Source organism: Lissotriton vulgaris, chromosome 9, assembly GCF_964263255.1.
Source record: "Lissotriton vulgaris chromosome 9, aLisVul1.2, whole genome shotgun sequence".
NCBI classification, from domain to species: Eukaryota; Metazoa; Chordata; class Amphibia; order Caudata; family Salamandridae; genus Lissotriton; species Lissotriton vulgaris.
Genome location: NC_141697.1, coordinates 220,014,010 through 220,086,098, shown reverse-complemented (window position 1 = coordinate 220,086,098; position 72,089 = coordinate 220,014,010).

Genomic DNA, 72,089 nt, shown 5'->3' with positions numbered 1-72,089 from the left:
AGTTAAAAAGCTATACAGTGGGTCCCAGTACCCGAGGGTAAATGGATAAACTTTAATAACTGGGCCCCTGTTAGCAATTAAAAAGGCAATTTGACGTGTTGGAGTGCGAATTAAGACCTCCAGCGTCCTGTGTGGTCTACATGTTTCAGCCAGGCCTTTTTTAATTTAAAACTGGCTTTCCACAGGACCAAGTGAGTATGTGAAAAAGGTGCAATTTAAATAAAAATACTAAATTATAGTGATTGTGTTATTTTTGTTGGCTATGTGTCGGAACTCCCTAAGGTGCGTTTATATGTTAGAGGGGGATTCCCTCTGGCTTTAACAGGCTATTTGCTGTAAAAAGCTTCCTTGGGTCACCTGGCAGAGAAAGAGACCGGAATTGCCGGTCTAGATCCTCCTTGGACCTGTCGTCCTTCTGTGGTGCCCGGAACAAGTTTTTACAGCAAATAGCCAACCTGGCTGAAACATGTAGACCACACAGGACGCTGGAGGTCTTAATTCGCACTCCAACACGTCCAATTGCCTTTTTAATAGCTAACAGGGGCACAGTTATTAAAGTTTATCCATTTACCCACGGGTACTGGGACCCAGTGTATAGCTTTTTAACTTTCACTTTCTCACTCACCACACTGCACACTCAGCGAACATACCAGCTCCGCAGTAACCTGGCGTCGAAGCACACCCGGTGTCACTGTGGTGGGCCCGATGATGAAGCATACCACCAACTAGGTTGGTGGGTGAGGGCTTGATGAACATACCAATTGGTTTGCCGGCACGCGTACTTCTTTGAGTCCCCCTTCCCCCTAACATAGCTAGTCCTTTTTGATTTTGACACCTTCCACACTAGACCATCACAAAGCCTTTACCTGAGCACACTAAGCCTTGTCTGTGAACTCTGCTCTGCTTGCGGATTTTGCAGGGTTTTCCGCACTCCATGTTACGTGGAGCTCGTGGAGTTCTGAAAAAGTCCTCTCCGCATAGCGGAGTGGAGATTTTTCCTCGCTCATGAACGTCAAATTGTGGAGCACAAGCAATAACAATCTACCTCCCGGTGAGGTTTTTCCTCGTTCGCGTTCGGCAACGCCAAGTTGGCGAGTGCGAGCACGGAAAATCAACCTCCAGGTGAGATTTCTCAATGTGGGCGGTCGGATTTCTCATTGCGAGTATTTGCATATGTGAGTGTTTGCGTTTGCGAGCGACTGCTCATGCCGATAAACTGTCCCTGCTGCTAGACTGAAAAATCTACTTGAGTGGCAGAAATTAATCAGTGGCCGCTTGAGCAGTGCATGGTGCCATTCGCGATGATAGCACAGTGCGGACAAACACCCGGCACTGAAAATCACAGTGAATGGCATTTATCTAAGGCACCCCATTGCTTGCGGAGCTCTGCTTAGTGCAAGCTGATTGGGGATAGTCCTTTGTACTCCCAGACAATCTGGGGTTGGAGCAGTGAGGCAGGAAATTCCAAGCATCTCTGAGGGTTGAAACCTCCAGAACCTTCTTCTACTTTAAAACTGGTACCAGGTATAAATATTTGACCCTTAGACCCAATTCATTCAGTACACCTCTGGACCAGTGGAAGACTCAGAAGGACTGCTGTGCTGCTCTGCACGAAGGGCTGCTACTCTGTTGCCCTGCTGACCTATTACCTGATTGAAATGCACTGAATCTGCATCTTGAACCCAGGACCACCAGAGTGACTCCAAGGGCTAGCTGGCTGGCCTCCTGATGAGAGCCCCAGGGACAGAAAAGACTCCAACCACCTTGAACCCAGCATTTGGACTTTTGTCTTCTGAGAGTTCTCTCACCCAATTGGTGCCACCGCAGTCCTGGACCCTTGGAAGTGGACCTGAAGGTGCTCTGCCAGACCAGCTGTAGGCCTGTGAGCAGAAGTGATGCATTGATATGCATCTCCTCACATCAGCATTGCAGTTGTGTGACGTATTACAGATGAAGGACCAAGGAACACAGCACGCAGCCTCATCAGAACCACTACTGCAGGATGTATCCTCGATGCAGGCCTATGCATTGCAGGCCCCGCAGTGACGGCATCCTCAACAATGATGTAGGAGTTCACATTGCATCCTCCCAGCTTCCTCAGAACCACTGCTGAGTGATGGATCCTCGAACCAGGAATTTACATCTCCAGCTCCTCATCGACGCCATCCTTGGCAATGACTCAGTACTCTGCATCGCAGCCCTGAAGTGAGAAACATCCTTTAATACACAGTCTTTACCACGACATGGCATTAGCATACATTCTATAGATATATAGGGACGCGGATCCGACGCAGATCCGACAGTCCCCATGCTGTAATCTGTTTGTCTGTCAGCACTTCAACCAGGAAGTTCTGGAAGCCATCTTGGGATTCAGCTTGAGTGGAGTCCCACAAAAAACATTTAAAATAAAAAACAAGGGGTCAGGATAGGAATACCCTTAACAAGTGGATGTGGTAGTGGGGTCCCTGCGCTTGTTTTGAATACAGCCCCCGGGTTAGCCATGTCCTGGGGCAATTTTTTTTTTTAAAAGGAGGGAGGTGCAAGGGGACCTCCTCCTGAGACTCATTGAGCCCCGGGGACCACCACCTCCTTGGGGCTGCACAGGACCCTGTGCCCCGTGGAACACCACTGCCCTGGGCTAAATTACACCCACAAATAAGTCCCCCACAGTGGGATTGCTCGGACCTTGTTGGAGGCCCACCCCCTTTATCAACATCTCTGTAAAGGTGCCTCCTTACACACTACTGGCTGGGAGATGTAATCCCCTTTGCTGATGAGAGTCTTTGAGGGCCAAAAACCACTATTGTTGCCACAAGTCACCCATAGCAGGATTACTCAGACCTCGTTGGAGGCCCTGCATGCTATCTCAAAGATTCTGCAAAGGGCCTCCTAGCACAGGGTTGATTGGGTGATGAAGTCCCCTTGGCTGATGAGGGTCCTTGGGGGCCAAGAACCCCTATTGTTGCCAAAAGCAAGTCACCCACAGCTGGATTGTTCAGGCCTCATCAGAGGTGCTGTCCCCTTTCTCAACCATTATTGAAAGGGGCCTCCTGAAGCACTACTGGTTGGGGATGAAGTCTAGGGGTGAGCGCAACGGTAAACTCCACTCCACCGGCGGAATTGTTTTTGTCTAACTCTGTCTTCCAAACAGAGCACAGAGAGGTAAAACTCAGCAAACTTCACCAGGGTATGAATTTTACTGCCCACCTCAATCAGAGACTCACACACCCACTCTTTGAACCACTCAGACACTCATTAACCCACTTACAGCCTTACTCCTACTCTCTCAAACCAACTTACAAACCTACTCAGACACTCATACACCCACTAAGAGACTCATGCACTCACTCACACACTTAGAGCCTTAATCAGAGTATGGCAGTCCTAGGAACACCGTACTCATAATGGTGTTCTGATCAACACCACCACTGCAGGTCTGACCATGGTATTTCAGGTGTGGGGGTCGGACCACCACAGGACCGCCACCTCCACCAGGATCCCGTTGCTGGTGACAAAACGGAAAATAGCAGGCATATGATGACTGTACCACTGGTGCACAATATCGAGTTTTTTATATTGACCTACAGAAATATCGAGTTTTAATATCGAAGGTAAAGAATATCGAGGTCAAGAATATCATCGGACAGAATATCGACCCAAAGGTAAGTAATATCGATTTTTTTATATCGAAGTCAGTAATATCGATATCAAATATATCGATGTTACTAATCTCGATGTTACTAATATCGATTTTTGTACTTTTATGTATTTTATTATGTATTTAATATGTATGTGTTATATGTTTTTTGTTATGTATTTTACTTGTTTTAAATTATATGTGTACTATTGTTATATATTAATAATGGTATTTTTAAGTACATTTTATGCTTTAGTACCGGAGCGGATTGTGGGTTTATAGGGGAATAGGGTGGGAAGTAATTTAATAATAGTAAATTAATTATTAATTTTAAGGAGTTATTAATTAATTTTAAATAATTTTTGGATGTAAGTTCTGTAGTGGGTAGTGGGTTCATAGGGGAATTGGGTGGGAAGTATTTTAATTGTAATTAAGTAATGATTTATTTTTATTTTTTGGTATTCATAATTAAATTATTTTAAATTAACTAATAATTGGCAATTACATTTTTTAATTGTTAATTAACTGTTTTAATTGGTAATTAATGGTTGTACTTGGCAATTAATTATGTTAATTGGTAATTAATGTTTGCAATTGGTAATTCATTTTGTTAATTGGTAATTCATGTTTGTAATTGGTAATTAATGTTTGTAATTGGTAATTAATTTTTTTAATTGTTAATTAATTTTTTAATTTGTAATTATTATTTTTTATTTGGAAATTATTTTTTATTAATTGATAATTAATGTTTTATAAAAAAGTATATTTTGGTATAACAAATAATTTTATTGTTTAATTTTTTAAAATTGCTAATCAATTTTTATTCATTAAAATGTTTTTTTTAAATCTTTTATTTTTTAATATTCATTATTTGGTAACTAATATTTAATAATTAATATTTATTTGTATTTATTGTTAATTTCTTGTTAATTAATTATTCTATTGTAATTATGTTTTTATAATTATTAATGGGTATTTGTAAATGATGTTGAGTTGTTTAAAATGTAAATTAATATTTATTTTAAATACAAAAATTATTTATAGGTATGTTATATTTAATTTCTATGCTATCCAATGCTTTCCCTACTTTTGCACTCACTGGTGTGGGAATAGAAATTTTTACCCCTACGCTATCCAACGTTTTCCCTAATGTTGCACTCTCTGGAATGGGAATAGTAATTTTTACCCACCGGCTATCCAATGCTTTCCCTACTGTTGCTCTCACTGGAGTGGGAATAGTAATTTTACCCCTACACTGTCCAACGCTTTCCCTACTGTTGCACTGACTGGAGTGGGAATAGTAATTTTTACCCACCCGCTATCCAACGCTTTCCCTACTGTTGCACTCACTGGAGTGGTGATAGTAGTTATTACCCCTACGCTATCCAACGCTTTCCCTACTGTTTCAGTCTCTGGAGTTGGAATAGTAATTTTTACCCACCCGCTATCCAACACTTTCCCTACTGTTGCACTCACTGGAGTGGGAATAGTAATTTTTACCCCTACACTGTCCAACGCTTTCCCTACTGTTGCACTCCCTGGAGTTGGAATAGTAATTTTTACCCACCCGCTATCCAACACTTTCCCTACTGTTGCACTCACTGGAGTGGGAATAGTAATTTTTACCCCTACACTATCCAACGCTTTCCCTACTGTTGCACTCCCTGGAGTGGGAATATACATTTTTACCCACCCGCTATCCAACGCTTTCACTACTGTTGCACTCTCTGGAGTGGAAATAGTAATTTTTACCCCTACGCTATCCAACGCTTTCTCTACTGTTGCACTGTCTGGTGGGAATAGTAATTTATACCCCTACGCTATCCAACGTTTTCCCTACTGTTTCACTCTCTGGAGTTGGAAGAGTAATTCTTACCCACCCGCTATCCAACGCTTTTCCTACTGTTGCACTTACTGGAGTGGGAATAGTAATTTTTTCCCCCTACCCTATCCAATGCTTTCTCTACTGTTGCACTCACTGGAGTGGGAATAGTAATTTTTACCCACCCGCTCTCCAATGGTTTACATACTGTTGCACTCCCTGGAGTGGAAATAGTAATTTTTACCCCTACGCTATCCAACCCTTTCCTATTGTTGCACTCTCTGGAGTGGGAATAGTGTTTTTTACCCTTACGCTATCCAACGCTTTCCCTACTGTTGCACTCTCTGGAGTCAGAATAGTAATTTTTACTCCTATGCTATCCAATGTTTTTCCTACTGTTGCACTCTCTGGAGTGGGAATTGTATTTTTTACCCCTACGCTATTTAACGCTTTCGCTACTGTTGAATTTTCTGGAGTGGGAATAGTAATTTTATGTTCTATGCTATCCAATGTTTTTATTACTGTAGTTTTTTTGAGACTTTAAATAGTAGTTTTATTCATTTATGTATTTAATATTTTTTGTATTTTTTTAGATAATGTTGTATTTAATTAACTTTAAAAATATTGAAAATATATTTAATGTTTTTAATTTATTAAATATAATTATTTATTCTTATTTATGTTTTATTTTATGTGTGTAAATGTATTTGTAATTTATAGTATTTTTAAATAATTTATAAGTAATTAAAATAATTATTAAACATTATTATTAATTAAGTATAAATTATGTATTGTATGTATATTTTTAATGAAAGTTTTATAATTAAATATGTATTATTTATTAATTGTAAACATTATTAAATATGTTTAAATATGTATATTTTATTTATAAGTATTATTTAACTTAATTTTTTTACAGAAAAAAAACCAATATTTTTAGTTACAATATTTTTAGTTACAATATTTTTTTCTCAATATTTTTGTACTTACAATGTTGTAGATAGGGTGTCGATATACTTGCCTTCGATATTCCAGCGTCGATATTTCTGCAGGTCGATATTCTGTCCGTCGAAATTCTTTCAGTGATCCTGTACCACTATGGCACCTCCAAGCATATTCCCGGTTGCAATCCCACCAACCATTTCATAGCAGTGAGCTTGCCACAAAAAGGGTAGTGGAGATGCCCTGTTAGGGCCCCCTAACACTTCTGGCCAAGGGAGTGCATGCTGGGAGGCACATGCTGTCTGCTGTTAAGGCTCTCCTCTGATCCTAACACAGTAGACGCTGTGAGACAGCCACAGCACCGCCCACCCTGTATTGAACTCAGATTCTAGCAGGCAGGTGCACCGTAGGCTTGGTGGTCCCCCTGCTAGTGCAGCAGTGGCGGTGCTTGCTGCAGGAGGATCACCAAACTTGTTATAAGGCCATAAGTGTCAAAGGTTAGTGTTTACACTTAATAAATAAAATAAAAAAACTTTTGCAAATTCACTTAAAAAAAGAAAGGTTACAGGGAACTTTTAGTTAGACAATAGAATTATAAAAACTGTAGAAATTCACTGAAAAAAAGAAAGATTACAGGGACGTTCTAGTTAGGAAATATAATTTTTAAAAAACATACCAGTTAAATTCAGCAGTTGTAGTTACTTAATAACTTATGCCTGCAATGCACTGCTTATGACATCACATAGTACATCACTCATAAAACGGTCAGGGACAACACTGATGACATCTCAAATGACATCACTGATAACATCACTGATGACATCATCCACAGAACCACTCATACCCCCATACAACCTCTCATATACCCACTCACAAACCCACAAAACCACTCACCTACTCTTTCATATACCCAAACAAGTACTTACTCTACATAGCCACTCACTTGCTCACTCGCTCACTCACTCACTTGCTTATAGAGCCCGATCATTCAATTAGTCACTCACCCATGCAACCACTAAAACAGCCACAAACTCACCCATACAGCTACTGACGCACCCAGCTATAAACCTATACAGCCACTCACACACCCAGTAGCTCACCTATACAGCCTCACATCAGAGCCACTCACTCACTCACCCATACAACTGCTCTCCCACACACCAACACACCCACCTACATACCCATCCACACAGCCACATAACTGCTCACACAGCCACTCACTCACCCATACAGCCAATCCCACAGACAGTCATGCTTCCAGACAGCTGCTCACACTCCAACTCACTTAACAAACACTCACTAAAACAGACACTCACTCGCCCATACAGCCACTTACACACCCAGTCATTCACTCATGCAGCCATACAGATATCCACTTCCTCACTCATACAGTCACTGACACACCCACTCGTCCACCCATACAGCCACTCACTAACCCACCCATACAGCCTCTGACACACCCACGTAATCACCAATACAGCTACTCACACAGCCACTAAGTCACTTACACTACTGCTCATGCACCCACTTATAGACCCATTCAGCCACCCACAGACCCACTCACTTACCTGCACAGTCACTCAGGGGAAACAACCTTTATAATGCAATTGTTACATTGCGCTTCATTACAACGCAATCGTTACAATGACCGAGTTGTTAGAACATGATACCTTTATAACTCAAGTTATTGGATCTACTTATACTAGATGGCGCTCCAACCTAAGGAATAGTATGATTTACCATTCCAAAACCTCCCCTACTGTTGAATAGGGTGGGGTTGGAATAGTAAATTATACTATTCTTAATGTTAAAGCGCCATCTAGTGCAAGTCTGTCTAATGACTTGCTTTGTAAAGGTATCACGTTCTAACGTTGTTATGGAATGCGATGTAAAAGCATGCATTGTAGCATGCTATATTCACACTCAGACACCCACTCAGACATGGATACACATTCACACAGCGACTCACATAAACTATGTTAAAAAAGTAATCACACATTAGTAGTGCACAAAGTATACTATTGTGGTACCTTAGAATAGACATTGAATGCACAAAAAATCGTTTAGAGAACATTCACAATCACTGCATGATGTAATCAATGATGTCATCAGTGATGGCATCAGTGATGTCACTAATGAGGGTTGTAATAAGTGAGGTCATAAGCAGTGCATTGCGGGGTAGTAAGTTATAGTTAGCTCAGGCAACTATAACTGCTGAATTTCACTGGTTTTGTACAAGTGAAATCTGAGCCTAACTGTAAAGTCCCTGTAACCTTTGTTTGTTTGTGACGCAGTTGAACCGAGTCACAGAAAAAAGATTTTTTTTAAGTGGAAAGGAGGCAGGGCAGAAACTCCCTGAATCCTTAGTCCTCTCAGAAGGAGCCCCACAGGGAGTGATTTGCATATGGTTGGGTCTGAACTGGGGTGGCGAAGTGAGCTAAAGAACAATGGTGAATTCAACCCAGATCTGTGACTGGGGGTGAGTGTCTGAAAAGTTTCAGCGCGCCTTTCATCATCCCCAGGATTTATGCTGTCACCGCACATTGAATACTGCGTATTATGTAAGAATTCACGCATTTTAGACACCACTATAAATTATTATTTTTTTTTTTAAACTTTCTGTAAATGAATGTACACTAATTGATTGTTCCATATACTTTTTAGATTGAAGAATTTACTGTAGTCCTGAGGAAGGTGTACCATCTATCTTAAACACCGAAACGCGTTGACAATTTGGCTACTTTTAATCATTGTCTATATGTAAATGTGTTGAACTTTAATGCAATGTGATTGTGTTTTTATATGTTGTTTATATGTAAAATTGTTACCTATACCATGCTGCTATTTCAAGCTTTTAATAAATATGATTTTTAAGAATAATATGTTTTTGAAATAATTTTGGGACATGTTAGGATATATATCATTGAGGTCAGAAAAGTTTTTGGTGTCTAATCTTATTAAGTATCTCGTGCTTTGATTGAGGAACCACAGAAAGGAACCAATTCCCCCCTTTTTTGTTGCTATATTTCCCAGTCCTTTCTGGGTTTGTTTGGGAAAACTCTCTCTCTTGTCTAAGAAACTCCCTGAATCCTTAGTCCTCTCAGAAGGAGCCCCACAGGGAGTGATTTGCATATGGTTGGGTCTGAACTGGGGTGGCGAAGTGAGCTAAAGAACAATGGTGAATTCAACCCAGATCTGTGACTGGGGGTGAGTGTCTGAAAAGTTTCAGCGCGCCTTTCATCATCTCCTGGTGTTTGCACAATTCAGACTATTCCAGGCCCCCAAAGCTGTAAGACTAGCTTGGGCGGCAAGTAACAGTTACATTTTATGTATCTCGAATTCGAATTTACTGTTTTTGTGGTCGTCTCTAAATTAGCCAGAAAGCCCTACCTTGTGACTGTCACTAGTGCTGGTGTTGACAATTAAGTGCCAGTGCTGAGCCTCAGAAACCACCGGCTCAAAGTAAGCACTGGGATCCTATCTTTACACGTTCAGAACTGTCCAATTTGTAGATGTGGGCCAGCCTTTTAGATATCTGATTCTCTTATAGGGTCCACTTTTATTTTTGTTCCCAGGGCTCATTTTCTGTCCCTCTCCGACCCTGTCATAGGCCAATCATTATAGTTTGCGGTCTAACCTCTTTTGTGATTCGTGAAATCCTTCTATCTGTCAGCTGACCCACTGTTAATTGCAGAAATTCAATAACATTTTAAGCCAGAACTTTGTTCTGCTTGGTAAACGACATCTACATTTGTTTGATTTTCAACCCTGACATTGTTACAAAAAAATGCAAGATTAAAACTCCCACTCCTTTGGCAAAAACATGTTGCAAATGCGCTTCGTTGTGGGGGGCCAATTACAGATAATGGCAATTGTGGGCTGGTCTAATGGAATACTTGGCGGAGCAGGACTTCTACCCTGCTGTAATGCAAACACCTCCTCGTGGGGTGGCAATTGCGCAGCCACAGTGTAAAGGTGTATGCAACTTCTCTTCGATATTGTGTCAATGATTACCAGTAAGATAAAACAGAAAGTGCCCAACTTCAAGCGCTAGTGCGGAATGAAATCCCTGGGGACTGCATTGGAAGAGGAGGCATCGTAATATGGGGCTTTGTAAGCACGAACTTTCCTTAATCACTACTTTTGCTACCAGGAGTACTTGCATGCATAGTTATCATTGTATTTGTGCACGAATAATTTGCTGTGTTCATTTGCTGATTCTTTTTAACCCCGAGAATAATTCATAACCCCACATAACAAAAAAACGACATAATGCAGGCTACATGATTCCAAAAAATTAGGGCTTTGGGAATATATATTCAATTTTTATTTTCGCTGCCTTCATGAGTAGGAAACGGTGCAAATATGCCTCATTTGCTTTTGTTAGTATTCAGAGGCAGCTCTTTTTTTCTGGGAATACCCTGGGAGCATATAGTTGGCTACACTGTTTTGCTCTGGGTACAATATCATTGAAATAAAATGTGCATTGCAGCCAGCAAAAACGCAGCAGTAACAAGGAGTGCTGGCTTCCTATATAATTGGTTACATATCAAGGCATTACTGTATACTACAATAAATGTATTTGAGCTCAATTCAGTGCTGCAAATTGGTGCATTATAACACAAATATTCATCCATTCTGGACTGACATTCCCACTGATAAACTATGACACTTACATCAACAGGTCGCCAGAAACATACCAGAAGTTATTTACTTAAGGTTGCATGGGCGCTAGCATGGCGCTGCACAGTTTTCCTTCGCACCCAAAGCCTTTTCACCAAAAAAAGCGATATAAATGCTGTTTTTCCACTGTCAGTCAGTGCACGTGCCAGGGCAAAGAACAGGCAGGCCTAATTTACAGAAATGTGAAACGTATTTAGGCAGTACCAAAATAGTAATGAAGTCAACATACCAAACAATAAATGCAAAACTGAATTAGAAAAATAGAGTACATTTAAAAGCCCAAAGTTTACACCGCAGTAACAACAATCAAATAAGGGAAAGAAGAGATACGAGTTTTTAAAGTTTAAAGTGAAAATAGTGCCAAAATGTGCTAAGCACTAATGGCAGTCTATGGTTGTGGGAAACCGAGGGCAAGACACACTTTGAGGCAACGCTATGGATTCTGAGGTTGAATACACCAAGAGAGACGAAAGCAGAAATAAGGGGACCCCCTCTGTAATAATTATAGGTCAGGGAAAAGAGGGGAAAACAACACATATATACATATCAAAATTTCCCTCATTGACCAACAAATCTTACTTTGAAAATACATACCAGTGACAAAAAGTGATCATCTCAAAGTTTTTTTTAATTTTATCAAAACATTTCATTTCCTCTTTTTAAATTTTCATCATATTATTTCTTACAAATTCAAAGAATTCCTTCATCATAAATAAACCTGGGTGCATCTAATCATTGGTACATGTCTTTTACAACCATGATTATTGCAAAAAAGTATAAAAATATGACATACAGATATATAGCGCATATATATTGAAGTCCTCCTGATTCAATACAGCAAACACAAACCACACTCCAATCATACAGAATCATTCATTCTTATACAACTAAAAGCATCCAATATCTGTCAATGGTAGAGTAAACATATGACCGAAAAGAGAAAAGATATTATCTCCTCTGCCAACAAATCGGGTCTCAAAAGGAATATGAGACTCGGCACTTGGTCGACGCGCATTTCGGTTGACTGAAGGCTGTTGGAACCACCTTCCTCAGGACCACTTCAGATACAACAATTTCATTTCTCAGGGGACCTAAAATTAGAGTCCGTTCTATTAGACTCTAGTATGTCATAAGACAGCCAAGGTAGAAATCCTTCAACATTCAAAGGAGAATTTATACAGCATCCAAAAATAGAACAGCTAGTTTGGTTGAGGATAACTTAACCAGTCGACTTCTTCCAGGATGCACAGGGGTCAGCAAAAGGTAATATAGCTCGTAAAATCAGTTTACATGCTTTTAATTAATTTATCCATTTTTCGTTATCGAGCAAAATCTGCAGGTTCCATAATTTGAAAGTCGATAGTGTGACACTGCCTTTCTCAAAGCGTGGAGTGCCAACCATAAAAAAACCCTGTGCACAATTTGCTGCACGGGGGTTTTACATGGTCGTGGAGTGCAAAAAAACGATGGATTTAGGCCACGATCTCTGTACTGGGGTGAATGTATGACATTGTTCTGCATTCTGTCCATCAACTGTGGTTTTTGCATTTGTCACCCGAGTGGGATGGGTATGCCCAGACGTGAGTCCCATGCTCTCCACACCACTGGATTCAAGCAAGCCGGGCTGAAGACGGCTGGAATGCCAGAAACCGGTCCTCGGAAGCTTGTTTCCGGTCCAGGGACGGCATGGCTTGGCAGTTCGGGCTGGACTGTTCCCATGAGGCACAGGGTCAGACTGATTTGCATATGGCCATGTCTGAACTAGGGTGGTGTGGAGTGCAAAAAAACGATGGATTTAGGCCCAGATCTCTGTACTGGGGTGAATGTATGACATTGTTCTGCATTCTGTCCATCAACTGTGGTTTTTACATTTGTCACCCCGAGTGGGGTGGGTATGCTCAGACGTGAGTCCCATGCTCTTCACACCACTGGATTCAAGCAAGCCGGGCTGAAGACAGCTGGAATGCCAGAAACCGGTGCTTGGAAGCTTGTTTCCGGTCCAGGGAAGGCATGGCTTGGCAGTTCGGGCTGGACTGTTCCCATGAGGCACAGGATCAGACTGATTTGCATATGGCCTTGACTGAACTGGGGGGGGGGTGTGGAGTGCAAAAAAACGATGTATTTAGGCCCAGATCTCTGCACTGGGGTGAATGTATGACATTGTTCTGCAATCTGTCCATCAACTGTGGTTTTTACATTTGTCACCCCGAGTGGGGTGGGTATGCTCAGACGTGAGTCCCATGCTCTTCACACCACTGGATTCAAGCAAGCCGGGCTGAAGACAGCTGGAATGCCAGAAACCGGTGCTTGGAAGCTTGTTTCCGGTCCAGGGAAGGCATGGCTTGGCAGTTCGGGCTGGACTGTTCCCATGAGGCACAGGGTCAGACTGATTTGCATATGGCCATGTCTGAACTAGGGTGGTGTGGAGTGCAAAAAAACGATGGATTTAGGCCCAGATCTCTGTACTGGGGTGAATGTATGACATTGTTCTGCATTCTGTCCATCAACTGTGGTTTTTGCATTTGTCACCCCAAGCGGGATGGGTATGCTCAGACGTGAGTCCCATGCTCTCCACACCACTAGATTCAAGCATGCCGGGCTGAAGACAGCTGGAATGCCAGAAACCGATCCTCGGAAGCTTGTTTCCGGTCCAGAGAAGGCATGGCTTGGCAGTTCGGGCTGGACGGTTCCCATGAGACACAGGGTAACTGATTTGAATATGGCCATGTGTGAACTGGGGTGTGTGGAGTGCAAAAAAACGATGGATTTAGGCCCAGATCAATGTACTGGGGTGAATGTATGACATTGTTCTGCATTCTGTCCATCAACTGTGGTTTTTGCACTTGTCTAGATCCTCCCCTAGAAGTTGCTGGATATATAAAGGAGCCTGAAGGGATTGATACATTTTACTCAATGTCGGATCACTCTAGCTCATCAGAAGGTGGAGGCCCAGATAGAGGATGGTCAGATTATGACAGTGAATCTGCAGATTGGTGGTCGACTGAAGTGTCCAAGGACGAGACTTCACCTTATGGCCCCAGCACGGTCCGTAAAGCTATGAACCTGAAAGATGAAGGGACATCGTCTCTAAGTAAGGATCTGGGATTGTATTCCATTCCGGCACTTAGCCAAGAAAATTTCTCGACTCTCTGCAATAAAATTAAGTCAGGTTCACCAGCAGACCCCCTTAAACCCGAACATTTCAGAGAAGCAGATGAGACAGTTCTTTGCCCCCTCTGAGACATTATTAACCTGTCTCTTCGCACAGCTAATGTTCCTGCCAGCTGGAAGCAAGCATGGGTCTCCCCCATTATGAAGAAACCCAAGCTAGACCCTAACCTTCCCGACAATTTCAGACCGATATCTCTGCTCCCCTGGCCAGCCAAAGTAGTGGAAGCTCATGTCAACTCCATTCTGACCAACTTTCTGACGTCTAACTCCATACTAGACAGTTCCCAACATGGCTTCTGGGCCGGACACAGCACCGAAACAGCCCTCCTGAGTGTGATAGAACATCTTCGAACCATCCTTGACTCAGGAGGAACGGCAGCACTGATCCTTTTAGTCTCAGTGCTGCCTTCGACACGGTCTCCCATGAGGTGCTGTTGTTTAGACTGGAGGAAGCAGGGGTATCTGGACAGACCCTCAACTGGTTCAAGTCTTTTCTGTTGGGCAGATTTTGTAGGGTCTCTACCCCGCCGTTTCTCTCCAAAGAATACCCCATTGAACAAGGAGTGCCCCAAGGGTCTGCCCTCAGCCCCACCTTGTTCAATGTTTACGTGCAACCTTTGGCAGAGGTAGCCAGGAAACATGGGTTGTCGTTAGTATCATACACTGACGACCCAGCTGGTGGTGGCATTGAAAGATGAGAACGGTTTGAGGGCACAAAACTTTAAACAGACTCTCGCCGTTATCACTAGCTGGATGACATCAAACTATCTCCAGCTCAATGCCAGCAAGACGGAGGTCTTGCTGGTAGGCAAAGATACTACCGCCTGGGGGAACAACTAGTAGCCTGAGGCATTGGGGCAACCACCTGAGCCCAAAAATGTAGTAAAAAACTTAGGAGTATGGGTGGATTCTGCCTTGAATTTTACCCATCACACAAAAAAAGTAGCGGCAAACTGTTTCAGGATCTTACGTAACCTAAGACCTATCCTAAAATACTTTGACCACCAAACTCGCCAATTAGAGGTGCCTCAACCAGGAAATCACCTTTGTCACGTGGGTTGCCAAAGACTTCTGCTGCCTGTCTGCCCAGTTATTCTGCTACCTTTTGCGACACCCGCTTCGCGGGTGCCGCTCAGCTACTCCCTGAGCCCATACCTCCCTGGTGTGAGCGGCTCCGCAGTCGGTGGAGAACACACACGCTCCCAGAAGAGGTCGGGCCAGGTCGAGTCTTCAGGCGAGAGTGCAGCGCGTGGAGCCTACCGGGGGACTGCGAGGACCAGCATCCTCAGCTTCACACAGCTGATGCCTCTTCCCCCGGCGGCCACGCCCCCAGCCTCCAGCATTTAACAGCGCTGAGAACATCGGCTGAGCGGGTGCCTCAACCAGGAAATCACATTTGTCACGTGGGTTGCCAAAGACTTCTGCTGCCTGTCTGCCCAGTTATTCTGCTACCTTTCGCGACACCCGCTTCGCGGGTGCCGCTCAGCTACTCCCTGAGCCCATCCCTCCCTGGTGTGAGCGGCTCCGCAGTCGGCGGAGAACACACGCGCTCCCAGCAGAGGTCGGGCCAGGTCGAGTCTTCAGGCGAAAGTGCAGCGCGTGGAGCCAACCGGGGGACTGCGAGGACCAGCATCCTCAGCTTCACACAGCTGGTGCCTCTTCCCCCGGCGGCCACGCCCCCAACCTCCTGGTACTTTACGAGTCCAATCACAACCGCGACGCGGGACTGGCACGGGACGACGAACGGGGCGAAGACCGGGCAAAGAGCGGGCCGTTTGAGGCCGTTCGAGTACGTGAGAGCCCGGCCCGGGCCCTTCCTCTTTAATTTTCATTTAAGTTCCCCTGTCCTCACGGAATAATGTGCACCAGGGAAACCAGAAGCAAATCTACATTAGCTGCGGCAGGAGCTGCAAAGGGCCCGATTGACAACTATTTTGTCAAAGCCGGATCTCTGCTAATTGAAGAAATCGAGGTCCTGGAGAGATGAATTTCCCAAGAAATAGACTGGGTCAGAAGATCTTCAATTGGGCCAATGGCACATGCTAGAACACCAGAGGGGAGGACCGAATTGACAACAAAAGAAAAGACCAACCAGGTACTACCCCACCCACCAAACCCAAATATCACCGACCCGGATTCAACAATCGAGGTCCCAAGTGACTTTGATGACTTGAGCATAATGGCCCTCCCAAACACCCAACCGCCACATATATCACCTGTAATTCTACCCTTACCTACTGATCCGAAAACTATGGTAGTCAACATCCAAGAGCCCAGCCTCGACATAGATAGGGGGACCAGGGAAGGTGCCATACAAAAAAAGAGGGGGGACACCATCAAAGAAACCAATAAGACAAAATCCCCAAAATCCAAACCTTCTAGGGGAAAAGGGGCAAAGGGAGGTATTACTGTCCCTAACCCAGAAAAGCAGGGCACAACAACTACCCCCACAACCCGAACCATAAAGGTACCAGTAAACGCCACTACTGCTACCCCAGTTGATAACTCCAGTGACAATATCACACTGGAGGATATTGGTGTACTTTTAAGATCACTTTTGAGCCCCCTAGAAGCTCGACTGATCAAGATTGAGGCTAGGCTAGTTAATATCGAAAAATCTACTGTGCAACTAGCCGACTCAAAGAAACTTGACCCTAATGCAGCTAAAACAGCAAAAGGGGGTCCTGATCCAAAGTCCAAAAAGGGTAACGTATTCATAGTTGCAAAGAATACCCTACCCTCCATCGATGCTCAAAATACAGCGCCCACTTTGGTTAAAACTCCCCTACCCCCGCCCATCCTAAATCCCAATAAAGCACCATCATTAATGCCACAAACACAACCCGCTTTACCGACTACTACCCCAACACCCAAAGACACTGCTCCTACTCATTCTAAACCAAAGGGGGAGCAAACACCCACGGGAGAGAAACCCAACTACATCCGCAAACCTAAACCTGTCAATCTTCCACCAGAGGCTGCTCCTTACACGCTAGTTTTGTCAGGTGTTCCGGAATTAAAACCCACAACAATAGAAACAATGTCATCACTCAGGAATAAAGTTATGAGCTGGTTATCCACACACAGACCACTACCGAGAGGAATAACCAGCGATATCTCTATGGTTAGGCGGGTTATATGGGAGGGATACTCCAGAAAATCAGTAAGGGGAGACTGTGTTTTGGTCACCTTCAGAGAACCGGGCACTGCTGCTTACATCTGTGCCTGGGACTCTGATGACCAAGCTAGTAACATCCAACCTCTCTGTTGGAACTGGGGTAGCCTGGCCTAGGGCAAGACTAACATTCAGAGGCACAGTGTAAAGGTTGCAGACCACCCAACAGTAAAACCACGCAATATCACTCAAAAAGAAAACACTACACCAAAAAGATGTGGGAAAATACGTACTGCTTTATAAAAATAATTTCTTTGTATTTTTACTTTTAGGATTCACCATTAAATTACACTTCAGTTTGTGTGAAATATAGCAGGAATACTTCTCAATTCTAAATCATATTAACCACCAGCATTTATAGAATAGATAGATCACTTAACCAAAACTGGTAGGTAACTCTGACACTTGTTTTAGCTCAGTTAGGCATCTACTGTACTCTGTTTACTGTATATCATTTCTTATCACAGTATTACTTTATATTTTGGCAAGATCAGCACTCAAAACAGATTAGAACGACATTTTCCTTTACAGGGATAACATTACAGTCCTCTTTCTAATCCTGTTCAGGAAGGAATTGGTCAAACTCCACTTAAGTCAGCTTTAAATGAAACCCTGTCAGGGATTCCTCATAGACGCTGTACTCCCAGAGTCAGAGTCTCAATTCACAACCAATTAAACCTGTGGAAGACAATCCCCCACGTAGCTACCTCCTTACTTGTGGCTGATGTATAGATAGTTCTGTGCCAGAGGACAAGGATTATCCGGCGTGAGGGGCTGGGGAAACAAGGCTAAAGAGGCTCCCACGCCTCGCCAGACTCCTCGGCTCGAGCCTGCTCTTCCGCGCTGCTCTCGCGCTAAAAATTACTCAGGGCAGACACAAAACCCCCTCACCTCTGCCGGGCCTCTTCAACTCTCCCTCCCTGCTCAGGCCGGCTCCTCAGTGCGGCGCTCGAGCAGGAGGAAGCGACCTGATTTCCCGGCCAGCTGCAGAAGCCTCCGGCGCCTCTCCTCAGCGCTGCGCTTGGGAGACACTCCTCCGGCGGGCATGCGCAGTAGCGCTCCTGCCGTTTCCGCCTCTCCCGGCTCTCTCCAAAGACGGACACTGCTCCGGGCCTGCTCACCTCGTTGCCCCTCCTTCCGGGGACATCCGCAACTGACGGGGCATGCGCGAAGGCGCTCACACTCTCCCTTCAACTGGGGACACTTCAGACACCGCGACTAAAGCGCGGATGGCGCCCCCGGGGTCCCGCTCTCAAAGGGAAGCCTCGCTAGGCTTTTCAGGCTCAGTGGAGGGGTGCTGGCACAGAGCGCGACCGGTGTTTCAGAGGTCCCACTCCCAGATCACTTCACGCTTTCCACCCCACAGGCAGAGGGGCTTACCACACGCCACAGGACCAGTCAATGGTGAGGAAATACTACAGTTGTTCAGAGAAGATATTTCCTTTCTTCACTAAAACGAAGAGGAAGGGGGGCTCCTTCAGGATAAAGCCAGAATCTACTTTCTTAGCGCTAACCCCCTATTCCTCCTTACTGGACAGACTAGGGCTCAGGGGAACTCTTAATTTAGCTCCCAGGGCAGGGTTCTTCTTAGCTTCCAAAACCATCAGAACTAACCCCTTCACCTATCCGCCCAGGATCAGCAGGATGGGCTAGCTTGGCTAGGACAACAGGAAATGGGAGGGAAAGAGACCTAGACAGAGGGCTACTCTTGTAGAGGAAACCACCCTTCAGGATCCTACCCCTGCCAGACCTCAACCTTCACTCTAGCTGCTCCTCACTGACAGACAAAATGGCTGTCCAGCATTCCGCCTTATATAGGCTGCCCTCTCAGTGGTCCAGAATGGACCAGAAGGTTCTGGAATACCCTATGCTGGTCTATGGCCAAGTTCTGTGTGTGACAGTTAGGGCAGTTGGTGGCCACCATTTTAGGTGGTGCCAACTTTCCTGTCAGAACAGGCCTCTGGGCCTGAGGTAAAAGATTATGAGGGGGAGAAAGAACACCTATCCCCCTGGCCAACAGCTACAAAAAGTCAGTAGACAAAAAATTAGCAAGGGTATGAGGGGCAAAAAGGGGACAAAATAAATAATAATGAGGAGGGACTACGTCAAAAAGCCAGACAGGTCTAACACTCTCTGGAGTTCTGGACTTTTTGGTTCCGTCCAGAGGTGTCAGGGAACAACACCCGAAGACCCCGGAGTTCCACCTGTCTTGGTGCACAAATAAACAGAAACACGGGCTTCTCGATGGTGGCGTCAAAGACCAAAGGTTTATTACTGCAGGGACACAGAAGTCACAGAAACTACGCATGGGCAGTGTCTAGGAGCCTGTTCGATTTGTACAAAGAGGGTTGCTCCTTATATACTAAAATTTGAGCTTGAGGCAAATTCTTTACATGTAATACATTCCCAGAACCTTTGTGTCTTAAACAATAAATATTTGGCGTTACACAGGAACCGTTGATAATATCTGATGCCAAACATTACGAAGAGGGGTTCCCACTAGTTCATCACAATCCCTTGTCAATATTGCATTCAAGAGCCGGACCGCCTCATTGTAAATTTTGTTACCTCCCCCTAATAAAGATTCAGAGAGAAAGGAACGGAGCCAGGTGTGGAGGATAGGAAAGTAGGATAAGGGATGTTTGTGGGTTGTAAAATGGGCAAGGCTACCGGCTTTGGCCGCCTAATCGTGATCAGGCCAACGGACACGAGGACCAGTTCAGCAGGACTGGCCTCGGGAGGAGGAGGCAGCCTTTTGTCGAGTCATGCAGCTACAGCGTGTTCTGGTCTAAGGTGCACGTGTCACTAGAGAGGTGAATCTCCGGCTAAGGCTACGTGCCCTTAATTGAAATGAAGTGATCAGAGGTTATTGCGTATGTGAGGGCAAGAAACACAAAATGGCCGCCATGATCTAAGATGGATGCCATGGGTAGATCAGAAATGTGGTTGTTACAGGAGTACTCTTGCTCGTAGCGTAGCGGAAACACCGGGATATGCTAAATGGATCATTTGCGGTTCGCTGATACCAATATTATGTATTTCCGACAATATTGAAAACACGGGTTCAAATCGTCACGGAACCTCATCTCCCTCTCTCATTCTTTTATCCATCAAGTCCATATAACTTGGAGGACCAAAGATGGGGGCACCACCAAGATCTACTGGATGACTGGGGAAGTGGTCGAAGGGAGAGAAGCGGTCCTCTTAATTACAGGGGAAGACCCACTGATCATTTTATGCAGTTTGAGGAGGATGAAGGCTGGGAAAACATCACAAGGAGGAGGGGCCGGGGGGAGGATTTACAAGAGGTATTCAAGGGCCACATAGAATACATTATCCAGCCCAATTTCCTGTCTACAACAGATACAGCAGTCTGGAAATGGTGGACTGACGCATGGACAATGGGGGGTGTGAATGAACAGCTTTAGAAGGGACGGGGAACAGCCCACTCTTACCTCCCACTCTACCCACAGGGACACAAACCACTTTGGAATCAAATCTAGCTCCAGAGTCCTTTCCAGAGGCTCCAAATCCGACCCACACTAATCTAAGATTTGCACAGGCTCATCCACCCTCAATACAGGTGGTTACTCCTGAGATCAGGGAATCTAATAATAACATCAATATGGGCCCATTCCCTACCAAATTATGCCCCTTAAACCTGGTTTCGTGGAATGTTGCGGGACTAGCTGGCAAGATTGACTCTCCTTACTGGACCTCCTTCATTAATTCTAAAAACATCCTACTTTTCCAGGAGACCTGGGCACGAGAGGAAATCTTGCTTCAGGGTTCCGCAGCCTTCTCCAAACCCGCTAAGTGGGGGGAAGGGGAAGGCCATCGTGTGGACTCACGACTTGGATAGCAACAGATTTAGGCTGCCAGGCTAACTATTTGGAAACAGACTCAGATGATATTTTGGCCGTCTTGCTGGAGTGGCCAAATTCATCGAAATTGGTGGTTGTAAACATATATTCCAGGCCGGTACAAATGTCCAAGGAATCCAGTACCATAGAGCAACTCTCTGTGTTCCTTGATGGCATTCCTTGGGAACTTCCTTGTCTGGTGGGAGGTGACCTAAACTCACAGTATGAGCCATTATCAGGTCTACGCGATGGCCCCTCTCTTGAGGAAGACTTACGATGGCTCGTACCTGTGACGGTGGCACCTCCCCCGAGAGCCTGGACCCCCTTGGCCCTGCAGATTACTGCCCTCACCCTAAACCAAGGACTAAGGGTCTGCAACGGTCGCTGTAAATCAGACATACCAAGCACCTGTACTTATAATAAAACTGGCCGAGAATCGAGAATAGATTACATTCTCGTTAAACTATTCATGTGGCCACAAGTAGTCGATTTTAAAATCATCGAGAGAAGGGATAGTGACCACAATGCCCTGGAACTTTCTTACATCTCACCAGGGAATGAATCCATCATGCTTGGTACGGATAAGGACAAGTCGGGGCTCCTATTAGAAAATAACCGGAGGAAAGTCAGATGGGAGAAACTAGTCACTAGGGGAGACAGTTTACCTAAACTATATGCAAGGATCATTCCACACCTGGAGAAAGCTTTCCAGATAGGGAAAGAGTCGGATGGCCCAGCTAATAGAGATAAGCTCGCTCACACACATGCTGAGCTAATTAATACCCTAGAGATAGATCTGTTCTCAAAGCCGGGAAAAAGAACAGGACCCCCAGTCAAGACGACCTGGTATAATGCCACTTGCAGGGAATCCAAGACCAAACTGTTACTTGCCATCAAGATCGGCACTAATAGGGAGGAAATCCAAGCCAGGAGAAGATCTTACAGGAAGCTCTTGGTAGATGCAAGGGCCGAATGGGACCAGGAATACTGGGAAAATCTCTCGAGGTCACTAACTACTCGAGATACGCGTAAATTCTGGCGCCTGGTCTCAAACGGCACAGAGGATTTACCCTCAGCTATTGAGCCTAATATCGCTCCCAGCTTATGGCAGAGCCATTTTATGGCACTGTACTCAGCAGAAGAGAGGTCTCCCAACATCATAAACAGTACGCCAGCCTTAGGCATATGTGGCGACCGTTTCACAGAAAAAGAGGTGAGGGCGGCCATAGCTGGGCTTTCCGCTGATAAAGCCCCCGGTCTTGATGGGGTACCTGGGGACTTATTCAAGCAAGAACCAGGGATATGGGCCCCATACCTCACATTGATATTCAACGCCATCTTGGGGGGTATGGAGATTCCGGATACTTGGCTGGCGCAGAGGTAGTCCCAATCTACAAAAAGGGTTCCCCTCTGCTCCCAGCCAACTACCGGCCAATTAGTCTTATTGACATATCCCAGAAGCTCTTTGGGAGGCTGGTTCTGAATCGACTACAGGACTGGGTAGACGAGATGGGCATCCTGACTCCCTATCAGGCTGGATTCAGACAGGGAGTGTCCACCACAGACCAAATTTTTAGGTTGAACCTGCTATCCCGGAGGACAGCTATAATCGAGGGCGGCACCCTATACACAGTCTTCGTAGACTTGCGTGCCGCCTTTGATTTAGTACCAAGACTGAAGTTGTGGAAAGTCTTGGAGGAGTTGAATGTCCCCGGAGATATTTTGGGTATCCTGAGGAGATTGCACCACAACAACTATGCCCGTGTTAGGTGTGGCAGAGGAGGCAACTTAACCGAAAGGTTTCCCGTATGCAGAGGGGTACGACAGGGTTGTGTGCTTGCACCGACCCTGTTTTGCCTCTTTGTGAACGGGATAGTGGACCACCTATCCAGGATTCCCAATACCGATGCCCCAAAGCTGACTGGCAACAGGGTGCCTGCAATTATGTTTGCAGACGACACCCTGCTGCTGTCCAAATCCCCTATGGTCATTCACAGTGTCTTGGACGGGTTCCTACAGTTCTGTTTAGATCGAGGACTTGAAATCAATCCTCAAAAGACTAAATATATGATTCTTAATCCGAAGCCGCATAATCGCTCCTCACCAAGGTTGGGAGAAGTCCTATTGGAACGGGTGTACACAATCGAATACCTGGGGATCACTCTTAATGAACACCTAACGTGGTCATCCCACCAGTCGAAAGTGAACATTAAACTGGCACAGTTGGCGGGAGGCACTTTGAGACTGGCGAATAAATCTCCCTTCCGTCCTCTTAGCCCCATAATTCACATCTATAAAGCCCAAGCCAGGGGTGGTGTCACGTATGGGGGTGAGCTGTGGGGGCACATTCCATCGTCCAAACTATTAACAACTGAAAATAAATTCTTGAGACGGATTGTTGCTCTCCCACAGAGTGCACCATTACTCCCGCTCAGACTGGACTTGGACATTCGTCCCATAACGGAGGAGCTGGGCCTAAAGCCCCTGACATTCTGGCGGCGTCTATGGAGTAGTCCAAATCTCACAAATTACAGAGCCGAGTTGTAGGAATTTTTAGAGTTACCCAATGCCAAAACAATGCCATGGCTGATCTACATCAGGAGAATGCTGGAGGCAATTGGACTCTATGAACTATGGACAAACCCACTAAATATGTGCTCAAGGACTCCAAAAAAGGCACTGAGGAGAGCTTATTACGATCATATGCTCCGTAGAGCCATGGACGGTGCACGAGAGGGGTCGCTGTCCAACAAGTTCATTGAAACTAAAGACTCCTACCATCTCAAGAGTGTCCTAGATGCCATTTCTCCACAACTAACCAGGAAATTATTTCTCCAATGGAGATATGGAACTCTTCCTCTAGCATCGTTCACAGCATCCTGGTCTTCCCGTTCTGCCTCAGAAAGTTGCCCGGCCTGTGGACATTCAAAGGAGAATGATGTCCATGTTATCCTCTTTTGCAGGGGTACGAGAGGAGTAGGAAATATTGGTTAGTACCCTTGCTCAGAAACTTGGGATTTAGAACTTTTCTACCAGCATATAGAGTCTTAAAGACAGACTTATCCCCCACCTTAGTATTTGCTCTTTCCAAATGTGTAACCTCCATGTGGTATGCTCGATGTCGCTGTGTAAAAATGATGTGTTAGAAAATTTGAAATCCCGAGACAGTCCCAAAATGTTGCTACCTTTTTTAAACTTCAGTTCTATTTTTGATCACTAATGTTTTTTAATATGTTTTTTAAATTTTGTATACATGTAATCTTTTATGATCTTGGGATCGAAATAAAGATAAAGTAAAGTAAAGTAAAGGTACAGTCAGCCATTCTCTCACGGCTAGAATATGCCAGCTCCCTGTTCTTAGGGACGAACGTTGCAGAGAAGGCTAGACTGCAACGAGTCCAGAACGCCGCTGCGAGAGTACTTACTGGCCTTCCTCGCCACAAGTCAATAACTAACACCCTCATGATACTTCACTGGCTCCCAGTGGAGAAGAGGATCCTTTTTAAAACTCTGTGCCTTGTTTTTAAAATCCTGAAATCTGCCTCCCCCCCTATGCTATGCCCACTCCTTTCACTCTATACTTCCCGACGCGCTCTACGGTCGGAAGGACAGCACCTGGCCATTGTCCCCCGTGTTAAACTCGCCCGGATGGGCGGTCGTTCTTTTAGATACCTAGCAGCAAGGCTTTGGAATAAACTTCCAGCCCATATACGTGGACTTAACGACTTGCTGTCCTTCAGAAAGGCCATAAAAACTCACCTCTTCTGTTAGTCTTGTTATGTTTTCTGCAGAATTTCCATCAGCAGCTACCACCTTCTTGATACGATCAGCTTGCACCGGGACGCCCCTTTGCTGGGGCAGCCGTGCGCCATATAAATAAATATAACATAATATAACATAACATCTCTTGGTTCAATGGTGTGGGACTATTTTTTCTCTGCACAGCCTGGTTCAGTTGGTAATGATGGCTCTGAATGAGTAGAAGACACGGTTGGAATTCCTCCTGAGTCTCCTGGGGAAATGACTCAGTCTATCATCTACCAAACTATTATGGCTCATTGCGAGGAGACGTGACAGGAGAGCGCCCGCACGCAGGGTGCATGTCGCAGGATGCAAAACTCAATACGAAGAGTTGCAAAAACGTGCTCTGACTTTTCTGCGAGGATTGTTGAAGTTGAGGAACGTATTTCTACTCTGGAAGATGTGATGGCTACTCAGAAGGGACTTGCTGATACAATTAAAGAACAAAGGGAGGATATGCTATGGATGCTGACTGATCTGGAAACAGGGCTAGGAGGAATAATTTAACGATTTTGGGGATTGCCAAAGGCAAGGAAGGTGCAGATGTCAGGCAGTTTGTCGTTGAACTGTTCTCCGAAGCCTTCCCAGAGGTCACAGAGTGGGACTTGCAATTTGTAGTCCAACGGGCGCATTGTTTCCCTTTTAAGAAGAAGCAGAACTCGGGCCCGGCCGGTTATAAGCCCCGAGCAATTCTAATTTGTTTGAATAATATTTTGGCTAGGGAGAAGATTTATGATCTAGCCAGGCCAGACAGGAGGAGGGTTGGGAAGGATTGTGAATTTTTTGTTAGACCGGACTTTTGCCCAGTAACTGTTGAGCGAAGGTGTCAGCTCCACCAGCTAATAGCCCCATTCCAGCCTAAGGGAGCCTAATCCTTCCTGCTCTTCTCTTCCAAGTTGAAAGTAATTTTTCAGGGGCAGACTAAGTATTTTGTATCCGAGGTCAAGGCGAAGGAGTTTTTAAGATCTCTTTAGTCGATAATGGTCACCAGGGTGGGGGCATTTGATGATGTGTTCTAATGGGGGCTGTGCTGATTTTTCTTTCTTTTTGTCTGGGTTTTTCTTGTTTAGGTATGATCAACTCAGATCCTCAGATGTTGCTTAAGGGGAGGTAGGATCCATGGGAGGGTGGGGGAACCAACCTATACTATCATAAGGACCTAGGTCCTGATGCCTCATAAGGGGGGTGAGGGGTCAGGTGGGTTGGTTGGGAGGGGTTCGGGATGGGTTCAGAGTGAGGGGTTGGGGGTTCTGGTGGGTGAGTTTGCTTCTGGTTGTAAGACTTAGTCGTGGTACTGGTGATGGCATTGGTGGTAATAGATTTTTTCTTATTTTACAGCTTATGATTAAAAAGCATGTACTTTCTGAGTGGAGAGTAGTATTCAAGTTTTTAGCAAATGTGGCAGAGTAGATTGCGGCTGAGTTCATGGCACATTTGTGGTTTGAATGATGGGAAAAAGCAGACTCTGTTGTTTAAGATTGTCCAAACAATGCAGGTAGAATGTCTGTGTCTACAAGAGACACACATACCGTGGGGGAAGAACGAGTGTCTGAAATTGCCCGGTTACGGTCATATAGCTTGTTCTCGCCAAACTGCTATGATCAGAGGGGTGGCCATTCTGCTAAAGAAAGGAGTTGTTTTTTTTTAAAAGTTAGAGAGGATAAGGCAGGCAGGTGGGTGAAAGCTGAAATTGTTATAAATAGGAGGTCTCTATCTGTCTGTACGATTTATGGGCCTAATTTAGATGACCTAGAAGTTATTAAATGTCTAAATCTAGAACTAGCAGCATGGCCTCACCCAATGTTTTTCTGTGGGGATTTTAATATCAATTTGACAAGCAAATTTAATCTGATGAGTTATCAAAAGTATTCTGGCAGGAAACCCCGGGCCTTCAAGGCTCTTCAGACCGTAGTTTCAGAGCATGGGCTGATTGATGTCCGGCATCGTAATAATAAAGATGATGACGGCTAAACATCTTACTCCGCTCCTCACAACAGAATGGTCTGTTTGGATTATTATTTTGTCTCTGATCAGCAGGTAGGGGCAGGGCACTATTGTATTTCTGCCAAGGACTTTATCAGATCATAATGCATTTGTAACTGAATGTCCCTGGGTGCACCCCATTAAAGTCCATAGACCATGGTAATTCGAAAGAAAGCTCCTTCTGGATCAATCCTATCGGGTTCTTATGGAATGTTGGATTGCTGAATTTTTTAACATTAATAGGGGGATTGCAGCCGACTGCATAGTTTTGTGGAATTTTAGTTTGCGAACTGAACATCATCTGCGCCATCTTGCCCATTCCCCAGACTCACGTACGAATATTCACGGCAGCCATTGTAGGTACCATGGTCTCCCTGTTCACGATCGATCGCTAGCCCACTCCCCTGACCCTGCAAACATCCCCCACGCACCCTGGCTGCCCCCACTCTCACATGCACAAGTCATAAACCCTCTCCCTCCGCGTGACTCTGTCCCTGGGAGTCACACCCCGCGCCTGACCAACACCTCCTTTAGTTTCATGAATACCCCTCTTTTGATAAACCCTTCCTCTACGCTCGATTGTCCACGCCGACCCTTCTTTCATGAATATCTCTCCTTTCATGACCCCTTCCTCTGAGCCCGATTGTCTGCACGGATCCCAGGCCATCACCTAGCCGGAGGATACAGTTTATTGCCCCCTACTGTATGAAGTCACCCCTCTTCAAAGGAGCTACTATTGATCATGGCCTCCCCACCCCCTGAGATCCGATCAGGCGCACACATTCTAAAGAATCGGCGGAACAACCAGCTGCGTGATAGCCCCCTCCTATTGTATGTGGGTCAGGACCTCTACTGTAGCTACGTGTGGGAATGGGCCGGAAATGGGGATTCCGGGGATGTCTTTTCCTTACTTCACAGTGTCTTTATTGTAATAAAGAATGGTCACATGCCATAAACAAGTGTATAGGAGGCCAGGCCTCAGAGAGGCTGTTAGAGCACCTCGAAACGATACCTTGTTGTCCGATCTGATGTGTTCTGCTCCGTCGGAATAAAACTTTGTTTCCTGTCTTCCTGTCTCCAGCGCCTGCCTCTTTGTTTGATAACCCTTGCATGGTATTAGAGGCGTTTAACGCCGGGCAAATTCTTGAGAGACATCGACTCAACCGCCTGACCATTTTTTTTACTTACAACAGTTTGGGACACGTTCAAGGCAGAACTTTGTGGCGAGACTAAAAGTTTTGCGGCTCATCGCAGGAAGAGCACTCAGGCACAGATTAAAAGTCCATTTGAGGAGCTTTGGGTGGCCGAGCTGGAATTAATATCTAATATTCAGCTTGGTCTTGAGACCGATCTGAGTCAGCAGGCGGTTGCTATATTCAAATCTGAACTGATTGAGTTTTTTGGCCAGGATTTAGCTGCAAAATACGTGCAATATCACACGTTGATGTATGAATTCAGAGAAAACTCGAGCAAAGTCCGCTCTAAAAGATTACAACAGAAAAGCATTGCAAATTGAATTGCCCGAGTTCAGGATCAGCTGGGTGCTATTCAGGATACACCAGAGGGGGTAATAGATGTTTTTAAGAACTTTTATACTATGTTGTATAAGGAGGATGTTTGTAGATCTCAAAGTGAGATTCTAGGGGATGGTTTCCTTCAAAGCATCGATACCACGGTGATCACACAGGAGTAGAACGAGATACTCCCTGCGCCAATTACTTGGGAAGAGGTTGAGTCTGCAATTAAATCTCTGGCTAACGGGAAGGTCGCCGGCATGGATACTATTCCTTTAGAATTCTATAAGATGCTCTCTGCATTGATTAGCCAGGATATGCTGTCAGTCTTCAGGGCTGCACAGGGTGGTGCTATACCGGACTCCTGGTGTCAAACTGCGGGGGTATAGTTTAAAAAAAAAAAGGCAAGCCCGAGCTAAATCCTTCATCTTATCGGCCGATCTCACTCATAAATACTGACAGCAAAATATATTCTAGAATATTATCCTCTAGACTTGCACAGGTCATCACTCCCTTAGTTTTGTTGCGCCAGCACGGGTTCATCCCGGACAGGGACTCAGCTGACCATGTCCGTTGAGTCATTGCCCTTCTAGACTGGGCTCAGAATATGGGATCCCCCCTCAGTGTGATCCTGTTTAACGCCAAGAAGGCATTCGACAGGGTCTCCTGGGGGTTCCTGTGGGCTGTGCTGCGCTGGAAGTGTTTTAACCCTGAGTTTATTCGGGCCATCCAGTCATTATATATCTCCCCAGCCGCAACAATTCGGATCTCCGGGCAGGAGTCAGGGTGCTTTAACATCAGCAGGGGTACCAGACAAGGATGCCCTTGCTCACCCCTGCTCTTCGCCCTGTACACTGAACCGTTTCTTAGCAAAATCAAAGAGAGTGTAGCTATCTTCCCGATTAGGGTAAGGGGGGTAGAATATAAGATGCTGGCTTACGCTGACGACATCGTGGTCTTAACTTGCGATGTCGGATCTGCTTTTTCAGCCTTAGAGATCCTTGCTGAACAATTTGGGGCATGTTCAGGCTATAAGTTAAACACTGCAAAAAATCAGATCATTCAGTCAGCTGCTATGCCCCTTTCTGATGTTTCTGTTGTCGCTGAAGCAATATATCTTGGGGTTAAAATTACCCTTGCAGTTGCTAAAATTCCAGATTTAAATAAAATATCCTCCCAGTTGTTGACTCTGTCAATACTAAGTTGGAAAGGTTAGATCATTTGCATTTGTCACTGTATGGCGGCTGTAATGTTTTGAAAATGCTGGTTCCCCCAAAATCTATCTATCTGTTTAGGACTATCCCTCCGGAGATCTCACAGGCAACTTTGGGCTGAGAGGATTTGTCTCAGGTTCCTCTGGGGATACCGTCAGTCACGAAGGGCGGCCAAGTGGACTTGTCTTTCTAGGGATCGAGGGGGTTGGGCAGTCCCCAATCTTTTATTCTATTACTGGTCTGCTATGTTACAACATGTTGGGCCATTATTGCTGGGTGATAGGGCAGATGTTCCTTTGTGTACTAAGCCACCCATATATGAGATAGTCCTGGGTAAGGCAGCTAAGGGCATTTTAATGCGAGTGTTGAAGCCCAGCTACTTCAAAAAAACGAGGTTTAAAAAGATCTGTTGACCCACAGCTTGCTAAGGCTACTCTCAAACTGACAAGGGTGGTTGGGGGGATCCAGAAGCTTTATAGACAATCTGAGTACAAACCTGCGGCCCCAGTTATTGAAATCTACAATGTCCAGGCGAGATCGGTAGCACTTTATGGGGCTGAACTCTGGGGGCACCGGAAATCTTGCAGTCTAGCAAAGATCGAACACACTTTCTTGCGGAACATAATGGGCCTCCCTGTGAGCACACCTCTTGTTCCACTCCGAATGGACCTGTGGCTTTTCCCGATTGAAGAGGCGATGGCATCACGCCCCTTAGCATACTGGAAAAGACTGTGGTCTGTTCCGGAACTTGAGTCCTATAGAAACGAATTTAGGGAAATCTGGCAGGCGTTGCGAGGAAAAAATATTGGGTGGTTCACCCATATTAAGTCAACCTGGTATAGGTTAGGCCTACCAGAGCTATGGGAGACCCCGGAAACTACCTGCCCTGTAATTCCTAAAAGTGAGCTCATTGGCCATTACAAGAATTCCCATTTAGCCTCCTTGCATTCGAGCTCAGAGGTGGGAAGATTGACCACTGAGTTCCTGCAGGTTAAGGTAAACTACAAGAAGGAAGAATTTCTAGCTGTGATATTCCCTGCAATAGCAAGAAAATTGTATATGCAGTTCAGAATGGGCACCCTACTACTTAGAGCATTTACAAGTAAGTGGGATAGCACAAGTCCAAGGAGTGTCATGTCTGTGGATTCCATCTGGAGAACCAAATTCATGTTTTGTTTTTCTGCCCCGGGTATCAGAGTGCACGCACATACTGGATAATGCCTATTTGCAGAAACGTAGGTTTCTGTCAATGCCTACATGCTTTTAGAGCTTTGAAATACGATACGCACCCGCCCATTGTGTTTGCAGTTTCGCGTTTTCTTAATGCGATTTGGATCAGGCGTAGGAAACTGGGAATTGATGCCAGAGTCTAGTATGCTTTTACTATGTATTGTAAATATTGAAATGTTCGATAATGAATTTCGTGTTTAATTCTGTCTTAAGGTGTATATAGCATTGGAATTTTATATATTCTATGCAAAAGCTATTTTAAATGTGGTCATATTTATTATCTTATTATCTGTATTGTATGTACTTTTATGAACTTTTATGGTCCTTTGAGACCGAAATAAAGTTATCGAGCAAAAATGATCTGTTGTCAGTTTGGCAGAAAATCCGCCTTAAATATAAGGCTAATATTTATAACCCCTTTAATGCTGTAGGTGTTCTGCCATCTATATTTCAGGATAATGTAATTTTTAAATGGCAGAGTCTGGGCCTGAATTGTATAGGTGATTTATGCTTGGATGGGCAATTGGTCTCCTTCTCCTCTTTAAGGGAAAAGTTTCATATGCAAACCCGCAATTTTTTCAAATATCTCCAAATTAGAAGCTTTCTAGATAAAAATCATCATAATACCCCCACAATGTTTGATAAAATCCTTTTAATCGAACTGGCCCAAAGGAGGGCCAAAGTAGGTATTATTTATCAACATTTCTTATCAGGCCTTCCCGATGATTTGGATGTTCAGAACACTAATTGGGCAGGGAAATTGGGTGTGGTAGGAGTGGATATTTCACCTCCCTTAGAACTAGCTAGCTACGTCCTAGTTTCCGGCAGCTTACGGACGCAAAGTTATATGGCTATGTTTGATTTATATTTCACTCCCGCTAAAATTGCAAAATGGGGGGGTCGAAAGGGAGATTGTTGCTCTCGGTGTCAACTCCAAGCGGCCGACGCAATCCATATGTTTTATTTGTGTCCAAATCTGGGGGACTTCCTGGGTGAAATTGAGTCAAAATGGCATACAAACCTGACCAACAAAAGTCAGGAAAATCTCTGGAGACCACAAAAAGGTAGCATTTGCACAGCCAGCCTGATATTAATGTTGCACATGGAATGTTTGAAGAACCAGTAGGGCATAAAATAGACTTACATTGCCAAATCCTTTCAGCAAAAGATTGAGAATAACATAGAAGAAAAAATAGCAATCACTTACTTGATTTGGAGTGAATAAATTGATTTTTTTGTGCACAAATATTATATTTTAGATAAGTGAGAATGAATTAGCAATAACATGAGCGTGTTGAATGTTGGAGGCCTCATCTTCAGAAACAAGATGCACTTAAATAGCGCATCTTAAAAATCCAAGCAAAAAGCATTGTGGAAATAGAAAAAAAACAAGAACAAAACCCCCTTTCTCACATCACCTGATGGGTCCGCTAGAGGATAGATTGTAAACTCGTACATATGTTACAACAAAAGATGCTCCAACTCATAGATAATGCTGGAAGGCAAGAGTGCTGATATTTGCTGGAAGTTCCAGATTTTTCTTTCACAAAAATATAAGGACATTTATTTTTTTCACTCAAACTTTGACATATGCAGGGCTGTCTTGGCAGAAAAAAAACAGTGGAGTCTATGTAAGCTACTCATGGTTCCTATGTGTCTCTCCTTTTCAGAAACGTCCAAGGTTGGAAAGGCTTCTGTTGGTGCCAACCAATTCTACACCCAAATACTGCAGCCCTTTCCTATGGGAAGTGGCATACAAACGGAGATTGTTTAGTTATAATTTTCAAATTTACAGTGCATTCTGAGTAGGAAAATATGTAGGGAGCCGTTCAAAATACACCATCCTAGATTCACATGAGACTCTGGTTTTCATAATTTTAAACAGTTGGTATTGTTTCCTTAGTGTTTGTCAACCCTGGGCCCTAATACTACAGTATTTCCTTTTTGAAACTGAGAGGTAGCTGTTCTTTAACCCCTTGCGCGCTGTGCAAATTCCCCAGCGGTGTAGGTGAATTAATGAGTGGGCGGGGTTCAGGCGGCCTCCAGCCGTCCCTCCGCACATGTCCACCATGACATCGGACGGACGGGGGCCGTCCAAAGCATGCAAGGGGAATGGGAGTTTGCGACCCCACCATGTGCAGTCGCATCTTATTAGGGGGTGCGGAACCTCCAAACCTATGGTCGGTCGGTTCTCACACCGAGATGGTGTCCAGAGGACACAAGTCCACCTGACATTGTAATAGACCCCTTACTGTGATGGCGAATTGAGCTTGGAACATGAAAATTAAAGACTAAATGCTGCCAGAATAATTTGATATAGCCAAAATTAATTCAGACATTCCATCAATCGATTTTTTGTTTTTTTATGAGATTCCCTGAGTGCAATGGATATACACAGATATGGGTCCCATGTTAGCTGTGCCATAGGATGCAAGCTAGAACATAACAATAAATCCCAACTACTCTGAAGCCAGGTTGCTTATGTTTCCCTTTATTCAGGAAATGGCTGTATAATTTGTGACTGACTGTTCTAAAGGTATCTGGACAAGCCTGATTGGCGCATGTTTGACTTGGCCCTCTCTGCAGAATCACTCCCAGACTTTTTGCTTTCTCTCCTCCTGTTTTGCTGAATTTGGTTTTGATGGCCTTAGGACTCTGTGCACTTTACTACTGCTAACCAGTGTTAAATTGCTTGTGCTCATTCCATAAATCATGATAATGTTGGCTTACACCCAATCGACACATTTACTTTACTTTTATGCCGGTTTGTCTCCAGGGACAATAAATTAAATGTTACTGGTGGGCCTATAGCATTTATTGTGCCATCCACTTAAGAAGCCCCTTAAAACACGTCTCAGGCCTGCCATTGCAGCCTGTGAGCAGCTTATAACTGCCAATCCAATTTGACAAAATAAAACTTTTCCAAAAGAAACTTTTTGTCAAGCCTAAACGTCCCTTTTTAATACGTATAGGTCACCCCCTTGCTAGGTTCTAAACATCAAAAGTGCAGGTTGCATTGTATTTAAAAAGGTGGACGTGTGCTTTTAAGTTTTATATATCATGGTAGTGCATACTTCACACATTTGTTTTCACTACTGTGAGGCCTACCTCTCCCACACAATACCATTGGGTTACCTTATTACATTTATTAAGTAATAACTTTTGTTTGGGAGCAGGTAGAAAGGTCATATTTGGTGCTCACGGAATTGTAATTTAAAATATGTTTTAATGGTAAAGTCGGATTTTAAGTCCCAGTTTTGAAAATGCTGTTTTTAAACAGTTGGCATTTTCTTTTCTTCGCCATTTGGTGCCTGCAGCCTTTTTCCTGGGTCACATGACTAGGTGTAGTTGACAGTTGGTCTTTGTGTATTCCTCCAAGACAGCCACACAATAGAGGGACCATTGTTGGCAGGATGGGCCATCCTGGAAGGATGAGGGGCGGAGCTGTGCTTAGTCTACTTGCACTAAACAGACACTGTGTCACACACAAAGAGCTTCACACTAGCCTATTGTGACTGCAAACAACCTGGATTCAGGACAAGGAGGCAGAAAACACTTCCGTAGGCAGAAAAGCTCCAAACCTTTCTTTCACTTCAAAGCAGACCCACTCTTCAGTGCACATCTGCAGAAGGGCTCCCAGATGACTGCCCTGCTTCCTGTTCCCTGCAGGGTACTTCAGAGGACTGCCCTGCTGCACCAAGCGGCCTTCTATGCTGCCCAAAGCCTGCCCTATGCCCTCACAGGACTGGCTGCTGCTTGAGGCCTACACAAGACTTCCAAAGTGAGTATATGGGCTAATTGGCTGGCCTTCTGATCAGAGTCTAAGAGACATAAAAGGCCCCAATCATCTTGAAAATTTCAGCCACAAAGTGCCCTGAGAACTGACAGGAGACCGGGACCTACCTGCTCACTGATCTGCCCACTTTGCATCACCACTCAGCCAGACATTTCAGTATATCTCATTACATTCTTCTCTGCAGCAGCAAACTTTGTTCAGCTGCTCTTGTCCAGAAGGGTATAAAACCTCTTAGAGCCCACATCATCTACAGCTTTGTCCCATTGGAGATTTGCAACTTCCATAAAGGAGACTAAGTGCAAACATAGAAAGTTTCGCCTCGCCTTCGTACAGCGGCTCCCCAATGACAATGCCTCGTCCTCGGACTCCTCTGGCTGCTTTAGTCTGCTGAACTTCACCTTCCCAGATTTTTTTTTTAAATCTTCTAATTTTGAAGGTGCACCGAAACTTGGTTAATTTCACTTCGTGCATCTGAAACATAGCTTTTAACTTTGCCCTAGTCTCGCACAACTGGATATCTGCGGGTGGCTCTTACATTTTCTAAATTCTGAACTCTGTTTCTACTGTTGGATTCTGGTCATTTTAGTGTCAAAGCATTAATAAAAAATGTATTCTATTTCTCTTCATTAATGTGGGATTGTTCTTGGGTTTTCACCTTATTGCTATGTAAGTGTTGCACACATACTTTACTCATTGCCTCAAAGTTAAGAATGACTGATTTTGTGCCAAGATACCAGAAGGCTAAGCACAGGTTAATTTAGTGAAACATTTTGTGGTTCACACTGACATGTATTATGGCTGTTGCTTGAGAAGGGCTCCTAACTCAACTAACAACCCAATTTCTCACAGATTAAAACTGATCTTTGTATACATTTTTATCATGTGCAAAAATCCACTGGAATGTAGTCCATGGTAACTAGCAGTGAATGACATTTATTCAAACATTCAAGACATCACTTTGATTTGTTCTTTCTCATATTGACAGACACATCCCACATATCTGTATAGGAGTCTGTCCTAGCACTCTTCTTCCGAAACCAATCCATTTAACACCATAAATATTTTAAAGCCTGTGGCTAAAACAGTAGAACTGGACTGATTATGTACATTCACCTTTAAAATAAAGTGCCCTCAAAAGAAAATGCTTTTGTGAGCACATATGATAACATATGCTACCAGTACATTAGCTTCGCAATAATTACTTTAGCAACTTTGATTTCAATTATCCTCTATGTAAATATGGTTATATCTCAGTTGGCAGAGGGTTAACAGTAAGCATTGTTCTAGAAGCACTTATTAATTGCATCACAAATGGCTTTACTACATTGCTTTAGTTTGTTCTACTTCAATCTTCTAAATGAAGTGATATTTTTTTTGTTCAATACATTTTATTGGTTTTTATAATGAAAAGCAGTACAGAGAAAATGAGGAGGGAGAAGAAAAAGATTCAACCTTCGATATCCGACAGTTGCACGAGGTATACAATAATGTGGCAGTTAGAGAGACAGATGATAAAGACTTAAAGTATTCTGATGCTTAGTTAGAAAGCTCGAGTATGCTTTCAGATCTTCCCACCTGTGTTCATCAATAGATTCACAAGGTTTTATCACTAGCTCCCAAACAGATAAAGGAGAATAATGCATTCACTGTCAAGTCAGACCTGAGTACTTTCATACCATGATGGAATCTCTTAAAGTGACAATGTAACAAAAGGAAGCAGTGACAAAGTGCACCTTCCAACTTCATAGATTCTGGTTAACTGACAGCAGGATTGGTAAGTGGTCTGAAAGCTCACAGCTGATTAAAAGCAGTGTTCTTAGACAAAAGTCAGTAAATTGAATACCTTAAATTGAGTAACAGCAACATGTGTTATTTACAGTGCTTAGAAACAGCAGGAAGGCAATATTAGCGCGACTTTAAAACAAGTTATTATTTTGTTAGGTTTATCTTTTGTAAAGGTCTCATAGAACATGAACTGTTCAATGGAAGGACTGGTGGAGAATGCTACTAAAAGCAGACAGACAACACAACACTATTAAGCATAATATGATGTAGCATCAAGTCTGACTCTGGTAAGAGGGAATTATTCCATAGGTTGAGGACCAGCTCTGAAAATCACCTGTTCAAATCAGTATTAGAGTAAAATAGTCAAAGATTTCTGCCCCCTCCAATTCATTTCCTTTTTTTCACAACACTGGGGAAATCAGACACTGAACCTTCAGTGTCACTCTCATCAGATCTTCTTTTGAGTGCAGCAGGAAAAGTCCTTATCATCTGTGCTCCTCCACATGTTCCAATTCCTCACAGTCAATGCCATCGGAAACCACAACCTAATTTACCACTTCTGTGTCAGAGGAACTCAACCACATTTGTTTCTTACAAGAAAACATGCTCGATACCAAGAGCTGTCGATGGGGACTGTCGCCAATTCAACAATCGTACATTTCCATCAGCTTTATCAAACCTAAAGACACACAAACCAAAACCAATGTCAGAGATACAATTATCGCATCACCTGTTTATTTCTTCAGATGAACTAATGAAGAATGACTTTAGCAACTTTACGAGCATCGTTTGATGGAGCATCTGGTGTAGTGGGAAATTATTCCAGTTGTGTATGACTTATGTTTGAGTTCACTTCTTGACACCACTAGGTAGATGGTCGCTCCTTTTTTTCTACGCAAGCAACAGATAAGTTGCACTCATGTTTTAATTGTAATAAATTGGAATTGCAAACTGCAAACTTTTAAAGTGAGATATCTTCGTGGGCAAAATATGCAGAAGGAAATTCAGAAAAGGAAAGATAATTTGTATCTACAAGCTTATATTGGCAATCGTAGCAACACATGCCTTACTGGTTTTCCAATGCACAAAGAAAGCGATTGCATAGTATGAGACAGAGCCTGTTTTGGGGGTAAAATGTCTTCCGACTCGAACCAAGAGGCTACAGGCAAATACCAGCCCTCAACTGACCCTTTCTTTAACACAGGGGGAACAGAAACTGCTTCCCCAAAAGCCCGGAGCCTGCTCTGCCAGCCCACAACCTCAATGACCGTCTGAACCCTCCCATGACCCGTAGTGGGCTCGTCCACTCCCATGTGTTCATGCACGTATTAAATCGTTGAGGAAGAGTTCCTTGAATCATGGGTAACCATGCAAAAAAACTCGATATTTCCCATTCTGAGCACTGAAATTCGTAATTGCCTGTAACACAGGCGAATTAGCATCTGGATACAGTGATTCTGGCCCTAAAATGAGGCTGTGAGTCAATCATGATAGGGTTCAATTTCTAGTCAGGACGATTCCTTCCGACAAGGGATGCCTGGAGCCCGTGATGATTAATGCCTCGTAGTAGGAAGGAAACATGCTAATTCATTCGGCATTACTGTGCTGACTAGAATGGAACCCTCCATCGTGATTGACTCACAGCCTCATAATCTTGCACATACAAAGGTTCATCATCCTTTTGTCAGACTCTTGACAAATCTCCGCCCTTCTCTGTATGTGCGGTGTCTTCATTCTTTCTGGACTTGGAGACCTTGGGCCTCATTTATGAGGCCCCTTGCGCCATCGGAACTTCACTTTTCATGAAGTTCCGTGGCGCAGAAGCCTGCGTGGTATTTATCAGGCAGCAGTACGCCAGTTTTTGTGGCGTACTGCTGCCTGATAAATATCAGTCCCTTTAACGCAGAGTTCTGCGTTAAAGGGGCGTGCAATGGGTGTTGCTGGGGGCGTTCCCAGCAACATCCATGGCCTTTTGACACTGCCCCAGATTTACCAGAAATCGTAACTCTGAAGCAGTGCCAAAAGCTTACGCCTCCCCAGGGGAGGCGTAAGGAAGGCGCAACAGGGAGAAAGTCTTTATTTCTCCTCGTATTTCCTTTTTCTATGTGTGCTGACACATAGAAAGAGGAAAAACCTCTTGTGATTATTTTTGTACAGAAAGGTTTCCCTTCCTGTACAAAAATAATCTTCCCCGCAACGCAGGCACCCTTCCACCATTGTGCAAGGGTGCCTGCGCTGGCGCAGGCAGCCCATTGTGCGCCGGCGCAGGGGAAAAGGACAGGAATGCGCCGTATCTTGTAGATACGGCGCATTTCTGCCCTTTTCTTTTGCCGTAGGGAAGCGCAGCAGGAAGGCCTGCTGCGCTTCCCTACGGCAAAAAGTCATAAATGAGGCCCCTTGGCTCTATCCTGAACTTATCCACTGCCCCACTGGAAGTCCTAGATTAAGGTTACTCTGCTTTTCGTCCTGAGAAAGACCCAGCTGAAACGAATGAATTACCCTCTCCAAGTTCTGGGGTCGAAACGTCGACTTTCATATGTAATTTGTAATTTGACCTGTACCCGTTATAGAGCCCAGCAGCGGTGAACAGAATAAACAATCCTGGCATCCCATCAATTGGTTTCGTTAGTTAGATATCGGCTGTACTGTTAGTCAGGTCGTTCTCATTCTTATAAATATTTGAACTACTTACATTTCAATTGTCACTTCCCCATCACATCACGAGCATTACCTTGAGCACTTTATTCACTTGTTCACCTTGGAGCAACCTTTTGAATATTGTGAACATTTAATAATCTCCAATCCCTTTTTTGAACCAAATTATTTGGGCATTGTTTAATTTATATCTGTTGGGTGTCTCTTTAGCTTCTTGTCTTTCTCTGGAAATTATAGGTCAGTTGGACCTCTTGTTGTACATACCACCTTCATTATATGCCAGCACATTTGATTTATGTTCTGCAAAGTATACACATCCAAGTTCACCCTAGTGATGGATTCGGATATTGCTTTGCTGATTTATTATTGTCTTTAATATATAGTTCACCTTTAATACCTACCTGGCAATTTAAATGCCTCACGCCACACCAATTTCGCGAATCAAGTCAGCGTCATCCGAAGAAAACATTATATTTTTTAATCAATTCGGTCGCTTCTTGTCATGGAACTTCAGTTTGCATCGCTCCTAGTTTTCTGTGGTATTTCACATTATGACACTTCTGTTTCTGCTTATGTTTAATCTTTGAGTCTACTTCAGTGAAGGTTAATGTTGGGACAGAGGTTACTGAATGTGGCTCGGCATCCACTAAAGGGCAGGGGAGTAAATGGGTCCTAACAATGTCCTCGACCGAGGGTAAGTTTGGATTTTTATACTCACAGTAAATTAAATAAATATTTTGAAATGTAAACATGTTTGAGACTCTGCAAGATAATTTATGATTTCTTCTTGCCCAGCATTGTTTTTGATGAATTTCCAGAGGAGTGGATATTTACGACTCTGTATGACATAGCACAGGCAACCATATAGGTCAGTATACGTTTGCCAAAAGGTTGCATGTCAGATGCTGCAGTATGTATTTTAGGCAGGCCAATGATTAGTGTATCCGTGGATAGTAGTTCATGAAAATTGGGCGCCTGGTAGGAACAATAACAGCATCCATCCTGCACCTGCCCAAAAGCTGGGACAATAGATTAATTCAGAACATAATGGTTCCATGGAATTGTATTGGAATTGATACAATAAGAAGCACTGTTGACCCACTCAGTAAGAGCATGAATCCATATTGATATATACCTGGATGCCATACAATCCAAACAATTGAATTCAATAATGCTGTATTTAATACTCTCTACTAACAAAATAGGGCAACCCAATTTTCCCCAAGGAACTGGGTGCAATACTAATCATACAAAACAATATTCCTTGAGAAATTATTTACATCAGAACGTCTTTCCATATTCAATATAGGTCCGCAATGTGAATCCGAAAAATCAGTTACTCAACGTATGAAAAGTCACAGGTGTATTCTTAAAAAAAATATCAGTTTACTATGCTTCATTCATGTATGATTTGAGTTAAACATGTTCTCGTCAATGTTATATACAATGTTATATACAAGCAGTATTTAGATTTCATTAGTAACAACACTGGTACCTCCACAACAATCCTAACATCTATTTTAGTTGTTTATCTTAAGAGATAAGTGGAAGCACAGTCACTCCCTTTGACACATACAGTGTTAACATCAACAATAATCCCAATAATCAACATTCGGAGAATATAATCCACGCTTCATGGCATTTGGTGTTATAAAGGATGTGGTATCGATGTTTTGGTCTTCAGTGGCCAATAAGGTCAGTGAGACCATCTTCAGGGCTCAGTGTTGTGACACAAATCACTCCTGTAGATACTAACAAAAGCAAATTAATCAATACAGCGTGTGATAATCACTATCACCTTGATGTATCAGGACTCAGCCTGACCCGCTAGTGCAAGGGGTTCGCACTTCTCAGCACAAGTCTTCGACCATTAGGAAGAAGTTGGCACGGAAACTAGAATACAAAAGGTACCATTTATTAGACCTCATGAGGTGGTACTACGATTCAAACAGCACCCTTCGGTATTGCAAGAAGTAGCACCACAAGCTAAGAAAGCGTGGTTTATTTATACCCAAACAGGGGCTTAAAAGAAGGCGGTACAAACACAAGAGCACAGTTTATGTACATATAAGGTAATATCGAGAGGCACAATCAATCAGTGGGAGGAGCTATGGGTTTGGAGACTAATACACAAGAGCCCCTTTGTGGAGCTTATCACTAACAGGTGTGGACCCCTCAGGCTATGTGCAGAAGAAGAGGGGGATGCTAAATATAATTTGTTGCCGGGCGGATTTCAAGCGCCGTGGACAGGAAGATAGAACAAAACACATGGTTGGCACGAGGCAGCGTGCGGCAAACAAGATGGCTGCAGAGAATACAAAATGGACATCAAGTTAACGGCTAAAACTAAGATGTCTTCTGCTAATGCTTAATCTAATCATTGTCAAATTACGACAGACGACCCTTTCAGTATTAGCTGAAGACATTCGCCTTTCTAGGATAATCTAAGTATTCCTCTTTTATATCTATTTGCATCATATCAGCTACTTCCTTATCTAATATGTGCTGTGCTTTCATTTTTACAATATTCTCTTTGGTTGGCATACAAGTAGTAATACACATAGAGCATATCATTGGGCCGCAGTGAATACACATACAACAAGTAAACATCACTGCAAATGCGATACATAGAACAGTCAATAGTTTCCAACCCCAAGCAGTGAATAGAGCCCAAAACCATCCAAAAAAGGACCAAGTGACGTTTTTTGTGTGGATATCTGTAGCTATCTTATGTAATTTAAAAATTGCATCATACACTGAAGGTGAGTTGTCAGGTATGTATACGCAACAACTGCTACCAATATTTTTACATGCTCCTCCTCGATCTGCTGTACAAAAGGGGGTGGTGATGGACGGAGCATCTGAATCAGTCAAAGACTCACACCCAGTCAAAAGATCTGGGTTTAATCCATCACCGTTCTTTAGCCCACTCTGCCACCCCAGTTCAGACATGGCTATATGCAAATCAGTCTGACCCTGTGCCTCATGGGAACAGTCCAGCCCGAACTGCCAAGCCATGTCTTCCCTGGACCGGAAACAAGCTTCCGATGACCGGTTTCTGGCATTCCAGCCATCTTCAGCCCGGCTTGCTTGAATCCAGTGGCAAAGTGAGTAAGGGACTCATGTCTGAGCATACCCTGCCACACTTATGGTGGCCAAAAGCGGTACATAAGGGGGTGGTGATGGACGGAGCATCTGAATCAATCAAACACTCATACCCAGTCAAAAGATCTAGGTTTAATCCATTACCATTCTTTAGCCCACTCTGCCACCCCAGTTCAGACATGGCTATATGCAAATCAGTCTGACCCTGTGCCTCATGGGAACAGTCCAGCCTGAACTGCCAAGCCATCTCTTCCCTGGACCGGAAACAAGCTTCTGAGGACCGCTTTCTGGCATTCCAGCCGCCTTCAGCCCGGCTTGCTTGAATCCAGTGGCAAAGTGAGCAAGGGACTCACACCTGAGCATACCCTGCCACACTTATGGTGGCCAAAAGCAGTACAAAAGGGGGTGGTGATGGATGGAACATCTGAATCAATCAAACACTCACACCCAGTCAAAAGATCTGGGTTTAATCCATCACCGTTCTTTAGCACACTCTGCTACCCCAGTTCAGACATGGCTATATGCAAATCAGTCTGACCCTGTGCCTCATGGGAACAGTCCAGCCCGAACTGCCAAGCCATGTCTTTCCTGGACCGGAAACAACTTCCGAGGACGGGTTTCTGGCATTCCAGCCGTATTCAGCCCAGCTTGCTTGAATCCAGTGGCAAAGTGAGCAGGGGACTCACGTCTGAGCATACCCTGCCACACTTATGGCGGCCAATAGCAGTACAAAAGGGGGTGGTGTTGGATGGAGCATCTGAATCAATCAAACATTCACACCCAGTCAAAAGATCTGGGTTGAATCCATCACCGTTCTTTAGCCTACTCTGCCACCCCAGTTCAGACATGGCTATATGCAAATCAGTCTGACCCTGTGCCTCATGGGAACAGTCCAGCCCGAACTGCCAAGCCATGTCTTCCCTGGACCGGAAACAAGGTTCCGAGGGCCGGTTTCTGGCATTCCAGCCGTCTTCAGCCCGGCTTGCTTGAATCCAGTGGCAAAGTGAGCAAGGGACTCACATCTGAGCATACCCTGCCACACTTATGGCAGCCAAAAGCGGTACAAAAGGGGGTGGTGATGCAATTTCTTTTGTGACGCTTTGTGATGATGTGAAGCAAGAAATGAAAGCAAAGACAGAGTGCATTTTTCACATTGTTCCGGAGTATTGGCTGCCAACAAGATGTCATCGACATATTGTAAGAGAGCCACACCTTCAGGCAAAGTAAAGGAATCAAGCTCTCTTTTCAATGCTTGACTGTAAATACTCGGACTCTCGTTGTAGCCTTGAGGAATTCTACAAAATCTGTACAATCGATTATTCAAAATGAAGCCGAACAAATATCGGCTATCAGGGTGAATAGGGATCGAAAAGAAAGCATTTTTGCAAATCTATAACAGAGAACATAGTCGCAGTTGGAGGGACTAGAGTAAGGAGTGTCGTGATATCAGAAACCACAGGATATTGTGGTACTAAAATCTTGTTCACCTCTCTAAGGTCTATGATGAACCTGTAAACTCTAGTATTAGTGTCCTTTTTCAGTATCGGAAGAATCAGGCTGTTACAAACATTAAATGGAACTTCCTCAATAACTCCTACTTGAATGAGATCATGCACAATTCGTGTGAGCGCTTCCTCACCCTCCTGTGAAATTCTGTATTGAGGCAATCGTGGTAACACAGCTCCCTCCTTCACAATAATGTGTACTGGTGGGATGACCATTTGGCCCACATCAGTGTCCGAGGTAGCCCACAGAGTTTTAGGGAGGGAAGCTAAGGCAGTATCCTCTTGAACAAAACAAGCTCTTTCAGGTACAGAGTAATTATTGTTCAAAATGACACACACTCCTTCAGGAGAGCATCGTATTGTTGTTCTGAAATACTTGAACATATCAAGACCCACAATGTTGTCTGGTGTGTTTGGAGAAAGCAAAAACAGACATGGAGCAACAAATGTATTTACATGTAATGCAAGTGCTTGTGACAGTGGGCTAAGGGAAGGTGTTTCATCGAAACCTATCGAAGTAATAGTTACACCAGACAGGGGAGCCCTTGGAACCAATAGTTTAGACAGAGCACTACGAGTAGCTCAACCTGAAACCGATCAATAGAACCCAAAACATGTGCTGTAACATAGGGACCCGTCTGATCGACTGGAACTTCAAGTGATTCCAAACCCCATCCTAGGCAATCCTATGCATGAGCTGAATTGTAAAGATCGGGTTGCACATAATCAGACGTTTGATACTGGTTACGTTTATCAAAGGTGTTAAACCTATCCTGTGTTCGTACATTGGTTTCGAATCAAGCACGATCATTCGTATTTCCTCAAGGCCCTGAGTAACCAAAATGATTTCTCATTTGTCCCCGACCTCGCGAGCCCTATTGAGCACGCAACATTGTACAATCGGCCATCCAGTGGCCAAATTGCTTACAATGCGCACATTGATTAATAGATAAATTCGCAGGAGTATAGGAAGGATTAAAAGAACCACGTCCGCCTCAATCATAGCCTCTAGAAGGCGGACCATAAACTTCAGCCAACATAACTTTTGTTTTTAAATCTTTCGATTTCTTATCTTCAGTACCTTTCGCATCTAATTTTTGACGCTCATAATGTTGAGCCATCGTTAAAACAGATGCTGGAGAAGATGTAGTCCAAGAACTCTCACTGGCTTTTAGACGGCTAGCTATCCTTGGTAACAAGTTCGTAACATATTTGTCGACAAACAAATGTCTGCCTGTATCATCGGTCAAGGATTGACCACTGAAATCATGAAAAGCCTCTTCAAAACACGTAAAGAAATCAGAAACCGATTTGTCTACCTTTTGTTTAAACAAGTCAATTTTTTTAGGGGGGATAACTGTTTTGAGTTTAGTTAATATAGCTCCAGGGAGATCTAATATTAACTGATGCGGCTTTTGAGCGGGTTTCCTCTCCACGTCTAGTTGTTCTAACTATTTCCATTCCACGCCAAAAGTGGTACGATATAGCACAGGAGGAGTGGTCAAGGGAAACCCTGATAGCTGTGAGGCCGCCGGGAAGACAGACACCCTGAGCAGCTTCCGTAAAACTTGGATTTGAAATGCCCCGTTGAGTCGAGCAGCTTGCGGAATTAAATGAGGAATCGAGCTGAAAACAAAGCAACTAGGAAAAGGCAAGGAGTATAATGGTAATTGAAAAATCCCTTCCTGCCTGATCTCAGTGTTGTCTCGGAGCTTTTGAACGGCGTGAACGGTGGAAGCTGCGATATGCTGTCGGCACTGGTGATGTTAAGCTACAAGTTAACTCTGTGGTAGCTATGTGCTTGTACTCATTTTCAAAACTCTATAACAAACTTACGGAGCTTTGAGACCATTACGGGCTTGTATTTGCTTGAAAAAATCTGCAAAAAATCGTAACAAACTAACAAGCCTTGTGACAGCTTCGTGTTTGTGTTATGCAGAGGCTCTTGTGGGCTGTGGTGAACTGTTGGTGCCGCTAGAGTTTGCTAGAGCAGTCAGCTGGTGAGAGAACTCGGTGCGCTTGGTGCTGGCGGCATTTGGGAAACAGCGGGGGGTCACCCCCTCAATCTGTGTTGACTGTTAAAGAACTGAGATTTTCAGAGGCAGGGCGGTCTCTTCTTTTAATGGATAGTGACACTACCTATTTGACAACTGAAGTGTAAAGAATAAGAAGCACAAATAACGCACAAACATTTGCTACGCGGCTACAAACGTAATTGCTTGGTGTTTGTCACCTACCTGCCGGCTTGTGAAGTGACTCATGCTTGCTCTTGCAGCATTGGAGTCTTCAGGAAAAACAGCAGATGACGGCAGCTTTGCTTGCTGTACTCGAGAGTAGGCTGGGCGTCTTGGCTATCCTGGTTGGCCGGCGGAAGCAGCAAGGGTGTCGCTCACAGAGGTGTTTGACTTACCTGGATTGGAGGTTTTAACGGAGGGACTGCGAGGACCAGCAAGCCATTTCACTCGCAGCTGCAGCCTCTTCCCTCAGCGCCCATGCCCCCTGCCTGGACTCTTGATAACTTTTCGCTTCGCGGGTGCTGCTCACAGAGGTGTTTGCCTTACCTGGATTGGAGGTTTTAACGGAGGGACTGCGAGGACCGGCAGGCCATTTCACTCGCAGCTGCAGCCTCTCCCCTCAGCGCCCACGCCCCCTGCCTGGAAGGATAATACTGCTGTCATCTACCCGAGACGCCGGACGCATGCGGGTGGGCGCCGGGCGAAGCCCGAGCCAAGGGCGGGCCCGTTCTAGCCCGTTCCAGACTGAAAGAGACTGGACCGGGCCACCCCTCTTTCACCCACAACTCTGGTGAGATTCACAATTTCAGAGGGCCTGTGTGAGTATCCATTTGGGTGCTGGGCTCTGTAAAGTTTATTTCGGAATGACAGACCGGGAACTGAGAAATAAAACCATGGCCGCCAGTGGCCAGCTCACAGGTACCCTAGATAATTTTATCATAAGGGCAAATTCGGTGATTGACCAGGGGATAATTCTGATGGAGCGAAATGTATTACAGGACCTTGCCATGGCAAAATGCACTTCAATGGGCCGAATTTCTAATGCTCACTCACCGGAACGCGAGCGACCACCAGGCACGATGTTAGTTTCAGCCATTGTGCATACCCCGCCTGCTCTCCATGTGGAGAAGCACATTTCATCACTCGGCTCTCAAGAAGTTGTGGACACCTCACTGAATGTGGATACTTCAAACCTGGCCGATCTCCCCGAAAAATCAATAACTACACATGTTGAGGGCAGCAAGAAGGGGGGTAATACAAAAAGAAAGCGTGTAGTAACTTCTCTGGCTGGCAGAAGGAAATCGAAGCGCGCTAAAGCTGTGACTGAAAGTGTTATATCATCTGTGGACGAGGGAGGCTGTGTTGGAAATGCTCTGGTTGTTCAGGGGACTGAGACATTGCACCAACAGGGTTCTGATCAAAGCACTATGGATGCGGTCCATACTAGGAGATTTGCATAAGACCTTGCTAGGACAATTGGAAGATAGATTAGGGCGCATGGAGCATAGGCTTATTCAACTTGATCAGGTCACAAGGGGTTCTATGTCAAAGAGAAAATCCAAGGCAGTGAACAGGGGAATGTAGTTGTGAACACTAGGTGTGAGGGGGCTTGTGTGCACAAATCGCCCACCCCAATTGCTGGTGATAGCAATGGTAACAACGCGTCCCTGGGTTGTATCTCAGACCTCTGTGTCCCTAACCATGAAAATTTGAGTAAAAGCAGCTCCTTGGGTGTGACAAAACCAAAGGAGAGTGGTCAGACTCGGTCTCTGGAAGAACCTAGGGTGATCCCTAGTATTGATCTACCACCAGAAACTAGTCGGTACCTGGTGATCCTGACTGGTATTCCTGAACTAAGGAACACGGAAAAGGAATCATACAGGTCCCTTAAAAACAAAGTGACCTATTGGTTAAATGTGAACAGACCTTTGCCTTCCCATGTCACTAGTAAACTAATGATGGTACGTAGGGCCTCATGGGTGGGACACAGGCCCAAAACTATAATGGGTGTCTGCGTCTTGGTCAATTTTAGGAATCCACGCACTGTTGAGCATATTTGCAACTGGAGTCACAACAGTAATGGGTCAACAGTTCGACCTTACCCATTATCCTTTTTTTATCCACCAGCTAATTCCCAAGATAGGGCAGGTGGATGGTCCTTAGTGCAAAACCATCATGGGGCTAGACTAGGAAGGGTTAGGCACGATCAGATGCCCGCACCAAATTACCTAGCCCTGCAGAACAGGTTCTCTTGCCTGGATGGGGTAGATTGACTGTACCACAATGAGCGGGTCGAAGAATGAGCCTCTAAGTTGGTAACACAACTGGGGAAGTCAGGGTCTCAGAGATGTTAAAGAGCGATTCTCCAAGTTCTCAGATAGATACACATGCAGCCATCACGGGATCTGTTCAGGTATTGCACTCGGAGGATCTGGTTGGGCCAGCCTCTCCAGATGGGGTGCTCTCCACTCAGTCACACCGAGAGGAGGAAGCCCAGGTGGGGAGCACAGCCGTTCCGGAGCCAAAGAGAATGACTGTACTATCATGGAATGTTGCAGGCCTAGCAAATAAATTCGACTCCACAAACTGGGGTTCCCTAGTAGATAACAATGACATCTGTCTTTTTCAGGAGACATGGGCTAGGGGGGATTACCCCAGGGAAGGCTTTGCAACTTTTTATGTTCCTGCCAGGTGGGGTGAAAAAGGGGGGGCCGTCAGGCGGCCTTGCAATCTGGGTTGCCACCCATTTGGGATGTATCACGGAGAATATGTCAACGTACTCGGAAGATGTCCATGGCCTTGAGATAAATGCAGAGAAAACAAAGTTTATGATATTTAACCCCTCGGCATCTACCCGACCAAATCCAACTTTAGGGTCGGACAGTTTGGAAAGGGTTATGACGTTCCAATATTTTGGGGTAACTGCATGAAAATCTTTCCTGGGGCCCACAGCAAGTAAAATCCCGTCTAAAGCTATCGCAACTGGTGGGGGGCATTTTGAAGGTCTCAAACTCCTCAACCTTCAAGCCAGTAAGGCCAGCACTGGAGATGTAAAAAACCCAAGCCAGAACAGCAGCTCTCTATGGCGGAGAGCTGTGGGGGCACAACGGTGGCACTGAACTCACCAAAGTGGAAACAAATTTCATTAGACGCTTGCTGACGTTACCACAAGGCACCTCCCTCTTTCCCTTAAGATTAGATCTGGGCCTCTCATCTATAGGAGATGAGTTAGCACTGAATCCATTGAGGTTTTGGCATAGGCTATGATGAACCGAAGAACTGTTATACTATAGGCAAGAGCTCAAGCATGTACTGAGCCTTAACAGCTCTGATAAAATACCTTGGCTGGCCTTTGTCAAGCAAGAACTTTTACGATTCGGCTTGGCTGTTATGTGGGTGGACCCTGAACGGGGTTGTTCCGAGGTCTCTCGCAAAACCCTGACCAGGATTTTTAAGGATAAAAGCCTAAGCACGGCTGTGCGTGCTCCAAAGGCTGGCACCCTAACTGAACAATTTTTGGTTACCAAAAGTTCCTATAGGTTTGAAGATTTTATGGACATTGTTTTTCCTATTACTGCCAGGAAACTTTTCATTTAATGGAGGTATGGTACCTTGCCTCCTAAAGTCTTTACAAGTAAATGGTCTGCTTTGGATGACAAATCTTGCCCTGGATGTAGCGTTAGTGCGGAGGATGAAATCTCTTTTTTTGCTCCGCTTACAGCAGATCAAGGAAGCACTGGCTGGTACCAGTTTGTAGGAATTTAGGCTTCAGAAATTGTTCACACTCTTTCAGAATCCTAAAGACCAGCACTTCAAGCTGTACCGTATTTGCTGTCTCCAAGTATTTGCTAGCTATGTGGTTGACAAGGATAAAATTATTGCTTAGTTAATTTTTAACTGTAGGATGATTTGCCAGTGCATACTACACTGTAAATACAGATCTTAATTATATAATGTAATCTACTGTTTTTACGGGTTGTGCATATTTTCTTGTAAAATACCTCCTTGTAACAATGTAATGATTGGATGATTTTAATGTTTTTATTGCATCTTTTATGGACTTGATGGCCGAAATAAAGAACTTTTGGATTGGATTGGATTGGTACGATCATTAATTCTATTAACGGTCCTCCACATATCCGAGGTAATATTAACCCAAAAAATAAATCAATATCACACAAAGTCATAGTACAAGAATTTATAGCGCCTTCAACTTCCTCATAGAAAGCGGCAGGATTTTTACGTGGATCAGGCAATGCTGCTTTAAGCGTGATTACACCTGCCCTAATCCAAGGAGTATATACCCAATTGTAAACAAAATAACCCTTAGCATCTGCAGAATCTTTATCATCATTGTCACCCACTCCCCTAGGAGGAACATACAAGGGTGCGGCTTTCCGCATGGGTTTCATATAGATCGCCATTTGCTTATCTGTTCCGAAGATAGGCGACTGCGACTCTCCAGGCTGAGATTTCTGCGCAGCTTCGTCCGCGAGCTTTTTCTCCTTTAAGTGAACCGCCTCCGTTCCTAATTTTACCAACCGTCTAATCGTGTCGATCACCTCAGGGAAAGTAAAAAGACCATCATGCATGTTCTTATAATCAGTTGCTACATCATCAGGTTCTGAATTTGGAGAGAATTTTCGAAATAATTCAACGACTTCTGCATCAAATGTTTCTGTAAAATACAACTGCTCCTTTTCCGTCCATCCCTGTATACTAGCTAAAAGATCAGAGGCAGGATCAGTGCTACATAATGCTTTACGAGCAGCTTGTTTGATATCAGCTGCACGTGCTGTGGACAGCATAGAACGGGTGTCCCGTGCATTTCGTCGATCCGAATCAGAATCCTCACCACCTTTGAACGGAGCGGACGGATTGGCATACGGAGGTGGAGGTCGATCTAGTAACGAAAAATCATCTGGTAGATTATTAAGGACAGGATAGAGAGGCTGTCGGACAGGATATTGGCCAGATACCTGCAATCTGTGTTCTTTCTCCTCTCTCTCTTTCAGCTCATTCACTTCTTTCTTTCTCAACTCCAGCGCTTTCTCCTACACATTTTTTCGCTGTTCTTTCTCAATCAAGGCTTGCTCACGCTCCGCTCGTTCACGCACTTCTTTCTCCCACAGACGCAGACATTCAAACATATCACGTCTAGACTTCCGCTCAAACATACATTGTTCCACATACTCAATTTTTCACACATCAAATGACCCATGCATAGGCCAACGTAACTCAGGATCCTTTTTGGTATCTCTATTCCACAACGTGCTGCACATTATGGAAGAGAGACTGAATTTGATGTACATATCCTTATTAGGCGTCCTCTCTGGGGGAGCCGGTTGTGATTCTTCAAGCTTAAATTGGGCCCCAGTACAAAAGCAGCACAGCTTTCGAAGTGCGCTGAAAACAGGCATGCTGAAAATAATGCAAAATATGCAGTATTATACAAAAAATTACACTTAAGGTACTTCTAGTACGTTGGGCCGTTCAAATTTGACTCATTGGAAGAAAAATCTCCACATTACCTGCCTATATGTGTTGCAGCACATATATCTTAACAAGTTATACAAATGCAAAGAAGACTAGCCTTTACCAAATACAAATATGCCACGGTAAGTGTTCCTAAAACGACCTTACCATACAAGGGCATCCAAACCCATCGTACGTGCCGTAAAACGGCCCTTACCAATCATAGGGTGTCCAGATTCCAACTGCCAAGTTCTAAATTCGACCAAACGGCCACTGCATGGCAAATCGACAGAAGAGACCTCAGTCGAGGACCGGCACCACCTGGACGGTCAGATCGAAAAGAAGGGAAAAAGCCTTGGATGCCAAGACTCGGGTCTCCTCTGGCATGCGCGCGCGTCCGTGGCGAGATCCCAATCCTTCGTCGCGACCACTCCTTCGGGCATCCGAGCCGCCGATGAGCCCCACGTGTCGGGTTCCAGTTGATGTATCGGGCCTCAGCCAGACCCGCTAGTGCAAGGGGTTCGCCCTTCTCAGCACAAGTCCTCGGACCATTAGGAAGAAGTTGGCACGGAAACTAGAATACAAAAGGTACCATTTATTAGACCTCATGAAGTGGTACTACGATTCAAACAGCACCCTTCGGTATTGCAAGAAGTAGCACCGAGCTAAGAAAGCGTGGTTTATTTATACCCACACAGGGGCTCAAAAGAAGGCGGTACAAACACAAGAGCACAGTTTATGTACATATAAGGTAATATCGAGAGGCACAATCAATCAGTGGGAGGAGCTATAGGTTTGGAGACTAATACACAAGAGCCCCTTTGTGGAACTTATCACTAACAGATGTGGATCCCTCAGGCTACATGCAGAAGAAGAGGGGGATGCTAAATATAACTTGTTGCCAGGCAGATTTCAAGCGGTGGGGACAGGAAGATAGGACAAAGCACATGGTTGACACAAGGCAGCATGGGGCAAACAAGATGGCTGCCGAGAATACAAAATGGAGTCCGCTAAATGTCAAGTTAAATGCTAAAACTAAGATATCTTCTGCTAATGCTTGATCTAATCGTTGTCAAATTACGACAACCTGCTTACAACAAGACAAACACCAGTACCAATATTCCAGTGTAAGCCAAACAAACTATAAAAATGTATAGAATTACATGAAACCTAGAGTGCTCTAAACCAACACCGTATCAAATACACCAGAGTGCAGAACAACCCAAGCGTGAACCATTCAAGTGTACCTAAGCTCACAACTAGTGAGACCAATGTGACAAAACATGATACCCAAGGTACAAACACCTTACTCATCAACTATCATTGGGCTATACCTTGCTCCTAAAGTATCAATAGTAACTACCCAACTAGTGTGTGAGTGTAGCTAAAAAAGTAAAAACCACATATCAGCTTTCGGCTACAGATTCACTACAAAGAATTTAATAAAAAATAAGAAGGAAAGACACATACAAGAGTACATCTTCTTACCCGATAGCAACTGCATTAACATCGTCTCCTTTAAAATTACAAAACACAATCAGTAGTTCTCAGCTAATATAATGTAAATGTAAATGTAAATTGATACTTGTATAGCGCACTACTCACCCGCAAGGGTCTCAAGGTGCTTGTACGAATACCGCTGTGGAACCCATCCTGGCTTTCCCTGTGAGGCGTCCACTCCTGCGGCACCCCCAAGGTGGAGGCCAGGCATCCTTAGCGTTGTAGGGGCCGTTGTGGAGATTAAGGAAGCTATTGCCCAGAGTTGCAGAGTGGGACTCCATGATTGGAATAGGCACAGAGGCGAGAATTATCAGGTCCATGGAATTTTGAGCCCAAGACCCACCGAGGCGGGGAATTGAACCCTGCATCAGGGTCTGCCGCTCTAATCATTGAGCCACACTTCTATATAGATCATGACACAAAATAAGTCAGCAAATCCTAGCATAACACCAAGTGTACTTACTTATATTCCTTAACAATAGGCCAACAGCAATGTCTGAACTGTGCGGGAGAATCAAAAAAAATTAAATAAAGTATGTACAAATAACAACACTGGACTAATCGAAGACATAAAGAAATGTGCACAGTGTGCACAGAACCGCTGCTCAGGACCCCTGACCTCTCCAAGGAATTGGTAAAATCCATATTTGTAAAGCGCAAACTGCTCACCCCTACGGGTCTCAAGGCGCTGGGGTCCATTGTGGAAATTAAGTGACCTATTGCCCAGAGTCAAATGGTGCTGAGCTGAGCTGCAGCCAGAGCCGGGTATCAAACCCTGACCCCTGTGCTCCGAAGTCTGCTGCCCTGGCAGCTGCACCACACCTCTCCAGTGTAGACGGATGCTTCTGGGCATGGCATAGGGACATTTTCTAGCACAGCTGAATGAGGAGGGCCTAGGCCAACTTGTAGCCTTCATTATTAGGAAGTTACTTCCATGGGAACAGAGCTGGAGTGCAATTGCAAGACAAGCTTTTGCTGTGGCCTGGGCACATAAAATCCTAAACTCTTAAGGCAGTCCATATAATTTTTATGTTGGTCCTTCTCCTCGGGGACTGACCACACCAACGCTTATGGTCTCTCCAAATGTTTACACCTTAGTGAAGAGAGCTCCTAGGGGGGTGAGTAGTTCTCCCCACTTTCAGCTTGGGGGTACACATTTTAGACCTGACAGTCTTAGGGTGTGGTCTTCCCCCAACATTTTTCCTACCTCCCTCCATTTTTCTGCACTTAGCTTTAGGACTCTGAACTCTTTACCACTGCCTACCTGTGCTAAAGTGCATGTGCTATCTTCCTAAAACAAGGTAACATTGGCTTACACCCAATTGTCATATTTAACTTACTTATAAGTCCCTAGTAATGTGTGCTACATGTGCCCGGGGCCTGTAAATTAAATGCTACTCGCTGGCTTTAGGACTCAGCACTCTTTACCACTGTTTACCTGTGCTAACGTGCATGTGATTTCTCCCTAGAATATGGTGACATTGGCTTACACCCAATGGTCATATTTAACTAACTTATAAGTCCCTAGTAAAGTGTGCTACATGTGCCCGGGTCCTGTATATTAAATGCTACTCGTTGGCCTGCAACACTGCTTGTTCCGCCCACCTAAATAGCCCTGTAACCATGGCTCAGGCCTGCCACTGCAGGGTCTGTGTGTGCAGTTTACTGCCACTTCGACTTGGCATTTGAAATCCCTTGCAAAGCCTTAAATTTCCCCTTTATCACCCCTAGGGTAGGCCCTATGAAGCCCTAAGGGCAGGGTGCTATGTTAAAATGTAGAACATGTACTTTTATGTTTTACATGTCTTGATAATGAGAAACAGCTAAATTCATATTTTACTGCTGTGAGTACTACTCTTCTCATAGGCTAACATTGGGAATTCCTTAAAATGCTTTAACGCTGTAATTCATGATTAGAAAGGAGTAGCGGTATCATGTTTCATATCTATGGAATGGTAACAATAAATCTTCTCTACTGATAAAGTTGGATTTAACATTACTAATTTAGAAATGCCACTTTTAGAAAGTGGACATTTCTCTCCTCTTACTGCTTTGTGTGCCTTACAACCTGTCTCAAATACAGTTCTGGGCTGGGTGACATCTACACGTTGTGCATTTCCTCCAGACAACCACAACACAGGAAGGAGAGATGTTTCTGGGTACCCAACTAAATATGTCTGCATTCTGAAGCCTTGCATTTTCTATTCTCCCATTTACAATTCAGAGTTTTGACATTCCTTAAGCCTTCTGGTGAAACTAATCCTCCTTTATCTACTGCTAGTAGGAAAAATAGCTGGGGGAATTTCTAATGCTTCCTCTTTGGAGCCATTTGCAAAGAGCCTTAAGGTTTGGTTGGAGGTTTCAGCATTCAGATCGCCTACCAGAGCTATGTTTGTACAGGCCTCTCATCATGATAGTAGAAATAAAGTCAAACACATCAAGTAAATATGATAAGAATCATGTGGGATATAAGCATTTACCAACAATTGCGAGTCAAAACTTTCTTGATTCCCATTAAAACATATTTTTTTTGCCCAAATTAAATTTAAAAAAACAAAAGGAGTTGGGGCCATGGGACATAGAAAAGGCAAGGCCGTAAATACATATACAACTGGGGGGGGGGGGGCCGCCTCAATCTCTAAACTTCAAAAAAGCTTAAATTATTTGAGCTTCTTAGACAAACGTGTATACTTTATATTTGTCTAATATAATGCTTGACAAATATAAGGTATATACGTTTGTCTAAGAAGCTCAAATATTTTAAGCTTTTTTGAAGTTTAGAAATTTAGGCGCACCCCCAATTGTATACATATGGCTTAAATTTGATGCATGAAAGAAATCTATATACATCCAGCTAATGTTAGTGCTAAACAGCATGGCTATACCATATTTTGTTTGGCCTCTCTTGACTGGACATGCTGGACAGCTTAACTCAAAATATCCTGTAGTTAGCCAATTATTTACAATCCAAGTGGGTCATTATGATTGGGACGGACTTGAGTCCGTCCGCGTCCATAGAGTAGGAGGGAACCTCCACATGGCCTGCGGAGTTCCCTCCTGTGCAATTAGGATGTGACCGCCACCCTGGTGGTCACATCCTCTATTTTTAACATTGCGGCGGGTGCTGCTTCAAGCAGCACCCGCCGCAATGTTAAAAATGAAAGCTGTGCATTTGCATGCAAAAGGCGGCAGGCACCGCGCGGTGCCTTCCGCTCCGTGCACGCAAATGCAGGGGGGTACCATAGGTACCCCCCATGTGCACCCCCCAGCCCCCCTTCACCCCTGGGGGCCCGCAACGGGCCCCCAAACAAGAATCCGGATGCCTTTGCACAGCAGACATGCCGCCGTGTAAAGGCATTGAAATTCAGACATCCTAATATGGCTGGCGGTGTCTGAGAGACACCGCCACCATATTAGGCGTTTTCCGCCGCGGTTGTAAGCCAACCGCGGCGGAAAAGCAGCGGACCTATGCCAGGACCCAGCAGCCATCCTAATTTGGCGGTGGGTCTTTGGTGAGTCCGCTGAGGATTTTCCACATCCGCCGGGCCGGCGGTGGCTTCCGCCGGCCCGGCGGATGCGGAAAATCCTCCATCATAATGTGCCCCTTAGTTTCGTAAATATATAATATATCAGCATTCAATCCTTTCAAGAATTGCAATTTTTTATTATTGAACAGCAAGCTGGCTGCGCTCCAAGAAATCAATCTAAGACCATTACTAGGTACAGTTTTTGATATTTATATATATATATATATATATATATTTATATTTAGCCCTGTAGGACAATTAGGATTAAGGGCACCCGACGCCCAGCTCCATCTCCCAGCTTCCTCGCCTAGTGTCTGGATCTGTTTTTTCTCATTCTCGGGAAACAGTGGGACTCTCCTACCTCCTTTTCCAAAGAAGAACCTCAATTTACTTTCCCTCTCATAAGGGGGTGGAGTCTGGTAGGGGAGAGTCAGTGAGATATTTGCCCTGAACGTATAGCTAACTCCACATATAAGCACCTTGCTGATATGTGTTGTATGTCAGAATCTAGTTAGCAAACTACTTTGTCCGACAGAATCTTGTGAAATATTGTGTTGTAATTATTGCTTACATTGTATGTAGATTTTCTATAATTAATTCCAATTAACTCCAAGAATGTGATATTTTTGTAAACAATATTTAGAATACTATGGGCCTGAAATGCAACATTTTGATTTAAAAAAGTGGTCGCAATTTGTACACTGACTTTTTGTCGAATCTAAAAGAATTTTGCGAACTGACCTATATACTAATGTCACAATCTGTCTTACCTCTTCAGTATTCATGAGGTAATATTGATTACAATTCAATGCCATCACAGGGATACTGATCACCACACCACAATGTCTATGCTTTTCATTTAAATAAAGTCATTTTTTTTAAATGCATACTATCTTCCTCAAAGGAAATGGGGCTAAATGTTATAGAAAAGTTATTTTTTAAGTTTGTTTGAGAGTTGGCAATGGTCCAATAGACTACTGCCTACTCCCCAACAAACTTCCCCTTCCCTTTAGCAAAGTTGATACCACTTCAACTTGGGAGTTTGTAACTGTTCAATGTTGTGAGACAGTCATACCTTTTTCCCAGTTCATCCCCCTTTTGTGACTGATACTGGTGGTAACTGACTCTGACTGAGCCCTGGGATCTGCTAACCAGGCCCAGACCCAATGCTCTGCTGCGAAATGTATATGGCATTTTGGTGTAAATACAATTGGCAAAAACAGAAATTGGAATTCAAACTACCTAAAAGTCCCTAGTATACGATAGTGCAGGGAGGTCAATTATATGCAAATTCGACTTTGGTATTAAAGGGAACTTTTAAAGTGATAATCTATTTAATGTTACATATAAGTCACCCCTAAGCTCTCCCATAGGTGCCCCAGGGATGGAGTGCCCTGTAACTATAAGCTGGGACATTATACAAGATGTTTCATATGCCCTGGCGAGGGAAAAACTGTAAATTGTTATTCCCTATTGTAGATACTTAGCTCCATAGGCTAAAACTTGAATATTTTATTTAAGTCAAATATAGCTAGGAAGGAGCTGCAAATGTCATTCAAGGAATTCAAAGATTGGCAATGATAAATGAAATCCAACAACTTGCCACTGTTGAATTTACAACAACAAATGCAGAATAGACGTTATAGGACTTTCTTTTCTGTGAGCCAAAGTCCAGCCTTCTAGCAGCCTCTCCTTATTGGTCAGCCTTAACAGGCTTAGCCACGCTGCTTGGACAAGGTGAAAAGTGGCATGCATAGAGCAGAAGCTATCTGGTGGGGGGAACTCTGCAACTGCAGAGAACAGGCCAGATAGGGGCTGGGTAAATCAATATGGGCTTCAAAGAAAGCAGAAAAGTAAACAATACAGCTAGCCCAACCCCCTCTTTCTGAACCCCTGGCCAGATGGCAGGCACAGGATTGGAATTTGCAAAAGGTATGAAGGGGTAGTGTTAATGAAAATGAGATACACCAGTGGGTTAGTTTAGCCATGTCTTTCTCTCCAAGAGAGGATTCTCCATCTTGAATTTTAGAGTGAAATGCTTTGTAGGACAAGAATATGCACACTATGGAGGAAGCTACCATGCTTTTGGGTGGCATCCTGTACCTCACTGGACAGTGGTTTTCCCCTGCTTGTTGCCCCATATCATTGAATAAATATGAGAGAGCTGCAGAGCAATGAAGATCTTTTGCCTGAAATTACAAGGAGAAGAGGAACTGCCCTGCTGGCACCCTGGTCTGCACCCCAAGGATTGTAATCTGATGGACTGCTCCTGCTGCACACTTAGAACCACAGCCTGGACTACTTTGCTGTGCTTCAAAAGGGATTGAGGAGTGGGCTCCCTGAAAGCAACACATTAAAAGAGCTTCCCTGCACCATCTCCTTGAAGAGATCTTCAGCCTGAAGTGTGTCCAGTGGACTTTTAAGAATTTGCTCAGGTGCATTGTGGAATTGTAGTCCCAAACTTGCAAGGAACATCTCAGAGCTTCAGGACCCTTGGATTTGTGTTTTGGACAATGTGAATCCTCAAGGGGAACTTCAAAAAGAAGTTCCAGAGGTTTGGAGATGTTTGGAGCAACGATGGGTAAAGCTTCATAAGGGGACCAACTCGACGTCAAGAGTGAAGCTGGGTACCTTTAACCTATACCTGGCCCTGATTTCAGGTTCACCCTGCTGAAAGCTCTGGGGCTCCAGACTTCCAGGATTTGACTAGGACCTAGGACCTCGCGGAGAAGCAATTTGACAATGTTGCATTGAAATCGGCCTGCTGCAGGGGACCGAATGACATTGAGAAATGATCCTCCAGAAATGTTTCTGAGTCCGAAAGTAAAACCATTGCGGTCGGCCTCAAACTTTGACTTTGTCCCTGTCAAGCGCAACTACATGTACCAAGTTAGCTCTATATGTTTTTAAGCACTAGAAAGTGTTTGATTTTTAAAAATTCATATCTACAGTTCCCTAAATTGGATTTTGTCATTTTGGTGTCATTTAAAAGATAAAAATATTTCCCATTTTTATAAATTGTTGAGGGATTTTTATTTTGTGTTGGGTCTTTTTTTGTTTTTTAATTTTTTTAAGCCCTCGTTTATCCAAATGATGCTTTAATTTCAAAGAAAAACTGCATGAACCAATCCAATAGCAAGGTGTTGTTTATCCACGGTCACTCCTCGGGGGAGAGAGGGATAACACTTATCTCTGCGTCGACAATTTAGCCTCTTGGTTGGAGAATGACACCTAATCTTAAATGTTTCTTTTTTAGTTTCAAGAACAAAATTTTATTAAAAGAAGTTCAGATAAGGTAAGCATAACATATCATAAAAACATGTTACATAAAAATGAATTCAAATATTTTTAAAGAAAAGAAATAAGTATAAAGCATCGCAAAAGAGAAAAGAATGAAGGTATAGAGAAGAGAGAAAAGAAAAGAGAGAAGGAAAGAAAAAGAAAAATGCAATATGCTATAAGCACGACTAATAACTATAATAAAATACAGCTGAGAAGGTATATACTATACATAACAGTCACAATGAAAACAAATGTTAAATGTTTCTTTTTTAAACAGGTGCTTTTTAAAATATTAGTGGCCCTGCCACCAAAGCAGCCTTTTTAGCATACTATTAATCGTTGGACCATAGAACACAAAGTGAAAAGAAAAAATGAAAAGAGAAAAGAAAAAAGAACCGCTAATCAAAAACCAAAGAAGGAGACCGGAACAAGGTGTGCAGTTTACATAAGTAATATTTAGTGAGATACATTTAAAATGGAGGTCTTAACCCAGTCATCCCAGATTTCCCAATATTTGGTTTTCTTGAGTGATCTAATAGGCTTCCCTCTGAATGGAGTAAATCCATTCCTCTTCCGTAGGGGAACAGCGAAGGACCTACTTAACACATAATTCCCTCCGAACAAGAAGGATCAGGGCAAAGAAAGAGCTTTATGATTTTTTGCTAAGGTTCGGTTATCTAAATCTCCTGGTAACATCCCAACAATTACAGCACCTTCATCCCTGTGGGCTGCAGGTGCTGCTTGGGCCTCTGCCCTCAGGCTTGCCCCCTCGCCGCTTCGTCCCTGTGCCTAGCTTTTCCAATCTTGTCTCCCTCCCATTCCCCGCCGCTGCTCCCCTGCGGCCCCGCCCCCCTCCCACTTGGCCATATATGGCGGAGTCCACGCGTACGCGCAGCGTTCATGCGCAGCGGGCGCACCGTTTGTGCGCTTGACGATGCCAGCCCGCACGACAGACTTACAACGCCGCCACCCTCCACGCTCTCAACGCCGGTCGGAACCCCACCCCATACCGAGCCACCCCGAAACGCACCCACGGACCCTTCACCTGCCAAGCCTGCAAATTCACCTGCCTCCGAACCTGCACCGCACCCGCCAAGACAAGCACCAGTAACAACCACCTCAAGTGCATCCTGCTCAACACCCGCTCCGTCCGCAGGCACGCCGTCAGACTCTGGAACCTCCTCAACACAACTTCACCAGACGTCGCCTTCCTCACAGATTCCTGGATGAACGCCTCCTCAGCCCCCGACATCGCCATAGCCATCCCGGATGGCTACAAGATCACCCGGAGGGACCGCGCCAACCAAACTGGAATAGGCATCGCCATCGTCCACAGAAACACCATCCGCATCACGACAACCTCCGACGACACCCTCACCGCCGCCGAGCACCTTCACTTCCAGATACACACCGACCCCAAGACCACCCTCAGAGGCACTCTCATCTACAGACCCCCGGGAGCACGCACACAATTCAGCGAAGCCATCGCAGATTTCGTCAGTCCACACGACCTCACTTCCTCAGACTAAATCCTCCTAGGGGACCTCAACTTCCACCTGGAGAACAACAAGGACTGCAACACCGCCGCCCTGCTGGACAACCTCGCCAACCTCGGACTCAAGCAACTGGTGAACACCCCCACTCACTATGCCGGCCACACGCTTGACCCCATCATCTCCTCCATCAAGCACATCTCCTTCAGCCACTCCACCGGACTACACTGGACAGATCACAGCTGCGTCCACTTCAACTTCAGGAGAACCACGACCCACCATCACCCGCAACAGGTTCCCCGCAGATGCTGGAGCAAGATCACCGCCGACCAGCTCACTACCTCCCTCAGCCGGAACCCTCCCACCAACACGACGGACCCCAACAAAGCAGCCCGCAACCTCACACAGTGGTTCACCAACTGCACCGATGACCTCGCACCACTGAAGAACCCTCCCAGCACACCTGGCAGCAAGAAAGCCTCGTGGTTCAACAACAACCTCAAATACTCCAAGAAAACATGCCGCACCCTCGAGAACGCCTGGCGCCATGACCAGACAACAGAAAACATGACAGCCCTCAGGAACGCCACCCGCAAACATCACCAGCTGATTGTCACCACCAAAAGGACAACATTCAAAGAACATCTGGACAACAACAGCCACAACAGCAAGGAACTCTTCAGCATCGTTAAAGAGCTCTCCAACCCCAGCGCCTGCAACAACGACATCACAACCTCGCAAGACCTCTGCGACTCACTCGCTTTGTTCTTCCACCGCAAGATCGCTGATATACACAACAGCTTCGGTGCGCAGACCATGCACCCAACCACCGAACCAACGCCCCCCACCACCACCCTCTGCACCTGGACCCCTGTCACCACCGAAGACACCACCCGCTTGATGAACACCATCCACTCCGGATCCACTCCGGATCCCCAACCGACCCCTGCCCACACCACATCTTCAACAAAGCCGACTCCATCATCACACACCAACTCCGGAACATCATCAACAGCTCCTTTACATCCGCCACCTTCCCGGAGAGTTGGAAACATGCCAAGCTGAGCGCCCTCCTGGCGAAACTCACCGCAGATCCCACGGACCTCAAGAACTTCCACCCCACCTTGCTCTTCCCATTTCCGGCCAAAGTCATCGAGAAGACCGTCAACAAACAACTCTCCGCCTTCCTCAAGACAAATGGATCCCTCAACCCCTCACAGTCCGGTTTCCGAGCAAACCACAGCACCAAGACCGCTCTCATCGCAGCTACCGATGACATAAGGTCCCTGCTCGACAACGGGGAAACTGCTGCCCTCATCCTCCTAGACCTCTCAGCAGCCTTCGACACCGTGTGCCACCGCACCCTGATACTGCGCCTTTGCAACACTGGTATCCAAGGAGCGGCCCTGGAGTGGATCATCTCGTTCCTCGACAGAAGAACCCAGAGAGTCCTCATCCTGGGACCATCACCTTCTGCTTGGGACGACTCCTGGTGGCCCCCTGCCCTGGGCACCACACCCAAGCCAACGGACCATGCACAGTACCTGGGCTTCATACTGGACTCCTCCCATACGATGATCAAGCAAGTCAACGCCATCTCGTCATCCTGCTTCAACACCCTGAGCATGCTCCGAAAGATCTTCCAGTGGATCCCCACCGAAACCAGAAAGACGGTCACCCAGGCCCTCGTCACCAGCCACCTGGACTACCGGAACACCTACTACGCTGGAACCACAGCCAAACTCCAGAAAAGACTCCAGCGCATACAGAACGCTTCTGCACGACTAATTCTGGACATCCCTCATCACAGCCACATCTCTGCCCATCTGAAAGACCTGCACTGGCTCCCCGTCAACAAGAGGATCACGTTCAGACTCCTCACCCACGCACAGAAGGCTCTCCACGACATGGGCCCGAAATACCTCAACAGCCGCCTCAAATTCTTCACACCCACCGCCAGCTCCGATCCACCAGCCTCACCCTCGCCTCCATTCCACGAATTCGCAAATCCACCGCCGGAGGAAGATCCTTTTCCTACCTGGCGGCCAAGACATGGAACTCCCTCCCCACCCAACTACAGCTGACCCAGGACCATCTGTCCTTCAGGAAACAACTCAAGACTTGGCTGTTCGAGCAGTAGCGACTCCCCCCCTCCCAGCGCCTTGAGACCCTAGCGGGTGAGTAGCGTGCTTTACAAATTTGTTTGATTGATTGATTGAGTTAGCATATACCTCATTTTATATATTTTCTGTGTTGTCCCATATGCCTTATGGACTGTAGAGATGGTTCTTTTTTAAAGGTGCAGACTTCACATGAGACCATAAAAGAGACATAGATACTTACCCTAATTGTTCAAGATCTTCATCCGGCAGGTCTCTTTTCCAGATCTCTGTAAGTGAGACTTCCGTGTCTTCTCCACTTTGAACTAACAGCCAGTACCACTCTGCAACTTCTTTCCACATTGTATGGCGTGCGCAGATCTTTAACACCAAGTCCTCTTTCCCTTTTAGCTCCGGTCCTAGAGATTTTACCCAGCTTAACAATTGATAATACTTACATTTCGAGGCCAAGTGCTCGCAAATCGAAGAGAAGTGATGCCATGAAATGTATTCATAGTCCACAATAAGTTGCCCCCATGTAAGAATACCACAAGATCAAAGCGGAATGGCAAGGGCATCCCCCAAACAAGCCGGAGTGCCTGGAGAGTCCCAGATCGGTGCTGCATCACTATAGTAGGGAATTTTTAGGAGTCACCTCACCTGAGACCAGAGCTTGACTGCAGCCACAAGAATCTTCAATCTCACCTTCTTAAAGAGTTTTGGATAACCACATTTTAAGAGGAAAACCCTGCCTGGAGAGAGAAACTAGCTGTAAGAGCCTTAAAAAGTTGAGAGCAAGTCAAGCTATTCATCAGTAGTTGTGGAAAGTTCTTTAAGTGGAAGGCACAATAATACAAGTATAAATCTGGAAAAGCGATGCCTCCATGAGCTTTCTTTCTTCTAAACTTCCTTAGAGCTATTCTTGTTTTTTTTCTCCAAATAAAACTAGAATTAAACTAGAAAAGGGCCCTTGTACCTACTTGAACCAAATCTTTGGGAATTCGAACGGAATAGTATTGAACAGAAAAGTTAATTTAGGGGTTCTTGTTTGGTTTCAATAGAATAGTTCTAGTGGCTTTATCCCATGACAAGAGGAGGTCTTGACCAGCTATGAAAGCAGCGTTAAACAGTTGAAGGAGAAACGGGGAAAGCTTTTCCTTTAAAATAAAATAAATCTTGTTTGGAATAAAGTCAGGGTTAGCAGCTTTCTCCTTTTTATAGTGCTAATAGTTTGAACGACTTGCTCCAAAGTTATGGGGCGATTTAGATGGGGTTTTTCAGCACTCTGGAGAAAGGAAAGATCTAGGTATGAAAGGAATTCCTCCATATAGTCTTCATTTAATGTTGAATCTTTTGTAATAAAGGTTTTGAAAGAATTGAACAAAGGCATCTTCAATCCCAGTGTTTGAGCATCGAAGAGCCTTTATCAAATTTCTAGTCCTGTCAGCTTTTTTTTTCCACGCAAGGAGTTTGCCGCACCCCTACCCATATTCATGTTGATACAACCTACTGACTTCCCATTTTCTTTTGTCCTCGAGCTTATGTTTCGCTGCTGTTAAATTTCTTACGATCTTCAAGTTACCAAGAGTTTTTTCTAACTCCTCCTGATAAGTGTGTACTTCAGCTTCTAAAGCTCTGATTTCATCCCTCGTTGTCTTGGTTTGGGCGATAGAGAGAGTTGTTAAAATACCTCTTAGCAATGCCTTATACGAGTCCCATACCACGTAAAGGAATGCTGAGTTAAGATTAAATTGAACAAACTCCGCTCCTATTTCAAGTTTCAAGCTCAACCCTCTTTATCCACTCAATCCAGCCGGCTTGCCCAAGTCTTTCAGGATAGCCCATCAAGCGCCAAACTTACCCCTACGATGACCCTGAGCAACAGCAGGAGTATTGGATCTTTACAACTGACTTCTTCTGAGCTGACCAAGATAACAAACACTGGGGGAGTAAGACTAAGAACAAATATGAATCCTGTGCTTCTTGAAAACAGATCTGCTACCTTGGCACTCTTGGTAGAGGTAGGAAATGACAATAATGAAACATTTGCTCTTCACAAAATCCTAGTCTTGTGGTTTGTGGGAATCAGTTTAGCCAACTGAGAAATGAGCTAATGGATGAGCTAAGGATACCAGTTACAGATCACAATTTAGAGGCCCAGCCTTCTGCATAGGTTTAGTCACCCTACTCCCTGAAATCAGAGAAAAATTTGCAGTTTCAGAAAGTAACAAAATGAAAATTCAAGCAGTTTGTGAAACAGTGGAAATAAAAATGAATGATATAACGGAGAGAGTCAGAGTTAATCTGAAATCACGAGACTAAAAGATAGCGACAAAGATCTGAGGGACAAAATAAAAAGTTTAGAAAACAATGCAAGAAGGAATAATATTAGGATCCTGAATGTCCCAGAAGAGGTCGAGGGAGGAGACATAAGGCTTTGGTTATTAGCCTCTCAGAGAATTACATCCTGACAAAGAAAGACAGACCCTGGAGGACGATATACAGAGAGTTCATCCGCGACCCATACCCTAAAAGACCTGGGGAAAAAAACCTGAGAAGGATCCTAGTTAACTTTAACACATACTTAAGAAAGGAAAAGATCCTTGCTGGGGGCCTAAAAGCAGGAGTGTATAACAAAGGGGACTGGTCGGTATGTGTCAGTTCAGACATCTCACGCATCACCCAGGACAAACAGTAGGAATAAGGGAAATCTTTCCAAGAATCAAGAGGTTTGGGCGCCAAGCAAACCTACAATTTCCTGCCTCTTTAAAGGTGATGTGGAACAATAAAATGTTCAATTTCAAGGATCCCTCTGAAGTCAACTCCCTTCTTGTTCAGATTAAAAGCACATGCAAATGAGAAACTTGAAAAATCCTGCCTAGATAGAGACAGAGCCTGAACTCAGAGGTATCCTATGTATACTTTTGGTATTGAGGGAGGGTTCCCCGGGGTGGGGGATAGGAAGGAAGGGGGGGGGGGCACAAATAAAAATAAAACTCAAAAATTAAAGATTTTTTGTTCTTGCACGGTGTGGGGGAGCATGTGGTAAAAAAGAAAAAAAATGGCCTCATTTATAAATAACAACCAAATACTTCAAATCAGCCCGGATAAGCTTGTCACTTTTTTAACTGTAGGCAGCATATATAGGTTTTTTTCTCTTAACATTCACTTCTCCCTTGACAGATGATGTAGGTAGGAAAGAGAAAGCAAAAAGCTTGAAAATGATGTCATGGAACATAAACAGTCTTAGGGTTCCCTCTTGAAGAAAGAAAATTCTAGAATATCCAAGACTCCGAAAGCGATGTGTTCTTCATTCAAGAATCACACTTGCTTAAGAAGGAATGGATTTGAATCTTAAAAAATCAAAAATGGGCAGAACACTGCATCTGCACAACCCAAACGTGGACAATAAAAGTGGTTGCTCTGATGTTCCAAAAAACTATCCAAGCTATAGTTGTGGATTGCATTGTTCACTCTAAAAGCAACAGCTCCTGACTGACTTTCATGGAGTATTATGGACCAAATTTAGACGATCCGGCTCCATTATACACTCTATTCCATCAATTCAGTAACATAAATGAACCTGTTATATTTGGTGGCGATTTTAATTTGGTTTTGGACCCCAATCAAGACTCAACTTCTAGTAGAGCAGTGGCAACAACACAAAATATGAGAGTCGCCTTAAAACATTTGATGTTAGATATGGGGCTATTAGCTATTGGAGAGAGATGAGATATAAGGCAGGGACAGCCGGGGGAAACTTCACCTTTCACAAAAAAAATGGAAGAAATCGTTCCAAGATAATTTTTTTCCTGGTCGATACTGTTACATGTAAGAATACCATTAAGGTTAGTCATGTCCCGGAACATCTGTCTGACCACTTTCCTGGGGTCTTGGAAATTGCCATCGCGAAGAGACCGTCCTCTCGTAGGTGGACGTTAAATTGTTCACTACTCTTGGAAACCACAGTAATTGTAAAATTAAAAACAGTTACCAAAGAGTTTTTAAAATGTAATCTTTACTCAGCATCCCTTTATGTGGCATTGGACTCGCGTGTAGTGTCTTATTTGTTTAATATATTGGTGTTTTAAATTCTTTCATACCTGTCTTCAGAGTTAGGCCTTCCTGCTCGCAGCCAGCTATCAAGGATTGAGGCAGGGTAGAATGAGCGGAGACCTTGCCTGGACCTTATATTGTATTGATAGCCTTATTGCCACTGATATGTGCATACTTACCCCTACTAATAATGCACCTTCCAGCAAATGTTTTGGCAGATTTTGGTCTCAATACATTGCTATATACCATAACTTAGCCCTATTTAGAAGGCATGTCTTAGTATGTTTTAAACAGGTTCTTTCCAAATAGAGATTTATTATACCTTTCGGAATCCTTTTTGGGATTTGGCAAACCGGTTTCAAATTCAAAATAGGTTTTGCACATAGTTAGACTGACATTTGACTCGTACAACACTAGAGAAATTCAGCAGTTATAGTTATCTGAGCTAACTATAACTCTTGCTGCCACAATACACAGCGTATGACCTCATATATTACATCACTCTTGACATGATCAGTGATATCTCAAATGACATCACTGAGGACATCTCAAATGCCATCACTGATGACATCTCAGATGACATCATAGATGACATCTCAAATGACATCACTGATGACATCATCTAGTGAGTGTTTTCTAAAAGTTACTGAATTTTAAACTTATACACTAAGGTAATTCACTGTGGTAGTGCCTGTATGGGTGACTGAGTGGGTGTGTAATTGGTGTATAGAAGTGTGACTGGGTATGTAAGAGACTGTGTACATGAGATAGTGGGTGGGTGAGTTTTTGTGTAGGTGAGCGAGTGGGTGTGTTGGTGCGTGTATGAGGGAGTGGCTGCGTGAGTATGTGTATAGGGGACTGAATTGTGTATCAGTGGTTGTTAATGGTGAATGAGAGGGTGAATGAGTGGCTGAATGGGTGTTTGAGCAGGTACATAAGTGTTTTTATGGGCAAGTGACAGGGTATGTGAGTGTCTTTCTCGGTGCATGAATGGGTGTGTAAATGGGTGTATGGGTGAGTGAGTGGGTGTATGAGTGGCTGTATGGGTGAGTAGTGAGTGTGAGATAGGTTGTATAGGAGAGTAGATGGTTCTCTCAGTCACTGTATAGGTGAGTGAGTACATGTATTAGTATTTGTGCAAGTTACTGAGTGGCGGTGTGATTCATTGTATTAGTGAGTTAGTGGCATTGTGAGTGACTGTATGGGTGAGGGAGTAGGTGTGTGAATAGCTGTACTGGTACCTCATTTACTGTATCAGTAGCTGTATGGGTGTATGAGTAGGTGTGTAAATGTGTCAATGTCTTTATGACTGGATCTGTTACTGGCTGTATTGGTAAGTGAGTAGGTGCATGAGTGGCTGAATATGTGAGTTAATTGTTCCATTAGTGGCTCTATGGGTGAGTTTGTGTGTTACTGGCTGTATGGATGAGTGACAAGGTGTGTGATGGCTTTTATTGATTCTGTGAATTAGTTTGTTAGTGATTGTGTGGTAGTGGGTATATGACATGATTCATGGGGGTGTCAGTGCGTGCGTCAGTGTTTCTGTGGATGATGTCATCAGTGATATAATTTGAGATGTCATCAGTTATGTCATTTGAGATGTCATCAGTGATGGTATCATGATGTCATATGTGAGGTCATAAGCAGTGCATTGCAGGGGCATGAGTTATAGATAGCTCAGGTAACTATAACTTCTGAATTTCTCTGGTTTTATATGAGTGAAATGTCAGCTTAACTATAAAGTTCCTGTAACCTTTGTTTTGTCCGTGAATTTCAGTTAATTTGTACGTTTAAAAAAAATTCTATTTCAAAAGTGTAACATCCCTGTAACTTTTCGTTTTTCCAACCTTTGTTTTTCAGATGAATTTATAAGTTTAAGTAATTTTGAAAGGTTCCTAATATTTCATAAATTAACTTTTATGTTTTATACTTTTATCACTATGCTAGACTTTATTGAAAACTATTCACTAGGGAATCTTACCTACCTTATAAACAAATCAACCTAAACCTCTCCAATTTGTAAAAACTGATACCAGTCTCTTTCACCCCCCCCCTTTTTGGGGGGGTAGTTTCATATAGGGCAAACTAGACCCGAAGGTATCAGAGCACATTACATGAGCACCAGTTGCATAACAGAGGACACTTTTTTTTGTTAGGCATGGGCAGATTAAGTAATTGGCCCGGAATCCCTGCCACGACTTGAACCCGGTTCCCCAGCTCCGAATTCGACCACTCTAGCCATTAGGCCACATCTTCTTACCCTTCCCCCAATGTACCCTCTGCACATTCGCCTTATAAACCCACTAGAACAAGTAGGGCAGAAGTTCATAGCACATTCTAGAAGAGTCACATTACTAACAAAGTGAACTACATCAGGTGTGGTGTACTGCACATACTTAAAGCATATCCAAGTATGCAAAGCATCTTTTTGTATTTACCAGAACCAATGAAACATTTATTTACTAATCATTTTCAAATGCTTCCTACTTTTATTCACCTGCATATTCCCTCTAACCAATCCGTTTTTTAAATCACCACCACATATGCCTTTTAACTGCCTCTCATTGTAGACACTGCCTCATTTAGCTGCAGCATTCTCCTGTCTGCTACTGCTGCGCCACTTCAAAATGCTTGGAGCCTTATTTATGAAGGCCTTGCGTCAGTTTTGTGCCGCCGGTGCGTCACTTTTGTGACACACTCCAGCAATGCATCCCTTTTGCGCTTGCAGATACGTCAGAAATACTGACGTATCTGTAACTCCTTGCGACATGATGCGTCATACATTAAATATGACGCATTAGGAATGTCGTAAGGAGTGCGAAGTGAAAAGTGACGCATTGTTGTTTTCACGCAGCGATGCGTCACTTTTCATAAATAAGGCCCTTGGAGTGTGGATTGTGGGGCACAACTGTGTCTATTGGGCTGGTGAGGCTGCAAGAAAGAAAAGTATTGACAGGGACTTGGGTTGGCTAATGTGGACATTACTTGGATTGGACACAGATGATTAAAGTCTCATCAATTGCTGCCTTTGGTTAAAAGCATTGTAGATTTATCAGCCACTGACCTCATGATTGTGCACTGTGGTGGCAATAACCTAGGCACATTGACTGGGATAGGACTGGAAATCCTAATGAATGATACCTTTACTGAATTGATCATGCTTTTCACTCACATTGTCTTGGTGTACTCTAACATATGCAAAAGGCAAAAAGTGAAGTGGTCTAGTCAACTCTGTCCACAGATTGAAAAAGCCAGGAAACAAGTTAATAACACTGTTTCTGCATTCCTCAGAGACCATAACATGGGCTCAATCTATAACAACAACATGCATTTTGACATGCATGGAATTTATAGAAATGATGGAGTGCACTTCACAGACAACGGCAACAGGTGTTTCTAAGTCACCTGAAACTCTGCATCATTCTTATGTGTAGCTGTCATATATACACAATCAACACAAAGGCTCTTGTCAGAGGAACCTTAGTACCCATAATTTTCTTTATAAAGATCTTTTTTTTTAGTTTGTGGGAATCTTCATGACGATGTTGCGATGGTGGGAGATATGTCTTGAAATCGTAAAGCAAAAGCAGACAATCAAGGGTCACAACTATATAAAACAATTATAAAAAAAAATGTTTTCTGAACATTGTACTATACAAACCACTATCTACATGACTAATTAAAAAACATGTTTAAACTCATGTTTTTGTATTAAGTTTCTTTAAACACCATCTTTCACGGTTATTCAGGGGGTCGCGATGATGTCATTAACCACAATGGTCGCAAATTTTTTATAAAGTGTTAAACACATATATGCACACATATTATAGTATTTTACACACTAGGGGTCTATTACTATACTATTTAAAGTCATATTTTGTTAGTGAGTTTCTTTAAAAAGGACTTTTATTACCTACTTTTTATGTTCACGATGACACCGTGAGTCACGATAACTCAGTAGCAGTGACATATGCAAATGCGTTGCAAAAAGTTAAAGCAAAAGGAGGAAATCAATATCCACCAACACATTCAAAATATATAACTATATAATTAATCCTAATCTTCACACTAGATACATCAATATCTGAATAACTTATTTATTTATTTTATTTTATTCTGAAGTTTTATATAGCACTGGCCAGACCCAAGGGTATTGGAGAGCTTTACAACAGTCGTTCTGCAAAAGATCACAAAATACAATAATAGTAAATATTATGGACGGAGAGTTTTAGCGGATTGTGAAACAAAGGGGCAATGAAGACTTGGAATGCCTTCAACCAGTGGCATACTCTTGGGTAGAGCTCCTCTTCCAAGGAGTAGTGTTATCAGCGCTCCTGCTGCTCCTGTCCTTTCGCTAGGGAACGATCTAGGAAAAGGTTTTTGAGCTGACCTTTGAAATTTTGAAAAGGGTGGGATAGTTCTGATGTGGGGGTGAATAGAGTTCCAGATTTTGGGCATGTTACCCGCGAAGGACAAAGTCCGCCAGGGTGAGGTTGCTTTTGAGCGCATCAATCGCTTTTAGCCATTCCGTAATGTGGGGGTTCTCTTCTTTGTTAGAGATGAGGAGTATTTCAGTTTTGTCCTGATTAAGTTTCAGGTGGTTACTTGAAAGCCAGTGTTGGACTTCTCTGAGTGTGTCATTGAGTCTCTGAATCTCCTAAATGGAGGTGGTTTCGAGAAAGATCTATGTGTTGTCTGCATATAGATGGAAGAGGATGTTGGATTGTTTTTAGAAGGGTTGTGAGGGGTCTATAAAAACAT